We start from the raw sequence: 70580 nt of genomic DNA, 5'->3' as shown, positions 1-70580 counted from the left end.
AATTGTTATTTTAATAAACTTCTTATCACTTAATAATTCTTCACCAATGGCTATTTTTTGAACAGCTTACCCTGAACATTGATGCATCCCTGCTATTAATTCTCTCAGATTCATTGGTTTCTCACCTTATCCTGAGGATGAACAACTTTAGTTGGTTTGAAACTTCAACCCAATCCTTACATGTGATTAATCCGAAAGACTATTCTCTACATCATGGATCACAAATGTCTTAGTTCCTCGTTATTATGTATAATATTTATTTATATATAAGAAAATATTATTTAGCAAAATGGTCCATTACTTTTAATAAATTTTAAAAATCCCACCAATTTTCTGGGGATTTGACATTATTCCAATTATAATAAATTCCTCCATAATAAATTGGTCATTATTATTTATAACATTCATTTATAATTTCTCATTATTATTTTTTATGCCATAAGGCATTCCCTCTTAAATGAACTCCCCTCTCTACCCACTGGTCATCCTCGTATGCCATAGGATCCTATGTTAGACAATTGCAAAAGTTTCAACTATTCGATGAGGATGGTTACAAAATGGTTACAAATTCTTTTGGGAAATGGTTTGCGCACTGGTCAGCATAACCGATTTTAGCGTGGTATCTCATTACTTTTGGCATTGCAGTGTCTGCACAGCGCAGGAGGAGAGCAGTGGCTGCAAAGCGTAGGAGGCATAACCAATTACAGCGTGGTATATCATTACTTTTGGCATCGCAGTGTCCGCGGAGCTTAGGAGGAGAGAAATTGCCGCAGAGCGCAAGAGGAAAACTGAAGTTGTGACGCCTGACAAGTACAATGACGCAACTTTCTAGGTGTACATTTCGGACATTGGCGTTTCTGTTTCTTCCAATGTTTCTATTTCTTCCAATGCGTTTCAAGCCAGAGCTCTGGTCAATTGTAGAGGAAGAGTTTTTAACGTGCAGTAAAAAGCTATAGTTTGAATGAGATTTGCAGTTTATTTCTATAAATTCTGTGCAGTATCATCCCATTGATTTAGTATGTATTATGAGTTGTTTACCATTTTCATTTGAAGCCGAGATCAGATGAATAATTTTTTTTTAGGAAACATCTAACATGGTATGAGAGAATGTGAATATACTATAATGCCTTTAGGACATATGTATCTCTTGTACCAAAGCAGAGAAGCCAAAGCTTTGGGTAGCTTATACCTGTGGAATGGCAAAGCTGGTAATGGTAATGCGATAGATAATATCGGATTTGAAGAGACCAAAAGAATATGTGGGAAAACATTTGAGGATGGGGAATGCATACTGAAGACCATTAATATATTTACGCATCCTTGATTGATTCCAATATCGTCGAAATAGATCAGGGAACAGAAAATCCTTCACTGCGTTCCTCAATCCACCAATCTTGCTCTCATCAACAAGCCGATCATTCATAGTCACTTCATCAGACGTGTTGGCTTCTCCAAATCTTCAATATTTGTTTTATTATCACTTACTATTTCCATTACACTGTAACAAGCTCTTCTAATGATAATAACCTGTGGGTGGAAACTCTGCTCAACATCAGATATAACTATTTTACGAGTCACAACACTAGATTTAATTATTTCAGTTCCACTGCATTTTTAGATGCAATTGGAAAAACAAATTGTTTACTAAACTATTCAGATTCCTCGACAAAGTACTATTTTAGTTACAATATAAGTTTCCAGATATAACTGGAAAAACAAATTTTTCACTAAACCATTCAAATGCCTCACAAAATACTTGATATTCAGAATAACATGGAGAAAATAAAATTATATATAAAAAATTATGTAAACAAGATATTATTAGAATTAAGCATATCTCAGGCATAAAGAAAGGGCAAAGATGAAACAGAAGCAGGCGTAATCATTATTAGTCCCTGCATTTTAGAACTGGATTATTTTATTGCAAGCTGACTGTTTCCATTACAAGTTTGATGAGCTCTTGTCAGAAGTTTAAACTGTCATTAATTGGGACATACAAACACTAGCAGACTCAAGCCAATGAGTTCAAAGACAAATAGGGTATTTTTAGTTACATTGCATTCATTTTTAATCGAAACGCTTGTTTTCATAAATTTTTGGGATGCATGCATTACTTTCTATAATTTTTTAGGTGCAATAAGGGGAAATTAATTGTTTCTCTATATTTTCATTAAAATAATTAATGATAGTTTTTAATAATGTATTAATGGTTATATAAAGTAAACTCCATATTGGACTGTAATATATTTATATGATAGAGTTACAGTGGATTTTGCTCAGATGCTCTTGGAATTTTCATTTCCTATATTGTATTAATGGAAATACCAAAAAATTAATCACATAGGTTCCTTGCAAGCCGAAATAGGTCTTTCTTAAACAAATACAAACTTCATTCCTGGTGAAACTTCAACAAGAGTCAAACCCTGGTAGGAGAACCCAGTACACCAAAACGTTGAAATTACACCTCAGGCAAGAAGGAGATGCCATTGAAATTAGGACAGGAGGGGAGCCTTACAAGCTTACCCAGATAAAACCCTAGAAGTGCAAGCCCCGTAAGGATGAGGTAGAAATCTTCGAGACGCTTTTCCCTCAATGTGGTCAAGAGCCCTTGCCAAACCTGCGGAGCATAATTCCAAATATTAGCACACAAAAGAAAACTAAAATCAATTCCCGAGCTGGCATGAACAACAACGTTATTTAGAAAATGGGGTAACCTCACCTGGGTAATTTCCCAAGAACTCCCTAACTTGAGCACAAAACCCTTAAGAAGCTCACGGAACGATCCAACCGCAACAGGAGACAGAGGTTCCTTACAAGCCGGAACGGGTCTTGCTCAAACAAATACAAACTTCGTTCCTGGTGAAACTTCAACAAGAGTCAAACCCTGGTAGGAGAACCTAGTACACCAAAATGCTGGAATTACACCTCAAGAAAGAAGGAGATGCCATCGAACTTAGGACAGGAGGGGAACCTTACAAGCTTACCCAAATAAAACCCCAGAAGTGCAAGCCCTGTAAGGATGAGGTAGAAATCTTCAGGAGGCTTTTCCCTCAACGCAGCAAAGAGCCCTTGCCAAACCTGTGGAGCATAATTCCAAATATTAGCACACAAAAGAAAACTGAAATCAATTCCTGAGCTGACATTAACAACAATGTTTTTTAGAAAATGGGGTAACCTCACCTGGGTAATTTCCCAAGAACTCCCTAACTTGACCGCAATAGGAGACAGAGGTTCCTTGCAAGCCGGAATAGGTCTTGCTTAAACAAATACAAACTTTGTTCCTCGTGAAACTTCAACAAGAGTCAAACCCTAGTAGAAGAACCCAGTATGCCAAAACGTTGAAATTACACCTCAGGCAAGAAGGAGATTCCATCTAACTTAGGACAGGAGGGAAGCCTTACAAGCTTACCCAGATAAAACCCCAGAAGCGCAGGCCCTGTAAGGATGAGGTAGAAATCTTCAGGAGGATTTTCCCTCAATGCGGTGAAGAGTCCTTGCCAAACTTGTGGAGCATAATTCCAAATATTAGCACACAAAAGAAAACTGAAATCAATTCCTGAGCTGACATTAACAACAACGTTATTTAGAAAACAGGGTAACCTCACCTGGGTAATTTCCCAAGAACTCACCTGGGTAATTTCCCAAGAACTCCCTAACTTGAGCGCAAAACCCTCAAGCAGCTCACGGAATGATCCAACCTCAACAAGAGACATGCTCGCAGCGTAAGCACCTCCGCGATGGACTGGAAGCAGAGCCAGCACAAGGAGGAATGGGCAGAATGAGCTGCATAGCTAGACCCTGTAGAGGGTAAAACACTTAGAATATCCCAGAGCCATCAGATCAGTGACCAACAACCTCCACCGTAGATGAGACAGATGATCCCGAGGTTCACTGACAGCACCACTGCATGCATTAACACTGCTGGTCCGGAGAAGTGTATGACAACGGTAACCCGATCACGCGAAGCTCAAGATAAGACCTCAAATCCGAGCTGGAGGGGTGGGGCAATAAATCAAAGAGGATAAGGACTTGTCCTCCACTATACGAAAGATAAAACTATTTATAGATTATTAATGAATGAAACTCGGGTCTCGTGTATTATGTGATTCACAACCAACTTTGAAGTTAATAGCTAAGGTTTTGTTGCATAATTACAATGGTTAGTTGTGACACAGTAAATAAACCAAATGTATGCGTATTGTTGTGAATAATTAGAGGGTGAACTTTTATATTTAATTACCATAAATAATTATCTTAGGTATATTGTATTATTCCTTGTATATAGGGGTGTGACATAGGCATAAAGAAAGGGCAAAGATGAAACAGAAGTAGGTGTAATCATTATTAGTCCCTGTATTTTAGAACTGGATTATTTTATTGCAAGCTGACTGTTTCCATTACAAGTTTGATGAACTCTTGTCAAAAGTTTCAACTTTCATTAATTGGGACATACACACACTTGGGACATACAAACACTAGCAGATTCAAGCCAATGAGTTCAAAGACAAATAGGGTTTTTTTAGTTACATTGCATTCATTTTTAATCGAAATGCTTGTTTTCATAAATTTTTGGGATGCATGCATTACTTTCTATAATTTTTAAGGTGTAGGAAGGGGAAATTGATTGTTTCTCTATATTTTCATTAAAATAATTAATGATATTTTTTAATAATGTATTAATGGTGATATAAAGTAAACTCCATACTGGAATAACATCCTAGAGAAGATCCTACAGAACTAGAGAAGACCCCTTTGTGTAAGTCTAATCAAATTACTCAAATTATCAATTTTTTTGGAAGCATGCAATTAGAACGAATGAATTCCATTTCAAACTCTGAGAGAAGGAGAAGTTCATAATAAAAAAGTACATAAAACAAAAAATGATAATATGCATAGTTAAATATTGGTTCAAACAACCGATGGAATGGAATTCATGGACTTTACAAACGAACATATGCAATGGAATTCATGGAATTTACAAACAAACATACGCTGCAAAATAAAATGAGATGAGACAAATAGGGTTTTTTTAGTTACATTGCATTCATTTTTAATCGAAATGCTTGTTTTCATAAATTTTTGGGATGCATGCATTACTTTCTATAATTTTTTAGGTGCAGGAAGGGGAAATTAATTGTTTCTCTATATTTTCATTAAAATAATTAGTGATAGTTTTTAATAATGTATTAACAGTGATATAAAGTAAACTCCATACTAGAATAACATCCTAGAGAAGATCCTACAGAACTAGAGAAGACCCCTTTGTGTAAGTGTAATCAAATTACTCAAATTATCAATTTTTTTTGGAAGCATGCAATTAGAACGAATGAATTCCATTTCAAACTCTGAGAGAAGGAGAATTTCATAATAACAATGTACATAAAACAAAAAGTGATAATATCCACAGTTAAATATTGGTTTAGACAACCGATGGAATGCAATTCATGGAATTTACAAACGACCATATGCAATGGAATTCATGGAATTTACAAACAAACATATGATGCAAAATAAAATGAGATTAGATAATAATATTTACATTGCTATGCATTTAAACTTAAATTTCCACCCCCGACCTACCAAGTACTGTCAACTGTCGATGTTTTAGCTTTTTCATCTCATGGCTTAAATTGGATTAAGCTTTAAAATGTTACTTTAATTAATATTTTTCAATATAAATTTCTCATTTATTTAAAAAATTAAATATTTGCATTCTTCAATTTATGCCTTACGACGTTTCCTTTGCAACATCTGGTGCAAATGCTAGTAATAGCTCTTTTCCAAAATAATAATAGCATTGGGGCCAAAACAACCTACATCTTCCGGACATTCTTTTAGCTTATCAATGTATATGCCCAAAAAAATAAGGTATAAGGGACACCGTTACTTGACTCCTATATATCATTTAATTTCTTCCAACCAACCCTTAGTAGTTCTAAGTTTAACATCAACTCTCAATTCAGAAAAAATCATTATGCCTTTGAGCTTCTTGGATAACTTCATGTTAAAACCTATGCTAAAAAAATCAAAATCAAGTATATAAAAGACAATTAAACAATACTTCACCTATCTAATTATAAATAATGTATTTAAAATTTTAAATAACATTATTGCAAAATTATAAACTTTGAAAAAAGAATGTCATCAATTTATTTGTAAATTATAATTATTATGATTAAATATATACCATTTAAACCAAAAATTTTCTCACCAAAAGAATTATGTTTGAGATTTCTTATCCAACCATGGCATCACTCTACATGGATCAATGAAGAAAGGGGATGGATTTCGTATCTTAAAAGGTCAAAGTTCTTCAAAAGGAGCATTGTATGAAATTGAGAACTACACTAAATATCATAGTTATTTTAAGAATCATTGTAATGTTATAATTGTTAATATTTTCTTAGGAATCTAATAATTGTTCATAGTTTGAATAGTGTGTATATTTTTAATTATTTAAAAATTTTCAGTAATAAGAGGGATAATGTCTATATTATTAATTATTTAAAAATTTTGAATGATAAGAGAAATAGTCATAGTCATAGTCATAGTCATAGGGATGAAAGATTTTTTTACCAATTTAAAATTTAGATATGGAAGTATAGTATATATTTTTTTTGGATTTAATTATCTCCGAATAAGATGATCATCCATTTCAAACCATTGGTGACATGTGTCCAACTCGAAATACAGTTGTCGTAGTTTCATTAAATTTTATATTAATTTCACCCTTTCCTACTATTAATAATAACTCCAAAACACAAGTGTCCGTAGTTTCATTAACTTATCCATCAATTTCATGATTCATGTTCTTAATAATGACTCCGCCACTCCATCTCTGATTGTAACATGGAAGAATAATATAATAACTTTGCCACTCCATCTCGGATTGTAACCTTGATGAATAATAGAATAACTCTGCCACTCCATCTGGGATTACAACGTGGAGGAATAATAGCTTAAATTGTACATTAGTTTCACCCTTTCCTGCTGTTAATAATAATTCCAAAACACACGTGTCTGTAGTTTCATTAACTTGTCCATCAATTTCACGATTCATGCTCTTAATAATAAATCCGCCACTCCATCTCTGATTGTAACGTGGAGGAATAATATAATAACTCTACCACTCCATCTCGGATTGTAATTTCACAATTCATGCTCTTAATAATAACTCTTCCACTCCATCTCTAATTGTAAGGTGGAGGAATAATATAATAACTTTGCCACTCCATCTCAGATTCTAATCTTGATGAATAATAGAATAACTCTGCCACTCCATCTGGGATTGCAACGCCAAGGAATAATACAAATTTGAGCATTTCAAATTATCATTAAATATTTATTGTACCTATTATTCATAATCATTCCATCTATTATAAGCAAAGGCTTCATGGATGCATGCATTTCTTAGCGCTTGGGTTGTTGGAATTGTTGAAGGATTACTATTGCTGGAAGGATTAGTGGAACGATTTGAAGGGGCTTCTCTCGCTTCTATCTGCTAAGAAAGGTGCACAATCTTTCGTAGCCTTCCTTTTCTCTACCTAGTGTGTTTTCAAGGTTTGAAACCCTTTTGATAGAAAATGATAATAGTAGCAACTAGAATTAAAATTCATTTATCATGAGGTGCATGAGTAGATGGTAATAGGAATATGTGGGGAGTAACTGTAGTTTTCTTTTAGAGTAACTTTATTGTATTTTCTTTTTGTTAAAAAAAAATTAAGCAAAAAGAGTTAGTTGTGCCTCAAATCACCCCCTTTACATTTTGAAATTTATAATTGAGAACGTCTGTGGAGCTTGAAAGGCGTACACAGTCGACCCACCGTATTTTTCTCCACAGCCTCAATAAAATGTAGTGCCTCCTGCATTCTATGTGTGGCTCTATGGACAAATGGATCCAGGTTCGAACTCGGCACAACTCAGTGGCTGTACAACTGAGCCTTTCCCCTTACTTTCTCTGCAGCACCCTCGTCTTCCATCGGCTGCCTCCTCGGCCATGTTTCAACGCTGTTCGAATCAATGTGATCGTCATCCACATTCTCACAGAGCTGACACACAGTCCTTCTAGGCATCCTCCTATATATGCCAAAGCTACGTGGCATATTCTTGAAACATATTCCGAGTCACTCTGCAAGCATATATCGATGCGTAAACCCTTTGCCTGTTTTTCTCGCTGCAGCCGTTCTTTGGAAATAAAGAGAAGCTGGCTTCATACATGTCTCAGGATTTCATTTTATTTATTTTTTTTTTCCTTTTAAATAAGGTACGTTTGATATCATTATGTTGAATTTGCCTAAATTTCGAGCATCCTGTAAAAAAAATAAAATTGAGATGAACTGGAATCAATTAGGTATATTAGTTTGAATGGGGTTTAAAAAATTATTACTTTAAACTTTAAATCCATATCAAAATATTTCTTAAAATTTCATATATTTGCACATAGGTAAATATCACTATGTTTCCATAATTTACTTTATATAATGTCTTTAGTAACTATGTTTTGTTTCATCTATTTTTAAAAGGAAAAACTTAACATTTAAAGAAATTTGAAAAACTTATTCCTAATTATTAAATTCACTATTTAATTAAATATGCCATTATATTATTTTCCAATGAATATAATCACTTTATACTATATACAAATTGTCTATAATTCCTCATTACTAAATTCACCATTTAATTAAATATTCTTTTATATTATTTTCCAATAAATATAATCACTTTATACTATATACAAATAGTCCAAAAAGATTTGGATAGATAATAATTAGATACACTATTAAAATACTCCAAATATTAATTTATAGCAATTACTCTCTCTCTCTCCATGGGAATTTGCATAGTTTATTAGACTTATTCTGAATCATTCTTGTGAAAATAATCTGTAGATTTGATGCATATAAATTATGTAATTATAAAATTACTTCAAATATAATATAAAATATAATTAGATATTGAGATAAACTAATGATGAAATATTGTGAATATGTAGATATTGGAATAAAATAATGAAGAAATGTGTTGAATATGTATATGTAGATATTGATATATAATATCATAATTTAATGATTATGATGTTTTTAAGTTGTTAGAAAATTTAATTTAAAGGAAGGAAAAATTAATTTTTTAAATTAATTTTTGAGTTATAAGGTAATATATTAATAAAAAATGATAAGGGGTTTTTATTTAGGGTAACATTAAAAGAAAACAAAGGTTTAAGGTAATAGTGTGTATATTTTTAATTATTTAAAAAAATTTAGTGATAAGATGGATAATGTGTATTTTATTGATTATTTAAAAAATTTGAGTGATAAAAGGGATAGTGATAGTGATGAAAGATTTTTTTTACCACTTTAAAATTTAGATATGAAAGTATAGTATATGTTTTTTGGATTTAATTATCATGAATTTAATTTTTCTATTATTAACAGTCATATTCATCTTGGAGCAAAAAATTGGAGGATTATTAGTTACCCAGAAATGTATTAATAGCATTGGGGCCAACACAACCTACATCTTCTCGACATTCTTCTAGCTTATCAATGTATATGCCAAAAAAAAATAAGGTATAAGGGACACCCTTACTTGACTCATATATAGGATTTAATTTCTTCCAACCAACCCTCAGTAGTTCCAAGTTTAACATCAACTCTCAATTCAGAAAAACCATTATCTCTTTGAGCTTCTTAGATAACTTTATCTTAAAACCTATGAAAAACAAACAAAATCAGGTATATAAAAGATAATTAAACAATAGTTGGCCTATCTAATTATAAATAATGTATTTAAAATTTTAAATAACATTATTGCAAAATTATAAACTTTGAAAAAAGAATGTCATCAATTTATTTGTAAATTGTAATTATTATGATTAAATATATACCATCTAAACTTAAAATTTTCCCACCAAAAGAATTATGTTTGAGATTTCTTATGCAACCATGGCATCACTTTACATGGACCAATGCAGAAAAGGGATGGATGTCATATTTTAAAAGGTAAAAGTTCTTTAAAAGGAGCATTGTATGAAATTGAGAACTACACTAAATATCATAATTATTTTAACAATCATTGTAATGTTATAATTGTTCATATTTTCCTAGGAATTTAATAATTGTTCATATTTTGAATAGTGTTTATATTTTTAATTATTTAAAAATTTTCAATAATAAGAGGGATAGTGCATACATTATTAATTATTTAAAAATTTTGAGTGATAAGAGGAATAATGATAGTGATACTGATAGTCATAGTGATGAAATATTTTTTTACCAAATGAAAATTTAGATATGAAAGTATAGTATATATTGTTTTGGCTTTAATTATCTCCGAATAAGATGATCATCCATTTCAAACCATTGGTGACATGTGTCCAATTCAAAATATAGTTGTCGTAGTTTCATTAAATTGTACATTAATTTCACCCTTTTCTGCTGTTAATAATAACTCCAAAACACAAGTGTCTGTAGTTTCATTAACTTTCCATCAATTCCACGATTCATGCTCTTAATAATAACTCTGACACTCCATCTCTAACTGTAACATGGAGGAATAATATAATAACTCTGCCACTCCATATCGGATTGTAACCTTGATGAATAATATAAAACTCTGCCACTCCATCTGGGATTACAATGTGAAGGAATAATAGCTTAAATTGTACATTGATTTCACCCTTTGTTGTTGTTAATAATAACTCCAAAACACGTTTCATTAACTTGTCCATCAATTTCACGATTCATGCTTTTAATAATAACTCTGCCACTCCATCTCTGAATGTACCATGGAGGAATTATATAATAAATTTGCCAGTCCATCTCAGATTGTAACCTTGATGAATAATAGAATAACTCTGCCAGTCCATCTGGGATTACAACGTGGAGGAATAATAGAAACTTGAGTGTTTCAAACTGTCATTAAGTATTTATTGTACCTATTATTCATTACCATTCCATCTATGAATAATAGAATAACTCCGCCACTCCATTTGGGATTACAACGTGGAGGAATAATAGAAACTTCAGCATTTCAAATTGTCATTAAATATTTATTGTACCTATTATTCATTACCATTCCATCTATTATAAGAAAAGGCTTCGTGGATGCATGCATTTCTTAGCGCCTGTGTTGTTGGAATTGTTGAAGGATTACTATTGCTGGATGGATTACTGGAATGATTTGAAGGGGCTTATCTCGCTTCTATCTTCTAAGAAAGGTGCACAATATTTCATATCCTTCCTTTTCTCTACCTAGTGTTTTCTCAAGGTTTCCTTGTAAATGCATTGGAGGAACCCTTTTGGTTGAAAATGGTAATAGTAGCAGCAAGAATTAAAATTCATTTATCATGAGGTGCATGAGTAGATGGTGATAGGAGTATGTGGGGAGGAATCGTAGCTTTCTTTTAAAGTAAGTTTATTGTATTTTCTTTTTGTAATTTTTTTTTTTAAACAAACAGAGTTGGCGGTGCGTCAAATCATCCCCTTTACATTTTGAAATTTATAATTGAGCACGTCTGTGTATCTTGAAAGCCGTACACAGTTGAACCACCGTTTTTTTCTTTGCAGCCTCCATCAAACCTAGTGCCTCCTACATTCTAAGTGTGGCTCTGTGGCCAAATAGATCCCGGTTCAAACTCGGCACAACTCAGTGGCTGTACAGTTGAGCCTTTCTCCTTACCTTCTCTGTAGCACCCTTATCTTCCATCGGCTGCCTCCTCGGCCAAATTTCAACACTGTTCGAGTCATTCTGATCGTCATCCACATTCTCACACAGCTCACACATAGTCCTTCCAGGCCTCTTCCTATATATGCCAAAGATATGTGGCATATTCTTGAAACATCTTCCGAGTCACTCTACGAGCATATATCGACCCGCAAACCCTTTGCCTCTCTTTCTGGCTGCAACCATTTTGTTTGTGTTGCCTGATCTTCTTTGCACCTATTGAGTTATTCTTTCTTTGAAAATAAAGAGCAGCTGGCTTCATATATGCCTCAGGATTTCATTTTATTTATTTTGTTTTTCCTTTTAAATAAGGTAGGTTTGATATCAAATTAATTTAATTAAATGCTTCATAGGAAATATTAATTTCATCTTAATTAATTTTCTTAAACAACCCCCTGTGTAGTAGTGCGTAAATTTTTCATATCTGTGTCTCCTTCTACCACTATTGCTATCATTGGAACTACTGAGAAGTATATGATAAGGAGGATCATGTGCCAAAGATTTCTCAATCTTGGGCTTGGCTTTTACTACAACTCCTTGTTTGGGAATAGGGAAGGGGCCATATTGAATTCTTCTCTTGATGTCCACAACGTCCCACTTGCATGAAGTCCAAAAACAAGTATTAGAAGTCTTGATAGATGACCATTAACAATAAACAAGAAATCCACCACCATGTCTCCACCTTGCAATATTTTCCTATATGCTTCTCCTTACAGTCAAGTTTCTTCATGAGTATATTAGTCATTTGTTGAAAACCTTGTACTTCTAGAAATAATTCATTATATTTGTGAAACCTCCCAAATCTAACCAAATAATTACAAAATATAATGCCTAAAATTTCTACAACTATCATTAAGGAAAACTGACAAAATTTCTACAGAAATCATTGATCATCCTTCTTATATATCTTAAAAAGTCTCTTGATTGTCAACAAGGAATAGATGATCCCCTTCTCTAATGACATCAATATCATCTATTTCTGCATAATCTTCACTCAAAAATTTCATAGGCAAATAACCAAAATTTTCACATGCGAGAACAATTTTGTGAATGGCTAATTTTAAATTCTTTTGCAACACTCTAATTTCAAATATTATAGGAAATATGAACTCATGAAATCACGAGTTCATATATAAAATAAATACTTACCACCAATTTTCAGTAGCTTCTGAATTGCATTCGGCAAGAGTATCACTTTCCCTGGTTGCTTATTTGTTTTGATGTAAATTGGATGATGCCTATGGATCGCCACTCTTTTAGGAAGAGAAGGGCTTTTCCAACAGGAACACTTAATCACATGACTCATGCCACCAACACTAGGGTTAGTGTTGCAAGGCATTGTAACCATATCGAAAAGAGAATTGTCAAAATTAGTAACTATTTTTCTGTGCAATCCATTAGGTGGAGTGGAAATTGTATTTATAAAATGATGAATGCCATTTTCCTCTGCATATACTGAAGGGGATTCGTGATCACTGTGTGATTTTTCTCATCTAGGTTTGATGGGACAGATGAATCTTTGACAGATAAACATAAGTGTGAGTATTTTGACTGAGATTTTTATTGCAATAATTCCCATATTTCTTCATGCCCTTGATGCTCTACCAAATATTTTGGTGTTCGACCACTACAATTTGTTTTATTCATGTTTTCTCAATGGTCCAGAAGATACTTCACTATCTCTGTCAATCCATCATTTATGGCAACATGGAGGGTTGTGTTCCCATCTCCATTTGTTGCATTTATATCTACTCCATAACTTAGTAAATCGTTCAACATATCCAAATCCTTATTTTGTGTAGCAATGAAAAGGAAACTGCCAACAATACCACACTGAAGATTTGCACCATTGTCACAAAGTAATGTGGCAACCAGTCTATATTGGCTTAGTATTTCTTCCCACAGAGGAACACTTATGTCTTCACCTGTTAAGTTTATGAAATGTTAAATACAATCTGGTCAAATTCTTCATTTTATTAACGATGGAAACAGTTTGAAATTTTAAAAGATATTGATTTCACTAAGCTTTAGAGAAAATTTTAGAACAAATGTATTAATACATACACTCTGTGATTGGGAAAACAACTAACGAGTGCACTAGGGAGGGGAGAATATACCCTTGCTATTGACATCTACTCCATATTCTAAAATATAGTTGACACAATCTTTAAAGCCATTCGCTGCAACAATGTGCTTATAACAAAACAAAACAAAATGGAAAGTTTTAATCAGTTATCCCACTCATAGTAGTGTATGATTTCAAATGAAAAGACGTACTTAAGTCATGAACCACAAAAACGTAAAGAAAGTGTTGTGGAGACCATGGAACTCTACTGATGAAAATGAATTTTAGTTTTGAAATTTACCAAGGGTGTGTGAACATTGTTGTTTGATTCATTATGATCCATCCCTCTTTTCAATAATTGCTCCATTAGAAGGGAATTCCCTATTGAAGCAACATAACAAAGACTAACATAAACATCCATTCTTCCTTCTACTAGCAATTGATCTATCTCTTTTGAAAGTTGTCTAAAAGTTGGGTCCTTCAGTTCCTTCAATTCCTAGAGTCATATCAACACGAAGTTAAGTTTTCTTGCAATACTAACAAAGACATTACAATAATACATTTACTTGATCGTATTCCTAGAGAAACCTATTATGATAAGCTCACTCGGCATATTTATCATAATTCTTTCTTGTAAACATTAAGAAGGTTGTTCATGACGGTCGTTCCATCTACATTATTAGATTGTACAATATTCATGAATGAATTGCAGTTCAGTCGCAAAAGTTGAGAAAGCCTCTTTGTACGGATTGTGTATGGTTGTGGTCTATAACAGAGCACTCCAATTTCTCCAAAAACATCTCTGGGTTGGTTCTACCAAAGAATATGGAATGCAGTAGGAGATGATTTGACAATAAAGAAACCAGCTGACTTAGTTTTGTGATTTCAAAACAATGTATGTGCTACTAATGGGGTAAAACAAACAAGTCATTTGGAATGTGTAATATCCCTCCCCTTAATAATAAATAATAAATGTTAAATAATAAATGATATTAAAAATATATACAAAGAAAATAAATAAAAATAGTAATAACCATACTAAAGCTCTAAATAGGAATAAATAGAAATAAAAGAAGACAACTATAAAAAAGAAGGAAATAAAATAGGAAAAGCTAAAAATCAAAAGAAAAGTAAAGAAATAAAACAAGAAAGCTAAAATCAAAAGAAAGTTGCATGTAGACACATGGAGTGTGTGCATGTGGTTCCCCTTCCAATGTTGTTCTATTTAATAGATGGTGAGGAAGATGGGAGGCATTCTTGTATTCCATCATTCCGAGATTTTATCTTTCATTCTCTTGGGAGAACGGTGTTCTAAGACTTAGGGGTAACTGGCAGTAGTACGTTGATTGAGGGCTCGGGGGTGGCTAGTTGTAGCAAACCCTTGCGTAATTGAGCCTACGGTTGGGTGGAGAGTCATCCCCAAAACCTTGTTCTGGTAAGCCTACTTCTACCATAGGTAAGCACAAGTAAGCACTATTCATAGTGTGAATTTAGCTAATTAATTACATGTTTATTTAGCTAGGTATGTGCCACTCTGATTTAAATTTAATAATTTAATTAGATATTTATTTTTATATTGTTACATATGGTATTAGAGCATGTTCAAACACTTTGGACCTATGGGCATTTTAATGCAGAGAATTTTGATTATTTCTTGATATTTATTACTTTCATGAGGAAATATTGTGGCAGTAATCATTGAACAGACAAGGCCTTCATCGCTTTCTTTCTTCCTTTTGGAAAACGATTTTTTTGAGGGATCTAAGAGGGTTTTATTTGCATTTTTTTTATAATTTTACTCCTTGTTTGAAGACTTCCTTCTCAAGCGATTTGTGCCTTTGGAAGCTATTGTTACTTAGAAGCCGAGATATTTTGCTTGAGCATCATTGAAGGAGCCTCAGAGAGAAATTCTCAAGCTTTGACGTTAAGTAAATTATCCTTTAAAACTTTATTGTAATAAGATCTTAAGTTGAGTGATTTTCTAAGCAAGGCCGAGAGCCTTTGTGGTGTAATTTCATCTTGGAAGGTCGTAAGCCCCTTGAATTTCAGATTTTATTTGTCTATCTTCAAGGGATAACCCCTCTTTGTTTTGCAGGTTTCTCATTTATTATTTGGAGGGTCTCATCACAAACCTTTGGCACAAAAGTAATTATTCCAAGGGTTTGGCTTCGTAATAAAATTTGGATGTTTTTCTAGGGGTTTTCATTGGAGGTTTGACAACAAAAAGCATTCTTCTTGGCTAGCCGCTAGCCTTGGAGTTTGTCTCTTATCATCCTCTTGGGCTTGGCATCAATTTAGTCACTTGAAATAAATTTTTGAAGCCTTTGATGGGGGACGCAACCCTTAAGGCATCATATATTTTTGCAATCAATTTGTTTTCTAATCCTTGATTCATTGCAGGTGTTTTCCATCAAAATTTTGGAGAAGGTCTCACGTAAAACTTTCTGCATTTGATTTGACCTTTTAAGCCTAAAATTTTTTCCCTGATTAGTGCAGAGATTTTTTTTTTGACACTAACTCATTGAACCGAGAGCCATAAAGAAGACTCGATCCTCCGGGAGACGTCAAAACAATTTTTTTCCCTGATCATTTGAAGGGAAAACCATAATTTTTTTTTTTTTTTTTTTTGAGATTTTCAGCATTGATCTTGGAGGAAATTTTGTATCCTGATGCTTCAATTTTAATTGCAGATTTATTTTGAAAGGAAGTCACAGACCTAATTTAGGTTCATTCTTTTTCAAAAAAAAAAGTAAAAATCTTCAGGATTTTTTTAAGGAAATTCCTTCGGATCGATTTGTAAAAGGCATTATTTTTCATTTGGCCACATGAAAATTCTGAATATACCCATATCTTAAGCAAAGCGAAAATCATTTATGGTAGCTCCCTCTAATTTCTGAGTTGTTCATCTTTTTCAGTGAACAAAAATATTTGAAAGGTTCATGATAACAATCTTCAGGTCTGATCTTATTGGTTGCAGGTCTGGGCAAAAAAATAAAAATAAAAATTAAGGTTTTACCTCTCAAGACGAGAGCGGACTTTTAATTTTTTTTTTGACTTGGTGCAAAAATCATCTCAAAAGGGGTTTCATTAAGTGAATTTGTTGACAAAATTTGAGCTTTACATAATAAAGAATTCACCTACAAATTTTAAATTAATTTTTTATCAAGGGTTCGTCATATCTTTAGGGGTACAAATTTGTCAAAAGTTTGGATGTGGTGGTTGGTATTCATTTGTAAATCTTTAGAAGGATAATCACAGGTTTTTTTAGGCCTTTTTCTTCCTAGACGTGAGCTTGAGGAAGTTTGCAAATCTTCTTGTTTGAGGAGGGTTCTTCGACGAAAGTTTTTATTTTTAGTTTTTAGAATATTTCAAATTTTTCATCCCTAAAAAAAAACTAAAATTTTCAATTGAATTTTAAGTAAGTTTTGGGGCAGGGTTGCATACCTTGCTAATTTGAAATTATTTGAGGTCTGATGCATGTGGTTTATCATAAATAAAAAAAAAATGCCATCACTTGTTTATAACCTCGCCCTTGGTGTATTAGATCTTCATTTTTTATTATGACTGCATTTTTGTTTGAGGACTGTTCTTCTTGTTTGCAGTAAAAGTTTCATTATATATTGAGCCTACACTTTGATCTTGAAACCAAAAAGTACTAAGGAGAACCTTTTCACTTAAATTGAAGTCACTATTGTTGCAGAAAACTCATCCAATTTTTGAGCTTGAGATTCAAAATCTGCAGAGGTCTTGGTCTTCTAAGTAGTGAGTAAATTGGTTATCAATTCATCACTATTTGGAGGCACTGATCTAGAAGGTTGATCCAGCTTTGGTTGAAGAAGTCCAATTGTAATTTTGTATTATGTATATATGAGTTATAAAAATATAATTTTTACAAAGTGAAATTAAATTAAAATAATAAATATAATTATTTTGGATGGATGGTAAATATTTTATTAATAGAATAAATAAAATATATTATGTGATATTGGGAAAAAATTTGTGTATTGAAATATAATAATAATTGAAAATATTTGGTATATATAAATACAAATTGTTAATCAGTATAGAGTAGTGATTTTAAAATTAGTTATGTTATTAGATTATAAGTTGTAGTGAAGTTGTTTTTAAATGAGTTATAAAATAGGAATTTATTAAAAAAAAAAAAATGGATTTAAGGTGTATATGTTGGTCTAGTGTAAGGGGATATCTTAACTATGGCAAGGAAAAGTTTAATGAATAATGATATTGAATAGTAGCCTTTTTAATCAAGATATTTGGTAATGCACAACGCTAAATTGACATAATAAATACCGATTTTTAGGTAAAGTTTAATGGACACATTGATATACAAACATAGTGATTGGTTCACCCCTTTTGGGACGAAGGGACTAGAAATACCAATTAAGGCTCATGTGGCTACTACGTTCATTCTATCTTGACAAAAACAAACAAACATCTCTTTTCACAATAAAGTATTTGGATAATGATTGTTTTGGAAAAAGAAAGACACTATGACTAATGAAAAGCACCAAGCATGAAGTGTAGGAGGAAATACTATTGAAAATTCTATAATGTGACTTTGAGAATGATTATACATGAATTGGCCTCAGTATTAGCCGATGCTTGATTGAATTAATTGGCAGTGAGATAAGATTTATAAGCTGTCCAGGTATGCGAAGTACATTTTTTTTTCACTGTTTATTACATTCCAATGATTTTATTTGTATTTTTTTATTTTTATTAATCATATATGTAATGTCATATATATATATTAACCAGCGTGTCACTTTCTGCCCTCTGGAAGCAATCTGATCTTGACTAATTCTATTGCCATCTTTACCCCTCAATACAACAGCCCGTGAAAAAAATATGGTTGTATAGTTTCTTCTTCTAGTACTAGTAGTGTGAATACTTGGATAAACGAGTATAAACAAATACCAGTTCTATATAATTTGTTGAAGGAACAATTACCTACATTGGATGAGGAAATGGTACTATTGATTGTGTAAATGGTACTATTATAGTGTGTGAAGATTTCTCGCCATTGTATGGAATTTGCAAGAACACGCATAGCCATGTCCGCAAGCTTACAATCTTATGTCTTATGTCTTATGCAGGCAATTTTATGTCTTATCTGGGAAATTAATATGGCTAAATGTATTGTAATTGAAGGGATGGTGTTGCCTTTGCGGGTGCACTTGCAGGCAGGCCATATAATTAATAAAATGATTTTATTTTGTGTTGGGGAGGGATAACCTTCCCAACCATCCGATCCAGTTTTGGGTCGGGTGGCGGTGTCTCTTCTTTATAGTGTGGAATATTTCTTTGGTTGTTTTATTTCTTAAATTTCCTTAAAGTAATCATTTAATAGCCATAAGAATCTCAAGATACATTCAGTAAATTTGTTTAAACGATTTATTTTGTTAAAAGCAGTCCATTTAACTCTTCTAACATAAGCTATGATTGCTTAAACAGATACTCAAAATATTTCACTCCACAGCACATAATTTCAATTTATCCTAGCACACAAGGTCATGAATCTGTAGACTTAATATTGGCTTGACATATAATTTCAAAAGTCATGGTGAATTTTCTTTCAGAATTCAGGTACCTTCTTAAAACAATACTGCCACTAATATTCTTAAGCTTTATTCATTGGAATTTTGATTTTATGTTGAGACAATTCTCTAAGTTTCAATACTACAAAATTAGTGATTATTGATAATTTTCATGATCAATCACACAGTTTCAAATTTGGCAATGGTCTGATTGCATACCATAGGGGAAAAATATACAAAAAATAGATTGAAATGAATCAAGAATCTTCAAAACTTTGTTGAATAAATTTGGCATGGTTAATACATATCTGGTTTAAAAAAAAAAATCGTTGCATAATTATCACAACAATAATCTAAGTATTTTGGCTCTTATTTTATGCTTCTTCAGTGATGAATCTTGATATTGAGTGACTGATTACAGTGTTTGGCTATCATTGCATGCATATGCGGGTGACTTGATTTCACTGTTAGAAATGTAATATTTTTAGAGGTCGGATATAGGTCTAATCTTGACATTACCGTGATATATTATCTTTACATTTGGCACTAAGCTTGAATCTAGATCATTAATACTCCTTATCTTGCATTCAATGATCATTTGAAAAGTGAATTAGTGGATTGTTTGGATCATCTAGTGACTCACCTCACTTTTCAGTTTTTCTTTAATTATCTATCCAATTTGGTATCTAAGGACTGATATATTCGTGGCAATAAGCTACAACAATCGAATTCTTCACAGTGGAATAACGTTGGTATAACTTAAAGTCTGGTGCATTCCTTAGTTTCTCATTGGTTTTCTCATGCATCATTATAGACAGTAGATTCCTTGGTTCTCTGTTCGCATTAGAATCTCATTACATGGTAAAACCACTATCTCATTTTCTTGAGTTGTTTGTGCTTGTATCCTCTTATCATTTTCTAAACATAAAAAGTGCTATAATCAATTACAATGGTTCTCTCCATTACAACCATATAACAAAGCGAAATTCTAAATGACTCACCTGATTAAAAGTATATTGTTTTGTTATGACTCATTGATAATCTTGGATGGTGATAATCTACCATAATTGACGATGTATAATTCTCTGAAAGATTGCACTATTGAAATGGTATACTGGCATGTTTTTTTGTAACAAATCTTTAATGCTGGTGTAACTACTCACCACCGGTTCATTTTACAACACAGTGTACATAGCACTTGAAGTATTTTGATAATTGAAGTTGAAATCTGTTACCAATTAAAGTGCTTTTAAATAGTGAAATATGTTCCAATTCACAATGGGTAAACTCTAATATCTTGGTACCTTTAGATTATCATTGTTCACTAGCATCTGTTCATTATTTTACTGTTCAATTTGATCTAAAAACATACAGATAAAATTCCTAGAATGTTGATCATACTATTCACTAATTGGGTTGGATTGCTGTTCTCATTTTCCTTTAGCGATAGTAGTTTCTTGGCATTTCTCTGGTCTATTATTGCAAGAACACGACTCTCTCAATATGGTCTTCTCATAAATTTAATTTTGCATTGAAATTTCCATTTAGATTACATGTATCTGCAAGACTTGGCAAGTGGATTATTCCCTATGATACTATGATCGTATGGTTAATGCATTGGTTGCATGTTGGGTGGGATGATTCATAGAACTCCACAAATGGGCCGAGAGGGCCGATTTATTTGATGATCTCATGCGAGCCCATACGCACGAGGGAGAACAAGTAACACCATATGGGCTAGGGACAAAACTCAATCAACACTACATATGCTAGTGGTTCCTTTGTCTAGTGTATAGCTCTTGAAGAGCTATGGGACCATATTGAGGAGGCCAAGTGCCTAATGTTCTAGGCTAGGTGTCTGTTATTGGATTGGGATGTCGAATTCTGGAAGGGTTGTAAAGGACTTCGATGCCTGGGCTGTGCGCCTTAGTAGTTGTGGAGGGAGTGGGCCAGCCTTGCGAGATGCCCGGGGTCATTGAATACCGGACTAGATGCCTGCCTTGGGGTAGATGAGGTCTGAGTCAGGCGCGAGTCTTGGGGCCAGACTTGGACTAGGATACAGACCGGGTCAGGCTTATGCCTGGTGCCAAAAGTGGGAAAAAGGACAGAGATTCCTTGAGATTTCCTGGGGTGTTGGGGACTTTCGATGCCTACTGGTTATACTAGTTCAGCAGAGAGTGTTGGCAACATGAAGTAAATAAAATAATAAATGATAAACATAATAAATAATTCAACTTAACTTCGGGACGAAGTTCCTTAAAGTGGGAGAGTATAATATCCCTCCCCTTAATAATAAATAATAATAATAATAATTAATAATAGAAATAATAAGTAAATCACTTAATAATAAATAATATAAATAATAAATAATAAATGATATTAAAAATATATACAAAGAAAATAAATAAAAATAGTAATAACCATACTAAAGCTCTAAATAAGAATAAATAGAAATAAAACAAGAAAGCTATTAAAAAGAAGGAAATAAAACAGGTAAAGCTAAAAATCAAAAGAAAAGTAAAGAAATAAAACAAGAAAGCTAAAATCAAAAGAAATTTGCATGTAGACACATGGAGTGTGTGCATGTGGTTCCCCTTTCAATGTTGTTCTATTTAATAGATGGTGAGGAAGATGGAGGCATTCTTGCATTCCATCATTCCAAGATTCTATCTTTCATTCTCTTGGGAGAATGGTGTTCTAAGACTTAGGGGTCACTGGCAGTAGTACGTTGATTGAGGGCTCGGGGGTGGCCAATTGTAGAAAACCCTTGCGCAATTGAACCTACGGTTGGGTGGAGAGTCGTCCCCAAAACCTTGTTGGGGTAAGCCTGCTTCTACCATAGGTAAGCACAGGTAAGCACTATTCATAGTGTGAATTTAGTTAATTAATTACATGTTTATTTAGCTAGGTAAGTGCCACTCTGATTTAAATTTAATAAGTTAATTAGATACTTATTTTTAGATTGTTACAGAATGAGATATGTCATTTCTATACTTCAAATTTTCCAATGTGGCTAAAACATAAAGTGAAATAAATGATTGTTCCAAATTTATTTGTATATGAGATGCAAACATTCTAATATTCATGCTTATTATGTAATGAATCTCCTAACAAGAAGATACTAAGAGCATGAATAATCACTTTCCTTTAAAGAAAATTAGCTTGCCTACTCTTTTTTACCCTTGTCTTTGTCTGCTAGTATGTCTTGCAAAATGAAACAAAATTTCAATGTTATTGTAGCTCCACTTCAACATTTACAACATTTTATTGTAGTTCTCTATTTAAAGACACACATTCGGCAAAATAACTAAAGTGAATCACCTAAAAGTTCTAAAATTTTAGACTCTGTAACATTCAGAAAGATACCTACCATAGCACCAGACACTAACACATAAAAATTTGTGGGTGCTTCATTCATTAAAATGACATCTTCCTTTTGGGGGGAAAGTACTCTTCCTTCATCTCTGAAACCTTCCAAGCACGGGGTGGCTATTAGGTTATTTTTTCTCAAAGTTGTTGTATTGAAGCCCACTAGCAAAGACAAAAAATAAGGTATACTTACCATAATTAAGCAATACTTACTAGCTGGAAAAGAAAATCATGTGACACTCCTTGGAAAAGATACGCTTTATCAACAATAGAAAAAAACAAGATGTTTGCAATGCTTGTGCAGATGGCCTTTGGCAGATAATTTAATGTTTCTTCTTCTTGCAATCCCTTTATCCTAAATTTCAAAGATATATGTGCCAGCATTTGATCTTGCAATTGCAGTGGCAGCTGATTCCTAAAAGAAAATCTTGACGCTGCCTGAATTGTGTCCCTCTGCAATCAAAATGAAAGTCAAATCCTCATGTGGCATAGCATTTTTGCATTGAAAAGAGAGAATGTGTAAGTATAACTTTTCTATGCACGAATCTATTAAAAATATATTTCTATACACAAATTTCATGCTCTAGCTTATGCCATGTACAATTAAATTTGTCATGTTTCCTATCAAGTATGCAGTCAAACTTAGATTAAATAACATGTAGACGATATCAAATATCATTTCTCTAGTATTTTCAACATGCAGGTCTCCATATCCAACAGTGGTGAGAGTGGTAATGGAAAAATAGATTGCAGTAATATAGCGAACATAAAATGTGGAAATGTAACACCAATCCCTGTCCTACTCGAATCATGATATCTAGCAGCGAGTAGATATGAAAGGCATCCAACACAGTGAATTGAAAAAAGTGTTACTTGCACAATTGAGAAAATATGGTTTCAAATTCATTATCCCAGTGAATACTATTTGCAATTAAAGATTTCCTTCCACTAAATTCAAGAAAAATGAAATTGTTGGTATTTAACTTACACAAACAATCTTGAAACAGTGTGTCCAAAAATAGTTGAGTCAGATATTCTTCTCTAGTGGAATAGGGCATTAACCTGTCTTAAACGCCAGAGTCACAACATATTCAGAGCACTAAACTCTAACCCAAGTTTCCTTCTGAATATTAGACTAGCTGCCTAAAAGATTATTGTTAAACAGAAACACTAATCTCAACTCAACCATGAAGGCTCAACACAGCCACCAAGGCTCAACTCTGCCACCAAGGCACTTAATTCATCCATGAAGGCTCAACTCTGCCACCAAGGCACTCAATTCAACCACGAAGGCTCAACTCAACCAGGCTGAGGGCTTTCTCAGCTCACCCTTTACCATGCCAAGGTGTTGTAGCAGCTACAACCACCCTCCAAAATTTTGCCTTAGCACTATCAAGTACACACGCTTCATTGGTTTTCTAGCAACATGACAGCCTGTGCATGATAGCTTGTTGCATTCCCCTGACAGGCTGCTTCCCTGGACTTGTTCTAGCTATAGACTGAGCAGCTCCCTCAAGGAATTGCATAATTCTAGAGGGAACCAACCTTCCCTCCAGAAATTGCACAATCTTGACTAACAGCGTGCTGGACTCAGGAATTGTGCAATCCTGTCAGTTAACCTTCTCTGAAGAAACTGTGCAATCTAACCTAGCAGGACTGCTCAACCCAGAAATTGCGCAATCATGGGCAGCAGTCAGCTTCTCATCCTAGAAATTGCGCAATCCCTTTGGGCAGCCAACCCATCTTCCTCCCAGAAACTGAGCAAAAGTTACCCTCAGTCAGACAGACTGTTGCATGTGCCATCGGGTTGATCGGTTCCACTTGGGACCGAGAAAACATAACTTGCATGCATGGGTTTCTTTTTCTCGAAATAACAAAAAGCAACATGAAAAAAGCATCCCTAGATTTTAAGGAGTTATTTTTAGCAACTAGAGGTTACATGCAAAGATTGTTTTAGAATCTTACCTCCAAGTGTCGTCGTTTCCTATATATTTGGCATGCGCATCATGAGCATCAAACTCATTTATTTGACACTTCAGAGCTCACTTATTCACATCAATCTTGGAGCTATGACATCCCAGAGCACATCCAAGAGTCTTCGACACATCCAGCTCAACTATTTACAGGTATCTCCTCTTAACTTGTCTTTTCCTGCATTTCTGTCGCTTTTTGTGTTTTGGCTTGTGTGAGTGTTGTTTGCTTGATTTTTGTGAACACTTGTTGTTGTTTATATGCATATTAGCTTGTACTAGCACCATTTCATTTTTCATTAGCATCTCACTATTATTGCATGCATGACACTTTTTGGCACAAATCATCGCTGATTTAGTGACTCACTTCACATACATGCATGTTGTTTGTTTTATGAATCTTGCATTCATTGTTTGCATGCATGATCATTCTCTCCTACTTACACTCAGTATCATCACGCATTCACAATCACATTTCCTTTCGGTTTCCCGTCGGCGGGTCTAGGCAACCTTGGCATAGACTTTGCCTCACCAAGACAACATTGCATAATCCTGAGAGGGAAGGCTCTGCCTTCCTCCCAAAAAGTGCGGATTTCTACCCAGTGACTATCCTCCAGTCTTGCATTGTGCAATTCTTAGAGGTAGTGACTGCTAGCCCAGAAAATTGCACAATGCAGTCATTGGGCCTGCAACCCTTGCCAGATCGAATTGTGCATTGCACAATCTCAGCGGCCAACGGGCCAGTCTGGATTGTGAATTGTGCAATTCCAATAGCCACCAGGCCTCCTAGTAGTCTAGGCTACCTTTTGCACAGTTCTGGCAGCCAGTCTCCTGGCCTCCTAGGAAAAATTGCACAACCCATGCCAATCAATTCCCAGGTATGTTGCATGTTGTTCCTCAAGTTTACTTTGGTTTTATCTGACATAATTATTTCCATGCATGTCTCCATGTATCTAGATCTAGTAGGTTCTCGTTTGCCACTCAGCAGTTCAAGATCAATGGCCTCCAAGAGAGCATGATCAAAGGACACCGATAATAGCGCAACTGGAGTAGCAGCTGAGCGAGTGTCTATAAGTTTGTTGATTTATGAAGACACCAAGCTAATTGTAGAAAAGGACATCAAGTTGAAATGGCAAGAGGTCAATGATGCATTTGCAGGCACAGTTGGGGAATACCTCGAAGACATCCAAGTCTATGTGAACATCCACAAGTTCGGACTATACCAGATTGCATGCAGGTATCTCGTGTTCCCATGCACATACATGATACATTGGATCGTCTCGCACACCGATCCCGAGACGATGACATTGAGCAGTGTCAACGGGGCAAAGATTGCTACCTTAAGGGCACAGGGTTATGAACAAATGTATCATACATCGAAGTCAGTGGTCACCATGGAAGACACCCTTTAGCATACCCAGCAGTAATGCCAACTCTAAAGATATCTTGAAGAACAAGGTGAAGGAGCCAGCCAAATTCAGGATGACAGCCAACTAGGCTTACAAGACAGAGATACTGCAGAAGGCATATCAATACTTGGTCATCTTTTCATGTTGCTTGTATGGCCAAGAGAGCACAGAGACCTTGCGGTAGAGTTGGGTGATCGCATTGGACCAACTGGAAAGTGAAGGCAAAGCATGCAACTGGCCCGACATGTTGGCTCATAGGCTGAAGGAATAGGTAACAAGAGCTTGACAACCCCCCAAAGGTTAGCGGACAAAAATCTAAATGTCCTCTTACATCTTGGATGCAATATTTTCCTGTTAGCGGTTCCCGATCTTGAAGTGGTCTTGGACATCAGCGAAGACCTTTGTGAACACTTATTGTAAAATTTTGTCTGAATGCACCTTCATAGGAGTTATCACATAGCTGTCCGATCATTTTTCACCCTGGTGTATAAGACGATATTTGAACAAAATCCACATTGCATGTCAAAGGCAGCAATGGAGGCACTGATCGACATAGCGGATTGGTATGCCTCACCGTCCGACACCTTCATACAAATGTTCAATGCAGAGAAGCCTCCACATGTTCTACCAAATTTTTCCTTGGACAAGCTCGTCATACAAGAAGTATCATACCACATCTCAGAAAGACTCTTAGCTAGGCTACACTGGAAGAACAAGGCACCTTGACCCGCTCTTCAGTTTCGGATTGTGTTATACAAGAAATGAAATTTCAAGCATGTGGATTTCGAAGCAGAAGTGATCAAGAAATATCCTTTCGACACTCGAAGTTACAGTCCATATGACCCACATTGTTTTGTAAAATATCATTGCACGAGAGTACGATTTCAGTGGATCCATGGGCATGTCATTTGGTGGAGGAAGACCCATGGAGATATTGTTACAACTTTTTCAGGCCCAATGAACCGGTCGACATTGCTGTGGAATGGTTAGCGAAGTAGCGTGAAGCAGCAACCAAGACAACACCAGCATCAACAACAATAGAGGTAAACATGCTAGCGCGCGAAAAAGGCAAGAGGAAGATTGTCGACAACATGGAGGAGGAAAAAAAGTTGCAAGTTCCAAGAAGATCCACTTGTAAAGAAATCATCTTTGGCAATAGAGGTGATGAGGCAACAACATAATAAGAGGAATGCGCAAATGTAGAGAGAAAAATGGAGAATGGAGGAAACATAGAAGGAGTTGCATGAGTTTAAGGAGAAACTATGGAAGGAATAAGAGCTGCACAGACAGGAGAAAGAAGCCTAGCAAGAACAGGTACAACAGGGGGTGAAACATGTACAGATAGATGAAACTACGCTCGTATAGGTAGTTGACTCATCCGAATAGTTGGGACCAAGAAGACAGGGTGAGCAATCGCAGGAGTAGGACTTTTCTCAAGAGATTGAAGAAGCACTTGAGAAAATGGATACGGATATGGAGAAACAGGAGTTAGAGAAAGATATCTACCTCATGCCTCACCACCAATAGGTCGACCCACCAGCTTCATCGGATCTAGAAGCAGAGCAAGTCCCAAGAGGCCAAAGAGACACTGAAATCCTTGGAGACAATCTGGAGGGAGAGATGTACAACACCTCATTCGATGAGTCCCAACATAGATTTGTGCAATCTCGCCGAGTGTCGACTCTGGATGATCACACATCTCCTGCGCAGTTTGAGGACTGAGTGATCATATCCGACATACCCAATAATCCAACAAAATTGGCTGATGCTACTAGAGCATATGCCGAAGCCATTAGCTCGAGTGTTCGCTTCCTGATAGCAGAGAATGAGCGAATCGCTAAGGAGTTACAAATGGCCAAGAAGGGAGGAGAACTAGTTACAACATCCACTCGAGCAGAGTTGAAGAAGGAAATACAGGATGAAGTATTGTCCCTTGACACAGTCATGCAGGCATTGTATTCCAAGTTTGGTACCATGAATAAGGTAGTTGTCCATCTCAACAGTTCGCAACAGCGATTTGCTAGGAGATCACATGAGGGCTTCACTCAAAGAACCTATGACATATCACGTGCATTCATGGCATACTAAACAATACCTCAAATTTGACTACATATTGGAAAATACCTCTAAAAATCACATTATTTAACCCCCTACCTATATGAACCCAATACATCTTCCAAATTTAAAAAACCCCTATCTTCACTAGATATTGTAGGTATCCATTTTTTCATTAACATTTTCTATACCCCTTTATATTTTTTCATTAACTTTGAGCTCCATTTTTTATACCTTCCAATATAAAATCCCTTTACCCCCTAATATATGCTCAATATATTATGTCAGTTTTTTCCTCGTTATATATCCCCCAATATGAACGCATGTGGTATGGTATTGCTTCCCCAATGAAGCGCCCGTGGGAGAGCACATATCTTGTCAAACTTGCATGCTGTTGTTGATTACATGCAAACATGGACAATGAGATAGAAGGGAGCCCCATTACACTTGCCCAAGATGATGAAGCCCAGAGTGGTCAAGCTGAAGGCACACATCCGGAGTCAGATTGAAAACTATGAATATCTCCTGCAACTCATCACTAGTCTACAGGCTTCCCATGCACGGGTATTTAGGAGTGTGGATGTTGTTGTGTGCGCACAGGCAGTAGCATATATTGGGACATTCACCCATGCAAAGACAAAGGCATAGATCTGACTGGAACTTGACTCGTACTTTGATGAGTTGATGCGCATAGCAACCAGCCCAGACTTGGTGATCAGTGCAAACACCATGCATCAATATGTTGTTGGTTCGGCTGCACTCAAGACAATGATCCACATGTTATCAGACGAGTTGGATCAAGGAGCTCAAGAAATGTACCCGGTTGCTATGGAGGCAAGAGTTCATTTCCAGAAATATGTCACCTTAGAGTACACGACACCATTGCGAACTACCAATATTGGCATCAGTTCGGTATTGTCAACCACCATGAAGAAATCAAAGAGTTGGTCTTCCTACAGTTGTTCGAGTCATAGTGATGTCTTACATGGCTTGCTCAAGCCTATTTTGTCTCACATGGGTAAATGTGTAGATTGTATGTAATGTCTTGTCAAGTGTAAGTACAAGTGTCGATAGTTGGATGTAACATTCATAGAGTAGATGGAGAGTCATGAGGGTAGATGAACTGTCACAAAGGGGAATGTCAAGGGCCACCCCACCCTTTTCCATATATGGTCCCTCATAACTCATTGTACATGCTTTTGGTCAGCCAAGCTTGCGATAGGAGTATCTTAGAGAGAGCTTGGACAATATTGTAATGAGCCTTGGCTTCTCCACTATGCAGAGCTACTATATCGCTTTGGAGGAGCAGGCAACAATGACTGTAACGTTCCACTATCGGAACTAGTGGTTGGTCATGGTTGTATTGTATGACTGGAACTTACACAGTTTCTTAATATCATAGAGCCAACACGTTTCATGCATATGTCGTATTGATTTCAGCTATCTTGTTTACTCTAAATGATATATGTATCTGTTTGCTTATGCATGCATGTGTAGCTATTTTTTGTATATGTATGTATGAGTCTTACTTAAATGTGTTGTTGGTTTAACCATCACTTGTGATGCATCTTTTCTCGTGTGTTCCCTTCTTAACTCTATCCTTTCATAGGTTTCCAAGGGTTGCACTCACCTCACCCTTCGTGAGTTAGAACCGCTCATGCACCTTCCATGACTTACTACATATGTCACACCCTTGCTACCAACGGGGACATCTTACTTGCCTCTGGGCGAAACTACGGTCAAGGTGATATTGTCCGACCCCTACACCAAACAGTCTGAGGTCTAATTGGGACTTATTACCAGGGAGATCCCTTGACATGTTGGTGGGTCCAACACCGTCAACACAAGGGTTTTGTCAGCTGACCCTAAATCATGCCTATAGGAATCCCTGTCCACTTTACTCTCACATGTGGTTTTGGGTTTACCACAAACTAACACTGCAAAGTGGTTTCCTACTTATCAAAAACCTACTTGAGTGGTTTCTGGCTTACCACAAACCTGCACTTACGTAGTGGTTTATGGCTGACACAAAACCTAAAATTACAAAGTGGTTTTAAGATTACCACGAACTTTATGGAGTTACACATGCCTCATTAGGCTTACATTACACACTCTAACTCATGGAGTTACTAGGTACATACTTTCCAAAGACCACTACAAAACATCATAGATTTGCTTACTAATAAATGTATGTGACACATAATACACCATCATCTGATTCTATTCCACAAACTTACACAAACTTTAACTTAAGTTGTCCATCATCCTTTAATCTCCGTTGTAGCTCTTTTGTTGCCATCTTCAGTGTCATGTCTTTATCATATCCTACAAATTTATGTATTGTTGGAATGACCAGTTCTAGCACACACTCATAATTATGACAAGAGTTGGTCAGACCAATGTCACTTTAATAACAACCAAAAATATCATGAAACACCATACTAATACACAAAATTGCACCGCAAACTTAGACACTTCAACAACCTACAAAATGAATGGCTGCAAAACTAGAAAATTAAATTCATTGGGATGGTAGCAGAAGTTTCTACGGTCGAGTGATGACACAACTCAAAAAAAAACCCACTGAATGAATGCATATATTAGTGACTCACGCCTGGCCACACGTGCAACAGTTCCTTCTCACCAGACTTAGGCACATGAACTTTGTTCAACACCTCCAATGTCGCGATGATGAGCCAACCTTGGAACAATTTGCTTCCATTAATGAAATTCTTAAAAACTGTCCATTTCGCTAGACTCGAGCTCTAATCGAATTGAACTAAAGGTTCGGATTCCCAACCGTAGTTGAAAATGAACTTGCTACATACTCCTTTTCTATAAGTTAGCATGGAAGTGTTGTGATATCCACGCCTCACAGACACTCAGATGGAACAAAATGTAAGCCATCAGACCCTACGGGTTGGATTCTACATCCAATGTATTCGAACAATAGATCTCATAGACAAGTATCTGTCATCTCTCCTGTGTTCTCCCCAACATATCACTCACAGAATGAATAATGGCTCCACCCATTTTGACCCTGTATGCAGTTTCTAATGCATAATAAGAGATCCCATTAAATTCTTTAAGGGTGTTAAGGTCGAAATTCTTGTCAGAAGTCAATTCATCTGGGTTAGAAACAACCTCAACTGCATTCACAAAAGAAATCAAATTATTAAGGGGAGAAAACCATAATGACAACCTACCAGAGGTCACATTGATTAAATACTCCTTGAACAAAAGAAAATTATTCCCACTATTGAAGTTGCTATTAAGTAGAACAAATCCATCTAGTTTTACTAAGAAAACCACATCTTTGAGGTCGAATTTATTGTAACGAAATGCAAAGAAATACAGTTGAATACAATGCCTACTGGTGCATTTAATATCAAAATTAATTAGACAATTTGAGTGAAAATGTGTGCTGACGGAAATGGTGGTTTTGTCGCTATATGCTTCAATGGATACGGATCTCGCACAGGCCGCCCTCAATGCATTCTCTGGTTGATAGAATATCTCAACGACACAATAATCTATGAAAAATCTAGATATAACAACCCCAAGGAATATGAACAAACTCCTGTAGATAGAATGAGTCACAATTGAGACAAGTAGGAATTACAATTTCCAAATTCTTTAGGATAGACAATCGAGCATGTGGGGAAAGTGGAGGGGCAAGAAGGTCAGTGGAGACAGTGGATGAGGGAGTCCAAGAGTCTAGTGCGATGCTGTTGTTTTGGGTGGTGCAGCTCGTGCCTATTTCGAGGACAAAATCGACCTCAAACAATATTTCTTGCAACAAAGTTCCTTCCACAACTCATGACGTGGGAGCTCCACCCTTCGCCTATGACTCCCTTAACACGAGTCGTGGTTCCATAAAAATTCAGCTAAAAATTTAGTGTGAAACTGCCACTTATCACAAGAAATGTAGGGCGAATTCCATCCATGAGCTCACCATTACTAAGTCTTTGTCGTCGTCTTCCCATACATAGGTTGATCCTCAGTTAAGAGTTCCTTAAGTGTCTTCTTCTCCTACTTATATCAAAATGGTGATTACACATTTTATTTCATATATTGTTGGAAATAATAATCCCAACCACCACAATAAACTGCCTAACAACAACCATACTTGTCAAACGTATTTTTGCAAGTTACATCTCTGTTTGAAGATGGAAGGACTGAATCCATGCGTGAACCATTCTGAAATGTAGCAAGGAATTTAAAGGAGTCAATGTACTTTGGTAAATAGATATGGGCAAGCATTTATTCAGCAACTATTACCCACACTCCAGAAACACCTGCATGATTTTGATCACACTCAACAACAACATCATATTAATTTCGCTCTGTCATGAATTAAATTTAAAATTTTATGTTCAGCTATATATGAATGTAAAAGTCATTTTGTAAGAGGTTAGAGAGTAAGAGGTAAGAGAGAAAAAGAGAAAATGGTGGAGCAAATTTTGGTGGGCGCGTGAAAATAACAGTTACTGTGTTTTACTGTGTTACTCCGCGTGAATGTAAATCAATATAACCTTAGTTTTTACTTGGTGAATGAGCTGCAACCTCATGTGAATGTATTTTCATGTTTTAGAATTCAATACTAAGTTTATTATGTTGCTCCAACCTTATGTTGTTTATCTTTGAGTCTGTGTAATAGCTCCATGAAATCCAGGTTCGTGAAATCCAAGTCTGTGAAATAGCTTCGTGGTGCGCGAAGGTAGCTGCACAAAATCAGCTCCGCAATGCATGAAGCTAGTTGTGCGAAAGTAGCTTCGTAAAAATCATAACTCTCTGCCCCTCCGTGAAAATTAATTTTTTCAAATATTTCTAACATGGTATGAGAGTGGGTTAAACTCTGTTAGTGTAAAAACAAATGTTTTTACTAACAGTGAAAATTGTTTTGAGCGCAGATTGTTTTTTTAGCAAATTTACCAGCAAGTAGAAAGTTTTTTTTACGCTCAAAAATGGCAACATCAAGCACAAGCTTGAATAATCCTAAAATACATCAGTTTAATGGCAAAAATCATGATTATTGGGCTATTACAATGAAGGCCCTATTTTCTTCTCAAGACATTTGGGATTTGGTGGAGAATGGTTTTCAAGAACCAGCAGATGCAGCAGCATACAATGCCTTATGAAAAAACAAGAAAAAGATTTGTTAAGGGACAACAAGAAGAAGGATTTTAAATCCCTGTTTTATATTTTCCAAGTAGTTCATGAAAGTATTTCCCAAGGGTTGCAACAACAACGAAGTCCAAGCAAGCATGGGACACCCTCTAGATAGCCTACGAAGGCATGGCAAAAGTTAAGACAACAAAACTGCAAATGTTGAGGAGAGATTTTGAAACACTTTGTATGAAAGATTCTGAGAATATAAACTCATTTTTTACACATGTAAGTGGGATGGTTACTCAAATCAGGTCTCATGGTGAGACAATTGAGGAAATAATAATAGTTGAGAAATTTTTGAAAAATTTGCTAGCAATGTTTAAGGCCATTATTGTGGCCATAGAAGAGACAAAGGATCTCTCACAGTTATCAGTGGATGGACTTAATGCATCACTGATTTCTCATGAACATAGATTGAATAGAGCAGCAAGTTCCTCATTGGAGCATGCCTTCAGGACACAAGTATCATTTGGTCAAGGTCGAGGCAGAGGAAGATCATATGCTAGAGGAAGATGAAGAATCCCACACAAAGGTGGAAGAATAAGCCCTTCAAGCTCAAATGGAAAAGGAAACAATCAAAATCCAAGTCAAGGCCCAAGCCAAAATCAAGCACAAGGTCAGAGGTATGATAAATCTCAAGTTCAATTTCATTTCTGTAAGAAGTATGGTCATTAAGCAAATGAATCTAGAAATAAGAAATATGACAATAGTAACAAACCAAGTGTGAATTTCACAAGAGAAAATCATAACCATGATAGCATGTTTTTTAGCTTGTAATGTAGCACAAGAAAAACAGAGTGATATATGGTATCTAGATTTAGCGTGTAGCAACCACATGTCAGGTAACATACAAATGTTTTCTGATCTAGATGGAAGTGTGAAATCTGAAGTGACATTAGGGACTGATAGCAAAGTCTCTGTCATGGGAAAATGAAGAGTTAATATCCTAACAAGGGGGAGAAGAAATACATCTTAGATGTTTACTTTGCCCTCGGTCTGAAACATAATCTCATGAGCGTTGGACAGCTCATGCAGAAAGGCTACAATGTCTTCTTTAAAAATGATGTGTTCGCAATTTTGGATAGGCCTCCAAGCAGACAGTTGATTGCAAAGGTTCAAATGACAAAAAATAGAATGTTTCCTCTAAAAATAATATCAGGTTTGTAGAAAGAAGGTGCACAAGCAAAACTATCTATGAACTCACAAGAAGATGGAAGAAAAGAGGCAGTTGTCACACAAGTAAACTTTCAAGCAGAGGTAAAAGATGAAAACTAGTAATGGCACTTGAGATTTGGACATCTCAGCTTTGGAGGTTTAAATTTTCTACATAGGAAAGACATGGTGAAAGGACTGCCACTCATAGAAAAGCCAAACAACATATGTGAATGATGTATTTTGGGCAAGCAACATAGAGAGACATTTCTAGTAGGAAAGTCAGAGAAGGCAAAGGCACCTTTGGAGATTGTCCACTTAGATTTACGTGGACCAATGCAGACACCATCAATTGGTGGAAATAAATATGTATTGACCTTCATAGATAACTACACAAGGCAGACCGGGTCTTTCTCCTATAACAAAAAAGTGAAGTGTTTGAGTGCTTTCGCCAATACAAGCCTCTTGTTGAAAAGTAAAGTGGATACTACATCAAAGTCCTTAGGACTAACAGAGGTGGCGAATATATCTCAAATGATTTCCTTCTATTTTGCAGGGAGCATGGAATTCAAGAGAAATTTACAACAAGATATACATCGCAGCAAAATGGTGTGACAGAAAGGAAGAATAGGACCATTATGGAGATGGCAAGGAGTATGTTGAAGGCAAAGCATTTTCCAAATGACTATTGGGCTGAAGCTGTCCCTTGTGCAACATATATCTTGAACAAATGTCCAACCAAAAGCATCTAGAACATTGTTCCTGAAGAGGCATGGAGTGGAAGAAAAAAAAATGTCACTCACATGAGAGTTTTTGGATGTGTGGTGTATGCACATGTCCCTGATGAGTTAAGGAAGAAGTTGGACAGCAAGGGGGACAAATGTATATTTGTTAGATACAATGATGAATCCAAGGAATATAAGCTCTACAATCCATCAACCAAGAAGGTCATAATCAGTAGAGATGTGCAGTTCATAGAAGAGGAAGCATGGGATGGAAGTTTAGAAAAGAAACTCAATGTCAAAGCATGCATGCCACATGAAGATAAAGAGGAATTAACATCAACAATTAATTCCTCAGCAGTGACTCCCTCTACTCCTATTCAAGCACAAAAAAGAAGGAAGAAAGCAACACCATCAACAAATAATAGGACAGTTTCACGCAACCAAGCAAGTGCTTCTCCAAGCACATCGTGAAGCGCGACACCAAGTGACAGGTCAAGCCCATCTTCAGCAAGCACAATAAGACCAAAGTTCATAAATTTAAATGAAATTTATGAGCAAGATGAAGTGGATAGTGGTGCAAGTCTCTATTCCTTATTTGCATTATTTTGTCATGTATATGACCCAATCCATTTTCAAGATGCAGTCAAAGAAGAAAAATGGGTTGCGGCAATGGAAGAAGAAATAGAAGCAATAGAAAGGAATGACACATGGGATTTAGTGAGCCTTTCAAAAGGAAAACATGTCATTGGAGTGAAGTGGGTCTATAAGACCAAAAGAAAAATTGAGGGAAAGATTGAAAGGCACAAAGCAAGGCTAGTTGTCAAAGGATACAAACAACATCATGGAAGAGATTACGCGGAGACGTTCGCGCCAGTCACACGAATGGAGACAGTGCACGCAGTTGTGGCGATTGCCATGCAGAACAAATGGAGAGTGTATCAAATGGACATAAAATCAGTGTTCTTGAATGGAGTGCTGAAAGAGGAAGTGTATGCCACGCAACCGCTTGGTTATGAGGTTGAAGGCCAAGAAGACAAATTGTATTAGTTGAGGAAAGCTCTTTATGGATTGAAGCAAGCACCTCACGCATGGTATAGCAGGATAGATGCCTACTTGTTGGACAATGATTTGGACAAATGTGACGGTGAGCCTACTCTCTACATCAAAGAAAGCGAAGGAAAGATTCTCACTGTCGTCTTATATATAGATGATTTCATTTTTACAGGCAGTGATGATTTCCTCATTGTTGATTTAAACAAGTCATGAAGAGTGAATTTGAAATGACTGACTTGGGATTGTTAAGATATTTTTTGGGGATAGAAGTGAAGCAAACAGAAAATGGCATTTTTATCTCTTAAGCAAAGTATGTGGCAGAAATTTTGCAGAGGTTTAAAATGCAGAACAACAAGTCCGCACCAACTCCAACTGTCATAGGGTTGAAGTTGAGCAAAGAAGATTGCAGCAGTAATGTTAATCCAACATTATACAAAAGCATGATAGGCAGCACGATGTATTTGACTGCAACTAGGCCGGATATAATGTATGCAGTAAGTTTGGTGTCAAGGTTCATGGAGACACCCAAGGCGACACATTGGCAAGCAACGAAAAGGATTCTAAGGTATGTCAATGGGACAAAACAGTATGGCATTTTGTACACAGCGACAAGTGATTTCAAGCTAGTTGGTTACACTGACAATGATTGGGCAGGCAGTGTCGATGACAGAAAGAGAACGTCAGGATATTTTTCATTTGGGTTCTGGAGCCATTTAAAGGGCCTCTAAGAAAAAGCCAATAGTGTCAGTGTCAATAGCAGACGCTGAATACGTCACAGTGACAGAAGCAACGTGTCAGGCATTTAGGATGAGAAGGATGTTGAGGGATCTTCGTCATGACCAAGAGGGTGTGACAACTATTTTCTATGACAACATCTTAGCAATTGCATTGTCAAAGAATTATGTCTTCCACAAGAGGACCAAGCATATTGATGCTAAATATCATTTTATTAGAGAGTTGATTAGCAATGATAAAATTGTTTTTCAGCACTGCAGGTCACAAGAACAATTTGCTTTCATCTTCACAAAGCCATTGGCATGTGAAAGTTTTTTTTTATCTCATAAGCTTTTAGGGAATTGTCAATGGCGAAAATTGTGATTAAGGGGGAGTGTCGGAAATAATAATCCCAACCACCACAATAAACAGCCTAACAACAACCATACTTGTTAGACGTATTTTTGCAGGTTGCGTCTCTGTTTGAAGATGGAATGACTGAAGCCAGGCGTGAACCATTCTGAAACACAGCAAGGAATTTAAAGGAGTCAATGTACTTTGGAAAATAGATATGGGCAAGCATTTATTCAACAACTATTGCCCACACTCCATAAACACCTGCGCCATTCTGATCACACTCAACAACATCATATTAATTTCGCTCTGTCATGAATTAAATGTAAAATTGTACGTTGAGTTATATATGAATGTAAAAGTCATTTTGTAAGGGGTTAGAAAGTAAGAGGCGAGAGAGAAAAAGAGGTCTCTGGGAGAAAATGGTGGAGCAAATTTTGGTGGGTGCGTGAAAACAATAGTTACTATGTTTTACTGTGTTACTCCCCGTGAATGTCAGTATAAACCTTGGTTTTTACTTGGTGAATGAGCGGCAGCCTGATGTGAATGTATTTTCATGTTTTAGAATTCAATACTAAGTTTTATTGTGTTGCTCCAACCTTATGTTTATCTTTTAGTTTGTGTAATAGCTCTGAGAAACCCAGATTCACGAAATCCAAGTCTGTGAAATAGCTTCACAGTGTGCAAAAGTAGGTGCGCAAAAGTCGCTGCACGAAATTCACGTAAATCATAACTCTCTACCCCTCTACCTTTCCACAAAAATTAAAATTTTTCAAATATTTCTAACATATATGTGTTGGTAGGACCATGGAAACCTAGGCGTAATTTGAAACCTAATGATGATCCATACTTTTCCTTCATTTCACCTTTTCCAAATATGGTTCTCCCATTACATTGTAAAATGGAAATTTCATTCACTTCACACCCAAAGGCAATCTTGCTTATTCTCATAACATCCTCTATGTCCACGTCCTTATCGTCGAGCTTCGTATCAACCAAATCCAAATACTTCCCCTCCAGTGCCTTCAACATCTCCCACGTCAGGAAATAACAGAGCCTAGGATCCGATGGCAAGGGATCGAAGTTCGTACCTACATTCTTAGAACATTTTCCACATTATTTCCTCATTTTTCTAGGGTCGTAGGTAACTGAGAACAATATGACATTCTCCCAGTGTCCTTCTTCCTTTTTCTTCGGTCCAACATCACTGGTTGTGCTAATAAAGAAAAGTCGGTATGGAATATTTTCCACGTCCTTTTCTCTTAATATTATATGCTTTTAGGAATAAATAATGGCAAGGTTCACAACTCGAGTCAAATCCTTCAAATTTTATAATGAAATTCTAATAAACTAAAGCGTCGAGTTCATGTGCTTCTAAATTTTATATTTTTTCAGTAAGGCTTCTGAATTTTATATGCTTTTGACAAATAAATAATAATAAGATCGACAACGGTATTCCCAACTTTATATGGGGTGGATAGAAAGACAGCCTGAAGAAATATCATTTGAGAAAACTTTCGAAGTTGTCACGACTGAGAAAATTAGGTGGATGGGGTATATTGGACCTTCACTCCTTTAGAAGAGCATTATTATGCAAATCTATGTGGAAAATGATTATGGGTGAGTCCTATTGGATCAAGACCATCAGAGCCAAATACATGAGGAGTCTAGACATGACATATTGGTACAGACAACAATCCACAGGATCATCCACTGGCTCATATATATGGAGAGGTTTTCAGAGATTGGAACCTTTCTTCAGAGAAAACTTGATTTGGAATTTCCAATCCGGTTCCAATATCATCATTGGATTAGATACTTTTGCAGGTGCGGGAGAAAGGATACATATTCCTTCACAGCTCTTGAGAAATTTACACTACAGGGGATATTTCTATTGGGCCAGTGTGATACAAAAATGGGACAGTCCGATTCCAATCTGGAAATCAGCCTCAGAATTGCAATTTCATGGTGCTTTGGAATCCCAATGGAACGCCATAATCGCCTCCTTAAAATCGTCTGGATTGTTCTGCACGTCGGACAGGGATAGTCTTTCTTAGAAAGGTCTTGGTGGCTCATCGATTGTTCAAGCGAAGCACATATATCTTCAAATTCTATTATCTGAATCAGATTCAAGTGGTAACATCTTTCTGCCTGTTTTTTGGAAGTCAGGATGCCCTTTAAAAATCATTATTTTTGCCTGGCTAGTTTTTCATGACAGGAACCTCACCTGGCAGAACCTCCAGAAGCGCAATTGGCATGGACCTGCCATTTGCTCCCTTTGCAGAACAAATTCTGAAAACAATTTACATCTTTTTCTACAATGCCCTCAGGTCCAGTTGATTTGGCAAACCTTGTCTGCTCATTTTGGTTTCGTTTTTGTCAGTGCCCCTTCTATCTATGAAGCATTTATAGCATGGAGAAAAATGCATTGCAAGTGGAGACCCATCCCATTACTAACAATCTGGGCCATATGGAAATGGCGGAACCGGACGATCTTTGATTCTAAAAAAGAACCGAGTTCTATTATTTTTGAATCAATCCTCTGTTTATACGAGAAGCTTGATCAGCCACGTCAATCTGTTCTCAGACAAGGTAGGAACAAACAGACTTGTGAATTCTATGGATACCCCTGCGCTTTTTTTGATGGTGTTGCTCTGCAGAATACTTGTGCCTGTGGAGTTTCCATTTTCCCTGTAGATGGTCAGTCTATTGACATCTATTGGAATGGTGGTCCGGGAACAAATAACAAAGCAGAAATTATGGCCCTGGCTGGACTTCTCTCTATCTCTGCCTTCCTTGGTCTTCAAAACCTTCATATTTTTGGAGACTCGAAAATCACCATCGACCATGTGCTGTCTAAACATATTATAAAAAATATACATCTCTCCGGATGGTTGAATAGACTTGGGGCATTGTGGTCCAGCAGCAAAGACTACTCAATTTCCCATATTGTCAGGGACAAAAATCGGAGAGCAGATGCTTTATCTAAGATGGGTTTATCACTGCCTCAAGGTTTTTGGAGGATGCAGGTTACTGTGGACAGCGTCAGCCACCTGATCCAGGACTTTTCCATGCCTGGTATATAGCTTTTCATTTTGGTGCTGCCAATCTGGTATGTATTTTCCTCAATACATTCCTCATTTCCTGTCTTTTTTCTCCACACATATTCTTGGCATAGTACCCTTTATGTTTCTGATCTTCTTCGGCTCTATTACTTTATGTATCTATGCAGCCACCCTTGTTTTTCCATATCAGATATTTCTATTTCCATATCAACATAGCTGTATATATATGTTTTAAATGAATACAATACAACTATATAGTTTTTTATCATGCTTGAAAAAAAAAAGATCGAAAACGACATTCAAATACCTTGAATTGCACAGTGAAATCTTAATCACCTAATTTGGCTATCGGATTGACGTGTGAATAAAAAACATGATAGATTTATATAGATTTGGATCGACGTTAGTCAAAAGCATGATAGGTTTATAGAAAAAATAATATTAGTTTAAAATCTAGTATAAGAAGATTGTATTTTATATAATTTAACATTTTTATATTAAACTTGCAATACGAAGAATTAATTGTCAGATCAAGTGGTCTCGTATAAATTTACATCAACTCTAAACCATATCAATTTAAATAATATAAATTTATTCTATTTATTACAATTTTATTAAACTATTAATATTTAAAAATAATATTAATATTTAAAAATATTAATGTGGTTGATATAACCAAACTTTTTATAAATATAACAAAAAAAATATTACAAAACGAAAAATATCTTACTAATACACATATTTATCTCATTAATTATGTATAAAAAAATTATGGGTCAACTTTAACTTAAGAGAAAAAAGGAGTTATAAATAAATGTTATAAATAATAATAAAGAATTTATCATGGAGGAAATTATTAGAATTGGAATAATCTCAAATCTCTAAGAAATTGGTGGGTGGGAAGCCATGTGGCATGAATATAATTTTTTAAATTTATTAAAAGTAATGGACCATTTTGCTAAATAAAGCTATATAAATGAATGTTATAAATAATATCTAGAAATTTTTTTTTTTTTCCTTCCAGTATGAAAAAGCCAGATATTATATTAAAAACAAGACAGGCATCTATACATATTTACATATAATTGGCAGAAGCCAACATCTAAACCTTGTAACAGAAATATAAGCATTTTAACAGTCAGCTTCAAAAACTGTTACATCAGTAGTATGCTAAAAAGGAACCAGGGAAATTATGACAAAGCAAAAGGAGTATGTCAGAATTCAAAAGATATCCAAAGATATAGCAAAATAATGGCGATAGTAAGATAGAACCCAAAAGATAGGAGAGATACCTAAACTCTTGTTTGCAAAGTGCAACAAGCCAGAGAGAACTAGAAGAAGCAAGTTACGTGCCAGGGAGGAGGAAATCCACAATCTGGTAAGTAGTATCCCTCAGAGAAATATCCATTTTCCGCTTACCAGATTGAATAAGAAGTCCTTTCTTTGATAGATTGTCTTCTTGAGTATTCTGTGACCTCTCAACATGTTGAATAGACCAGTCCTTTTTCCTTTCCCAGTAATAGTCGATTTTGTTCATCCATCTAGCCAGCTGGGTGTTTTTAATGGGATATTTGCCAATGACATGATCAATGATGATTTTTGAGTCCCCATATATCTGAAGAATTAGAATGCTTAGGAAAGTGCTGATGTGAAGGAGGCTAGAAAGTGCCATGGCTTCTGCTTTGTTGTTTGTTCCTTGCCCATCATTCCAGTGAATAGAAATATTTTGTTCCTCATTTACAACAATGAAAACATTGTAGGCACACATTCCGTTTTGCACTGCTACATCAAAAAAAGCTCTAGGGAAAATCATCTGTTTGAGATTGCCTTTCACAATTTCATCTCCTTTTTTATGATGTATGGTCATTTGTGGTATAAAATTGTACAAAGATATGATATGTTCAAAAACCGACTGGAAATCTTCCTGTGTATTTTGTAACAGGATTTTGTTTCTCCATTTCCATATTGTCCAAAAGACCAATTGTGGTATGGATCTCCATGATCTTTTTTGTGTACCCCACCATTCAAGTTCCTCTTTGTTAGAAGGATGAGAAATACAGGTAAAACCAAAATAAGAGGATAGGTTCTTCCATAGCTGATGAGTGAGATTGCAATTTAGAAACATATGATATTTAACCCCCCCCGCCTTTACAAATTAGGCATATACTCAGGCCCATCCATTTCCTCTTCTGCAAATTTTCCCATGTGAGATTTTTGTTGTGGTAGACCAGCCAGGAAAAAATGATAATTTTGCTTGGGGCACCTAATTTCCATAGCCGATAAGGGAAAATGTTATCTGGTGGAGGTGGATGCCTTCTAGTCAAGGAAGAATAGATATATTTTACACTTATGTTATTCTTCCCCCTTTTCCCTTTCTAGGTGAGAAAATCACAAAAATTTGTGCAGCAGAAACCAATACTCCTCATGGTCATTAGTATCCTATGTCATTGATGAGCCAGTGAACAATTAAGGCCCAACTCATGGGCTTCTTTCCAAATGGGAGAAGGACTTTGCCAACCAGCTATGACTTGACTCCATATAAAGACCCTAGATCTTTGGAGGGAAATATTTATCTATGGTGTAATAAAAGAGTCATCCTCTGCTCCCAATATAGGATCATACCCTATATACACCTCGTTCCCTTTTTGCAAGCTCCAAGATAGATTTTGGAGAAAATATAGTTCAATTTTGCGGAAACTATTCCAAATTGCAGAACCATAAGAGGATCTTATGGTACCTTCCCTATACCAATAAGATAAGTCATTATTTCCCATGTATTTATTCCTTATATTTTTGCTCCATAAGGTATCTCTAAAAATACTCCTCCAAAGAGATTTGCATAATAGAGCCATCCCAAATTTCCGAAGGTCCATAGTGCCCCATCCACCAAGTTTCTTTGGGAGTGTAATACTTGAATTTTTCGACAGATGATATTTCCATTTTTCTATGCTTCCACCCCATATGAAGTTTGTCATCATATTGTTCAGTAAAGAGATGATTCTAACCAGGATGTAAAACAGATGGGCCCAATATACAGTTAATTGCGCTAGTACCGATTGTGCTAGTACCGCCCTGCCCCCCATCGATAGGCACTTATTTTCCCATCCTACTATCCTTTTATAGTAGCATTCAAATATCCATTTCCAATCCAATTTCTTATATCAGGAAGGCTTTAAGTGATATCCAATGTATTTCGTGCCTTCCTTTATGCTTTTTGCATCAATTTTAGATAGATTAGTCAAATATTCAATAATCCCCATATCGGGTTCTCCATAATAGAAGACGGACTTGCTTTCATTTACTTGTAGGCCTGTAGCTTTTTGAAAATTCTGTAGTACATTGTAAATACAGCTCCAAGTGACACGACATAGCATTACAAAAATGAGTATGTTATCCACAAATAAACTATGAGACATGGAGTTTCTTCTGCTAATCATCATGGGGCAGCAATGCTCTTCCCTAATATCTCTTTTCAAATGCAGGCTTAGGGAATCCATTGCAAGAATGAAAAGGAGAGGGGATAGGGAGCACCCCTGTCTTAACCCCCTCTCTACTAAGAAAAAAGCAGTAGGGTATCCATTGATTAGAATTGCAAAATTCACATTTTTAACACATGCCATTATCCAGTTTGATACTTGATGATTCAGGTCTATTTTGGAGAGTAGACATCTAAGAAACCCCTAGTCAAGACAATCATAGGCCTTCTTGAGATCAATTTGTAGAATTGCAGCTTCCAACTTTTTTGTATGTAAGGAGTGCAGAGCTTCTTGTGTGTTCACCACCGCATCATGTATATTCTTATCTTGGAGGAACCCATGTTGTTCCCGAGAGATGAATTTGGACCAGATACCTCGGATTCTACCAGCAATGATCTGGGAGACGATCTTATAAATAGCATTACACAGAGAAATTGGTCTGTAATCCAGGAAGGAGGAGGGTTTTTCCTTTTTTGAAATGAGGGCAATATATGTTGATGTATTGTGCTGGTGAAACTTGCCCGATATTCTTCATTCTTCCACCATTCCTAGTAGGTCCTTCTTGGTAAGCTCAAAGAAGTGAATAAGGAACTCTATTGTCCATCAATATGGACCATGACTTTTGTCCTTTTTAAAAGATTTCATTACCAAAAGAAGTTCCTCCTCAGTGACAGGCTTATAAAGAAAATCATTTTGTTCATCATCGAACATGGTAGGGAAAGGGTCAATTCCCCATAATATATCTTCCACCCTGTCGGGTTCATTCCTTGAGTATGAATTTTAAAATAACTTATAGCCACATTTGAGATTCCTTCTTGAAAATGAACTATATTTCCCTCCTTGTCTTTTATCTCACAAATTGAATTAATTTCTCGCCTTTTGTTTGCATATATGTGGAAGAATTTGGTATTCCTGTCTCCTTCCATTAACCATATTGCTCTGCTTTTTAATCTCCATGAGGCTTCTTCAATAGCCAATAATCTGTTTTTCTTTGATTCCAACTCCTTTATACGATGGTGAAAATTAAGGGGTGGACCATTCTTAGACAATTTGCAATCTATTTCATCTAATTCCTTTTGGATGTCATTCAACTCTCTCCTATTGGATCTCATCTTGTTTCTTTGCCAGGCTTTGACTATGGACTTAAGGGAAGCTAGTTTCTCCAGTAAAATTAGAGAGGGGGAAGAGGAGTCCAAAGGGGAATGGCTCGGCCAAGATTTTAGAACAAGGTCATTAAAGTCTGAATCCTCCAGCTAGACTCTATTGAATTTGAAGGGAAGACCCTTTCTGATACCATTCCTTTTCCACTGAAGAGAAATTGGCCTTTGATCAGAGATAAAACTATTAACAGTCTTTGAAACTGGAAGCCCCAGGCGATCTAGCAGCTTATCATGAAGCAGGAATCGATCAAGTCTTTTAGCTAAATAAGCAGAGTTAGATCTTCCATTATCCCAAGTGGGATAAATTTCTGAAGGGCAGACATCGATGAAATTATGATAGAGAATAATGTCTTTGATAAGTCCAGCCAAAGGACCGATCCTCCTGCCTTTACCCCAAACTTCATCAATGCTAAGGGTACAATTCAAATCACTAGCAATTAACAATGAGTCCATCTTCATGATTTCCGATGAAAGGAAATGGTTCCATAAAGAAAGACGATCCTTGTAGGGGCCATAAACATTAAGGATGTGAATGGATCTTGGAATACCATGAAACTTTGCACTTAACAGGATACCAGTAAAACAAGTGAAAGCTTTTTCCGATATCCATACTGGATCCCATAAGACAGCCAGTCCTCTAGAGAGACCATTTGACTTTGTAGCTACAATATGCCAACAAGGGAACATTCTTCTGAAGTATGATATGGTATCAGAACGTCCATGCATAGTCTCTTGTATAAGAAGAAGATTGGAGTGAGAAGATATGAAAAAATCCTTTAGAGCTAAAAATTTGGGGTCCGCCCATAGACCCCTAATATTCAAGGATATTATATGAGTCATGATGCTCGGTCATTAGGCTGACTTGATCTAACGGCCCCTTTTGAAGAAAGATCAATTATGGGAATATCAATAAGAGAGCAATCTATACTTAAATTCGAATTAGAATTCTTCCTCCCTCGAAAGTTCCTGGATGCTCTATTATGCTTCCTTCTAATGGTTATGTTTCATGCCGAGGTAGGACTAATGTGAGGAGAAGAAACCAGTAATGGTTTACAGACAGTGAGCGAATGAAGTTCAAGAGATGATTTTTTAAGGAGAAATTCAAGGTCACTTCCCACAAAGTTATTTGGAGATGAGGTGGGAGAGTTCAGAGGAGTGACCGATATGCAGGGTTCCTTTCTCTTTGATGAATGGGAAACTCTGACAGGGGAAGATGATGAGGATGGAAAGTAGGTGATATGGGAGGAGGATGGAACGTAGAAATGGGGTGGAAGTATAGGAGAAGGGACAGGGATTTCCTTACAGGGAACAGGTTCCGAAGGGGGAGATGCAGCTGGAAGAGTAACAACTTTCCCAATTGATGCTATAGGTTTACGGGGGGGAATGGGTGAAGGAGAGTTAGCCTTCGGAGATAAAATCCTTGTGGAATTAGAAGGAGACACATGAGGTGATGAAGTTTTTAAAATACCTGGTGAATTGGAATTTCTGGCAGGCCTCCTCCTTTGAGCTCCCTCCTCCTTTTGATAGATGCCAGTAAAAGAATTATATGCGTTTTCCTGGAATTTCCTTCCATGATGTTGGCCCTCCAGGCGAAAGGGACATCGCTCCTTAATGTGACCAATTCTGTGACAAAACGAGCATTGAAATGGTACCGCCAAAATCTTTGCTGAACATAAATATCAGCCCAATGAAGATCAATATGTTCTAGAAAACCTCTCCCATACTCATTTTCAATAAGAATTCATGTGACTCTTTTATCCTTTTCCCCTAGGCATTTCGGGTCCACATATACAAACTTTCCTATTGCATTCCCTATATCCGTGAGGGTCTCCTTCATCCATAATTCAATCGGAAGACCAAGTAGCTTAACCCAAATAAGCTTGTTATATAGGGTATTGTACAATGGATTATATCCAATATACCAATAATGAAGAGCCAAAAAACTCTTGTCGTGAACCCAAGGAATGTTACAAAATATCTCTAGATCCTCGACACTCAGGAAATGAAAGCTGTACCAGTTCTTCATAAGACGAATAATCATTGGAATGTATCCGAGCAAGGATTTCCATTTAGAGCCCAACCAATTCCTCATCTGTGAATCATCCATGTCAGGAAAATACCAATGTCCAACAAGTGCCTGTTTCTGTAAGCTTGCAATTCTATTAGACAGGAAAAAACTATCCAGGTTGATGGCTGAGGGTGGCGGAATGGTCTTAATAGGACGTTGTTTCAATTTACATTGAGGTAATTCATATTCACCACCATGATACTCACGTGCCAAGTGAGTTGATGGAGAAATAATTAAATCTGCTAGTGCGGACTACCAGTCATCCTTGTGACATCGTCCACCATGGAGCTTCTCTGCTTCAATGGTAGCCCGCACCATCGCAGATGAGGCAGACATGTCAGATGTTATCTCCATCGGACTGAGAAAGGAAAGTTAGAGCGTCAGCTACTCTCACAAATGAATATTTAAAGGCTCAAATGTGCGGGAACATGTACTGAAAGATGCTGGTTACAGGAATGGAAGGCCAGACAGTCACTTCTAGATAAGGATGGGAAATTTCAGGTGAAGCGAAAAAACCAGCTATTTAGAGAGACTGACAGAATCTAGGATAACAACGTGCGATATCAACCAAAAGGGAGAAAAACATCCGAGATGGTACAATTTCTGATACGATCCTTATGGGAATAGGTATGGGGAATCAGAAGGAAACATACAGGCCATTATGGACGAGGAAAATGGCGATGTGGGGCAAATATTTCCATGCTATCATCCACCAGTTGATTTTGCTGCAAGAAAATCTTCCCTCCACCCCCATGGAAAACAAGGAAAATTGAGCAAGTGAAACCCGTCGACAGAAAACCGAGGAGGAGGCTAAAATCACCGATAACAGTGAAAACAACATAAACAGAAAACATGAACCCTAAAAAATAACCAGACTAGTTCAAAGAAAAAACAACCAGGAGCTCTAAAAGCTCGAGAAAGCACTTCAGGCCATAAATAGAACAAGAGTTAATAGAGCTCGAGTCTGAGAGAGAGGAAATCCTAATCAAAATCTAAGCAACAACAAAAACAACCATGACATTTAATCCACCATTTCGCAATTCGATAACTGAAATCCAAACAAGGACGGGAAACTATACATACACTTGGTAAAGGAAAACAAAAATTCTTAAACAATTTCATCTCATAAATAATGGCTTTCAGGGAAGCAAGAACCTTATTTTCAAAGCATAGAGACATACGGCTTCTTGAAATCTATAAAAAAATAGGGTTACCCGAGAAGAAAGCAAGGATATTTTTGTTATTTCCCTTTTCTTAACCTAAATCCATTAAGAGTAGATGAAGAAATCATCTGCATACCTTATTACAGAAGGCATGAATCCACCAAAACAAGCTCGTTGAAACCGCCATTTAAACCACCCAAGCCGAGTAAACCAAGTACCTTTCGATTCCCATGTGGAAACATAACATTTTGAACTATAAATGACAGAACAAAACCATGGAACTATACCGGGGCAGATTTGCGGGGGCCTAAGAAAGGGATAAGCAAGAAATGAACCTGAGAAAGAGAAGTTTAAATGACACTTCTCACCAGTTACAGAGGAAAAACAAGAATAGAAGGTCAACTCTTGGCGTCTAGGAGACTCGGGAACGACTCAGTGGGGAAACAGAAACAGACAAGAAACAGGGTCGGGTGTGGATTCGGAACGGTAAGAATCTGTGCCCCGACATGTATCGGAAAAAATCTACTTCTAGGATCGGAATAACCCAAAATTTAGCTTGTTAAAAATCTTGATCAATGCTTATACTAGTTGTCCCAGTTCTGGCCACGTCCTAGTTGCTATTGTTTGTCGTCTTGGCGCTTGTTTCGGCTGTCTTGACTCCCTAAGAAATAAAATTCAATACATCTCAACAATCTCTTTAATACACTATAGTCATTGCATTAAGACTAAACATATACTGAACATATTCTTTTGAGAATCAATCTAAATCCTTAATTAAAAATATAAAATAAAATATTATAAATCTATTAAAAAATAATTAAATTGTCTTTTAACTAACAGCAATTCAAATATAATATAATATATAAAAATAAATTTAAATAGAAAACATATTATAATTTTTAATCCTACCACGATATAATACATTCAATAAAAAAAATACTCACTATATTCACCGATTACAATCTAACTGTTATATGTTATATAGAGATTAGTTAAAATACAAAATCTAATAGAAATTTTTATTATATAATTAAATTAAATTAAATAATAATATATTTCAGAAATTAATAAAATATAATTTTTAAAAATATCTTATATATTTATTAATTTATTAAAAGTAGATTAAATTGTATTAATAAATCAAAAATATATAATTTAAGTTTTTAGTTTACACTTTAGAAATAATATAGTTTTTAATTAAATAGTTGATATTAAGATTAATTAAAACTTCCAAAATTTTAAGAATTTGACAGCGTGGATGTCTATTGAATCTCCACTCATAAATTTGAAACAAAACTAAGAAAACCATAAACTTATTTATTTATTGGAGGAGATTACTTGGATAGGTAGTGGCTAATCATCTTTTTTCTTGCTATAAAATTTTAGGTTTGTCAAATTTTCTTTGCAAATACCGTAATTCTTTTGTTCTTTTTTTTTCTTCTTTTTATTTTTCTTTTCTTCTAGTTGTAATGTATTGTTGCAAACAAAAATCTTCTTGTGGACTTTATTTATTTTTACCAACTCTTTTTCCATTATCAATTTTAATAATGAATGTATCCATTGTTTTCATGTTCTAGTTTTTTTTAGTATGGATGTTTTCCATATCTGGAATCCACTTCCCCGCATCTTCTTCGTCTTGAATATCAGACAAAAACCTTCTTTCAACCTAAGCCTCATGTTCAACCCTTACAATTCCTCCTATACTGAAAAAGGAGTGAGTTCTTTGTACCTACAGGTCATTGCCTCAGCGTTAACTTGACCATACAAACATAGATAAGGGTCAAATCTACTAGTTTTTGGGCCTAGGAGTGCAAATCCCCTTCCAAGACATTGCAACAAAAATAGTAAGAGAGTGGGGGGACAGGCTACATCACTTGACCGCACAGGAGTTAGGGTCAAATAAGAGGGGGATGGGTCAAAAAGGATGGAAGAATAGGGTAGCTAGAGGAAACACATAATTCAAAGCTTGAGAGTGACACTAGGGTGGGAGGAGGTTAACGAGGGGAAACCAAAAGGAAATAGGCAACCAAAAGAAGCAAGCCCTATCAATCCATGCTCTGGGAAGGGATGAAGGGAGATATCCTCTGGGAACCCAAAAAAAATCAAGTGATAGAGGCTAGAAGAAGAGAAGGCCTAAAGGAAAAGCATCAAAACTAAAAATGCATAATGGAATGTGGAATTTTGAAACTAAGAAAAATCAAAGCATTGATCTATTTAACCCACTTAAAATTGTACCTCTTACTTGGTGAAATCTCTTTTGAATGAAGGAATGAAATAATGTCTCCTTTACTGAAATAGTTTTCCCATAACTATAATACTTCAAACACCTTAATGTTGAATGAGACATTATGAAATCGAATCAAATATTGATTGCAAACCCGACCATGGTGAGGAGTGGATGGAGAATGAAAAAGACTTATAATTCATATAATGATAACACTCAAATCACTTATGTCAACCTCCATATATATATATATATATATATATATATGGTATGGTTATATGTTTCTCTAGTTGTTGGAAAGATGACATGTGCATATACTAGTTTAATAATCACCCCAAATAAAATATATATTTAATAAATTAAAACATAATTAAATATATTATCATTATTATTATTATTATTATAAAGTAATTTTATTATCAAAATATAATAAAAAAACATTATTCTTTTTCTATAAAGTATCGTTAAATAATAAATATTAAGTAAAAATGTCACATACAAAAATATAAATAATAAATAAATTATTATTTTATTATTAGATAATATTGAATAAATAAATTATTATTTTAAAATAATATTTAATAATAATTTTTTTATATATATTTTTTAATAGATAAGAATAAGTTATTCACAAACAATAATTATAAATTTATAGAAATATAAAAATATATATATATATATATATATATATATATATATATATATATATATATTAATTTAAAAAAAAAAATATTTAATTATTATCAATAATTACCATTATAAATATTATTTTTAAATTATTATTTAATATATTTGAAATCCTTATTAAATAAGGGCATCCATATTTAAAATAAACAGTTTATTGTATTAAAAAAAAGGCGAATGATAGAGAGGTGTCCAAAAACGCATATTACTAACTAGTGTGCCCACTCATAATTTGAAAGAATGTGTGTATTTATTTTAGAAACGTAGATGTGTCACAAGTGCATGTGTCTTTTTATGCATAAATGAAAATGGTTATAGCTGTATTTTATTGCCAAACCACAATGTATTTTAGTTAAAGGGTGCTTGATTTAAGGAGTAGAGTGGATAGTCTTACATTCGTGTTTGCCATAGTGACTTTTTAGCCCATGGAGGATTAGGGAATGTTCGTTTTTTTTGAATGTCTTGTAATTTTTTTTTTTAAGCTTATTCTTTGGTGGAATATTTATTATTGAAGAGGGAAAAAAGGTTAGACAATCCAAGGTGGTAGGCCAATTGATTAAAGGTGTTTTATTCTCACCATTAAAAAGGGAGTTTATTTAAAATGGGTTGCTAGAGCACAGGGACCAAAGAAAAGGTTGCAAGTAACACTCAAGAAAGTAAAGGCATCACCATTAGCTTCTTTCAATGATTAATAAATAGAAACCACAATTGCCAAGGAAATTGACCATGTTTAAGCAACGATTTCAATTGATCCAGTTGATAGAGTTTACCTAGCCGTGGAGAAAGCAAGAAGAGCACATAGAGAAATGGTTGTGCTTTTGATCACTATGAGGATATTGAGGAACATTACCCTCTTTTTAATATTTAAGGTTTCCTGTATTTTTACACAGGTAGTTTTATTAATATTAAAATATTTATTTATTTATTATTATTATTTGAATATGGGTGATTATAAGTTATTGATAATCTTTCATAGTATAATGATGGTAATATAAAGATGAAAAAACAATAGCTTTCAATTTGGACGGATGATTCAAGGAATTTTGACAATGAATTTTATACAAGAAATTTCATTAGCTTTTTGAACACGTAATATTTATATAAATTATGTGTGACTATGTGAAATTTATTTTGTTTACAAATAGAATGTTATTTTTCATGCAAAATATAATGCATATGTTTTCATTATGACAATTATTCAATTTTTGAATGATGGAATCTCCTTAAAAAAGAATGTATAATTATAGATAATACATTGTTTTTGTGACATCCCCTAGTTAATATTCCTTCATTTCAAATAAATTATAATTAGTTAAAATGATTGAAAGAGGGACATGATTTCCATTGCTTGAGGAGGGACATTGCTTAAGGAAGGATATTGCTTAAGGAAATTGTTGTTTTAAATAACAACCATGTCAGCTGAGAAGTTTAATGGGATGACTATGAAATAAATTTAGCTGAAGAAATGAGGACAAGTCTAGGTGTTCTTTAGCTCCAACCATAAGCAAGGAAAAGGAAAAAATATTAAAGGAAGCATGGGTTGTGTTGTCTTAAAGGGTTGACTGGAATAGGGTCGGGATGAGGACATATGGTTATTTTATTTGGGGGAAATAATTCCCACACAAGCAGGTATATACAGATAGGAAAATGTGAATAGATGTTCTCTCATGTGTGGAGATAGTGGGTTTGTGGGTAGACACATGTGCTCAAGCAGGATGGAGGAAAGAAATCTCCTCTAGAGAAGCACGGGTAAGAGGGCAGAGAATAGGTGAAATATCTATAGAGTTAATCAATTGAGGAACTTTGGTATAGTGGATTGCCTAAAAGAGGAGGAACCTCCCTTGAAGTGAACTCTTTTCTTTTAATAGAGAGCTATAATATTTGTATTGCAATATCTGGGCATAAAGGTAAATCATGTTTGTAAAGCCAAGTAATGCTAGGTGAAGGCCTGTGTAGCTAGTGGATGAAGGTAATGTGACCATGTGAATCATATTTCAATTGTGGTGTCGGTTAAAACTCATCTCCAAGCACTCCACCTCAAGCACTAGAATCTGGCTCGAGGATGACATCTACAAGTGACAATGTTTGTAACTTATCTATGGTTGGGTGGAGAGTTAGAGTCTCATTCTCAGTTGTCAGATATCTTATAAGGTAAGTATATAACCATGTTCTGAGTTTGTGCCTCTTATGACTCTCTTTATTTTGTTGAATAATATTATCTTAATGCTAAGGAGCGTGGTTTTCTTGCATGAATGGGGAAATATCAATACATTAAGTTGATAAATTGTCCATGTTCACAATAAGTAATGTGATTTCCTGTACCAAGCAATCCCTGAATAGTTTCTTAGGAAAGGTAATTTTTTGTAATTATTTTTCTACAAATTGGTCCAACTGGCCTGTGTATTGAAAGATGGGTAGATCTCTACAGTGTTTATCGTTTTATTGCATTGTTGAAGGAATGTTTCAATTCTTATGTTCACTTTGAACTTGAATTTAAACTATATTGTTTGAGCATGAAGGAGGAGCAAATCATTATCATTAGAATGATCTCTTTGTGTTTTTAATGATATGCATACTTGACATGTATATCTGGCTGATGTTTATTTATAATGTCAAGAGGGATAACATTAGTATATATATATATATATATATATATATATATATATATATATATATATATATTGCAGAATGTGGACTGAGGGGGCTTAAAATCATAGGTATGACAGGACCAATGTTGGTCTCAAGCCTAGATTCTTATTAGAACAACCGTGGCCAAGACCGAGAGTAGGTCTTTTGTAAAAAACCCTGGGTTCAAGCCCTGAGTATATCTATGCGCACATGCATCAGGTGGGGGCTAAGACTCAATGGCATAAGGGCTCAGGTACTAATCCATAATAGGCCCTCGTTTAATAGAATCATTATGACCGAGCTCTGATGGAAGAAGGGCCAAAGTATTCTTATATATCATATATGCTAGGGGATTTAAGATTAGGGCTTAGAGGATTCGGGAGGTCCAAACCTTGTAAGCCAAGAAACTATGTGCAATGACCACAAGAGGAATAGGAGAGATATAAATTGTTGAGAGTTGAATGGTCATAGACATACACATGTCCCTGCACTTTATCCATGGATATTTTGAGGGGAGCCTCAAGGAGAAACTCCTGATATTTTTTTCATCGTGTGACTTAGCACTATGGGGGCCAGTTTTATGCCCTAGCACAAAGTGGCGAATGGAAACCAAAACTCCCTTTACGACATGATTTGATGCAAGTTGCATGATGTTGGAAGTATAGTAGGACCGTATCCACATGGAAGGTGCGACATTAGATGACGTTACCTTGGATCCCCAGGCCCCAGAGCTTGTGAGCAATGCAAATTGTAGAATCTCTAGGGCACAACTCTCGAGGTGATGTGGAATTGAAATTAGTGAAATTTTGAGGTCTTAAATGGGCTTCCTGAGGAATATTACAAAATAATAGTGGAAACAATAAAATAATATTAGATTACATCATCAAATTTTAGAGGGAAAAAGGAAAAAACTACTTTTCAGCTCATATTTTCAATTTATCTCCCTACAATTTTACTCAAATTTCGAGTGTGAGCACTCGTTGGATGTGGAATTTAATTACTCATCTAATGAGCATCCATGTTTCATACTTTAGATGTACCCTTCTACACAAATATGGGGTCAAACACATGGTGACAAATCCTTACCACCCCCGGGCGAATGGGTAGGTAGAAAGTACAAACAAGGTATTGGAAAATATCTTGACAAAATTGTAGCAAGTCATCATCAGGATTGGTCTCAGAAACTTTCAGAAGCTCTCTAGGCATGCAAGACAACATGGCGGAATACAATTGGGTTTTCACCATTTGAGTTAGTCAATCGGAAATCCCCCTTGTTTCAAGTAGAATTTGGGATCAACATGCTTAGACAGCTTTAGAAGTGGGTTTAGAATTATCAGAGGCCCAGAAACACCCGTTGGAACAACTCAACGAGCTAGATGAAATCCATTCAGTGGCTATACAGAAAACTATTGTTAGTAAATAACAGAGAATGAAATGGCATGATATATTTATGAAGAACAAGGTGTTTCATACATGAGATTGGGCACTACTTTATGACTCCCCTTTCAAATGTTTTAAAGGAAAGATTTGTACTCGTTGGATGGGACCCTATGAAGTGGATGTTGTGTTTGACAATGGAACAGTCAGATTGGTTACAACAGATGATACTCGTACTACTTTCTTATTGAATGGACATCGTCTGAAATTATACCACCATCCAAATTCTAAGGATGCCTTCATCAAACATTTCTCTGAAAAATCTGGTTTGATGGTTGTTGGTGCAGAGAATGCTCCCTCTCCCTATTGTTCTTCTTAAAAAAATGATAAATAAATATAATATGTTGTTACTACTTACTTGTTTCTTGTTTGCAAGAATAACAATCAAAATCTGACAAGAAGGAGCTCACAAAAATTTTCCAAGTAATATTTGATGTTTTTACTCTGTCGCTATTGTTACTCCGTCGATGTCGTTACTCCACTGATGTTGTTACTCCACCAGTGATGTTACTCCTGAAAATTTTTCTAAGTGTTGGATGTCGTTACTCCGTCGGTGCTGTTACTCTGATGTTGTTGTTACTCCGCCATTGTTGTTACTCTGTCGCTGTTGCTACCCCACTGCTGCTTTTACTCTGCTGGTCACTCTGCTATTACTCCACAGCTAGGTAGGTCACCAAGTACGTCTCCATTGACTCTTGCGGATTCAATTAAAATATTCCATTGATGGGACACATATGTGCCATGGACGGCCACATTTAAGTTAGGGGGATCCCGTCATAAACAAATGACGATGTCTTTAAAACCATAATAATGACACATCATTACTAAATTTGGTGTGAACGGTAACCCAAAAATTCCATGATCTCGTAATAATTGCCTCAATGCATTGGAATTTGAATTATGTACACCCAATAACCAACTAGGTCTTTTCCAATATGCCTGAATTAATCACTTTAATCATTTCACCGTATTACCATGATTTGCCATTATTCTTTGTGTTTTTCAAAAACTTACCAGCCACTTTCACTGCTTTTTACCCTGCGCTCCACCATGCTGTCACCATTGTTGTTAATGTGGTTGTTGCTACTCTCTCCCCAACAGCTGATTACATCCAAGTGTTGTTACTATTTCCACAGAAATGGTTGGGTTTGTTGTGCGTCACGAGCTGGAGGACACCTTGGTCCACAACAATAGAGAAGTGTGGCAGATTTTCATCAATGCAAGTTGGGATGTTTATTTTAACAGGTTGTAGGGATTCGACGAAGGGATTGCAATAGAATTCACACTCAATTTGGGTGAAGAGAGGTCTCGAGTCAGAGGGATAGAAATACCTGTCACAGACGAAGCTATTGTAGAGGTTAGCGGATTGCCCTAGCAGGGACAGAGCTAGTTTTCACAGAGAACTTCCCTCCCAAAGTTCCCTAAAGTATTTCTATAGGCTGGAGAGTGTCGTCCAAAAAGGCCGAGGGTATGACCAGAACTCATTACCACATCTAAGGGGCGAGGTAGCAGGTTTTGTAATGAAATACATAACTTGCGAAGGGCGGTACACCACTATATTTAAGTATCATTTTAGGGTGTTAGCTCACCTTCAATTTCCATAGTCAGAGGTCTTCTCACTGAACATGCCTTTCTTTTTGTTGAAGAGCCTCCAATTGATGGCGCAGTTTGCTCGGCGTTTGTGACAAGTTGCAACAGTCATTACTAACCACGGGCTGGTTAACTACTAGTTATGCATGCACTAGCCCAGTTTCAAATCCCATGGGAAACATTCCAGGAATCGACAGAAGAAGAGATAACAGTTGTTATAGCTGCTAGAGAAGAGGAACCAGAAGCAAGGGAGGAGGAACCAGCCGAGGATGAACATGTAGACCAATAATAGCTTGAAGAGATGGAAATGGAAGAAGGAGAATGAGAGCCAAATAGGGAGCTTGAAGTGGAAGAAACAGTCGAGGTTGTTACATAAGAACCAGCCTCGACTGTGGAGCCGATGGAGGAAGAAGAGTTGGAGCCAGGAAGACTTGATATGGAAGAAACTGTGAGTACCACAGCTGAGTTTGTTCCATAAGAACCATCCTTGACTATGGAGTCGATGGAGGAAAAAGAGTCAGAGCCAAGAAGGGCTGATATGGAAGAAATTGTGAGTACCACAGCCGAAGTTGTTCCACAAGAACCAGCCTCGACTGTGGAGCCAATGGAAGAAACTGTCAGTACCATAGCCGAGGTTGTTCCACAAGAACTAGCCTCAACTGTGGGGCTAATGGAAGAAGACAGACTGGGGGATGAAAGACTCAAAATAGAATAAATTGTGAGTACCGCAATTGAGGCTGTTCCACAAGAACCAGCCTTGACTATGGAGCCAATCGAAGAAGACAGAACAGAGAAAGAAAGGCTCGAAACATAAGAGACTGTGGAGCTAACGAAGGAAGGAATTATGGATACAATGGATGAGGTTGACACAGTGATACAAGAGTCCACCTTTATTAATGACGTGCCATAGGGAATAGTGCAAGCACCATCTTCTTAGGAAGTGTTGGATACGGGTGGTGGTGCCACACAAGAACCACCACCAACCCATCCGCTCCCAGAAAATGTGGAAGGAATAAATCCTGAGGTTGACACTACTCCACAAGAACCAATGTCAACTGTAGGATAGGAGGCAACATAGGAGGAAGCCTCGGGCCAAAGTGGAATTGTTGCAGATAAGGGAAAGAATCTAGAGGTTATAGATGGAACTGGTACAAGCCAAGAAGAAAACATTTTTCATTCTCCTTTTTATGCCTCCATTCCGAGAGGAGCGAGAGTTTCTCGTTCTCCCCGACACTTAGAAAAGGAGTTTGTTGCCCCTCCCATTCTAAATTTCGATGGGTCTATTAAAGGTCCGGCTGCTGTTAGTCTATTGGTTACTAACTCTCAGCAAGTCCGTTCCGAAGAAAAAAGAGAGGAAGAAGTGAATGCTTATGAAATAGGGGAACAGGTAGGGGAATCCTGGTCGAAACGTCGGTGGATACTCCTCTAATTGATCCACCACTTTCCGAACTAGCTCCCGAGCCAATAGAGTTAATTGTTAAAAAGGAAGCACTTGCTCCCGAAGAAGGGGGACCAAGAAAGGAGGTCTCGATAGATGAACCCATGGATACTCTTCTGAGTAATCCACCACCTATTGAACAAGATGCAGGGCTAGATGAAGTGGTCATTAAGTAGGAGTGGATAGAACTATGCGAGTAAAGGAGGCCGCCCCTTAAAAATAAGTACCAGCGACAACTCAAAGATACGATGCGGTTGAAAACAGAGGTTTGAAGGCTACGAAGATAGGTGCATTGACTTAAGAAACAGGCAAGTAAGCATAAAAGGCGGGCTAAGAAGACCAAGGCTATGGTGATCGAGGAAAAAACACAGGTAGATGATGTGCCAATAACCTGTGCTTCTACTCAAACAGATCCTATCGAGCACTTGTTTGATGGTCGTGAATTCTCCTTAATAGCCGAGATTCAAACTTGGAAATCCACCACAGCTCGCTATCAGAATGAGGTGAACAGAGTCCAAGAGTAGTCGTCCAAGGTTATCTTTGAATATGTAGAGTGAGTGGACATATTACGACCGAGGTATACAAAGTAGTAGCTCAAAGTAGAATGGTTGGAAGGGCAAGTTCTGGAATTGAAGGCTGACAAAGAACATATGTTCAACCTGGCACAACAGGTAATGGCATGTTGCCCTCCTACTTCTAGCTATGCCTTGTTCTTGCATGAGAAATTTATTTTCTTCTGTTTGGAAAGCATTAAGAAGGAGGTCAGTCATGAGATCAAGGACTCTATACAGTTCCTCCGTATATTGAGAATCCATGACTTAGTAACCCAACATTTGATGTGTGATCTCTATCTGCATGGATACTTCTTGCACAATGACAAAGAATTTAACCCAGTCCCATATGTGGGGGACTTTAAGGGCTCTCACCTCCTATACTCTCAACCAGATAAACTAGTAGAAGGCTTCTAATACATTTGAGTCAAATCAAAACGCGAAGCCTCTTATGATGAGAGGAGAGCACGAACAGTCCTTAACTATGTACAATAAGCACACCACCTTTTTAGATATTGAGGGAAACAAAGAATGGATGTTGGGTACACAAAAGTGGTGCATTGATCATTGTGTCAAACAAATAGTCACGTTTCAAGATGAGGTCCTTGATAGTTGTCAGAAAAGGTGGATGATTTCACCTACATCTATCTAGAACATGGAACCTTTTTGAGCACCAAATTTTTCATAGGCACTAAGTCGGGTGCCAAGATATGTCTCATGCTTCCAAAGATGTGGGGTTTGGTGGATGGGAATCCAGTTCAGGTTCCTCGTCATTTGGTTGCCAGTAGAGCATTATACCCTATCATATAATGTACCATATGATTGGTGGACGGAAGTTCTCCTCTCAGAAGGATACAAGGTCCTAGGAACAGATATAGCAGAAGAATATGATCTCACCGAGCTCCACGAGGATCACAGTCGTTCTAACCCAAACCTACAGAATCGGCGAGCTGCATGAGGGCATGTAGAAGGCTATTTGGGGGTAGATGTTGGGCACCAAATCTTCTTATCTTTTCGTTACCTTTTCACCCATCCTTTCATCCTTTTTGCACCAATTGATATGCATTTATTGTGATAAACCCATGAGGTAACCCTTCTTTCTTTGTCTCTTGGAATATTTAATTGATGAAGTAAAGTCACGACGGTTTTGCCTATGCGAACTACTAAAACTTGTTATTTCCGCAGATTCCTGTGAACAGGTATCGACTCCACAGCATGTAGCAACAGTCCCATGATTCACAATAGTTGTTCGGCAACGCTATGATAACATAACCAACTCGAAATGTTTTCAAGCTTATTTTGGATCTTTTTTGTTCTTGCGCTCTCAGAAATTAGTTGTTGTTCCAAACTGTTGCATATTTTGGGCACTAGTTGCCAGGTTTTGGGGAATATGTTATTACCTATGTATTTGTATAAAAGGGATTTTATTCCTATGTGAAGGGTTAGTCGTGCATAGATATGTATTGTAACAACTCTTTTACAGATTAATAAAATACAAGCAGTTTTTTTGTTCTTCCTTTAGCTGTGAATTAATGCAGCCCTGATCAGAGAGCTAGGCCCGCTCTTATGATCAGGTGTTGTGTATTTCTTTTATGTATGTTGTATAATTCATTGTGTGTTTATTCTTTATTTCTATTGCAGATCTCTATTGATTGTTATGAATGTCTTTTAAGTTCTGCAATTTATTTCCAACTGTTGTTACAACAATGTTTTATTTCTTAGTTGCAAATCATTGTTTGATGTAAGATTGTAATCTTGCCCCTGCATATACTTTGCATGTTACCTTGAAAATTGTATGCACCCAAATTGATGAATTAATGTGGAAAAGGGTTGAATAGTTTATTAACACTCAAACACCAACAATTATATGTTTCAATGTTGTCAATTCCATTGGTTTATAGTAGATAGATCATGTATGCTTTGATCATTTTTGTTTCTATTTCTGTTGACACAGGTACCAATTGAGTGGATTCAGTTCAAGTGGGAGCAACGTGATAAATTCAAAGGTGATCGAGGAAGCAAAAGACTATAAGTAAGTTCCTTCATCTCATCTATCTACTATAGGAAATGGTTAAACTACTTTGTTCCCGTTGTTCTAAGTGTAGCTACCCACTTAGGGAAAATGTGTTTATTCGTAGATACAAATTCCATATAACAAACTATCCTCTAACTTTTCCTTTTGTTGTTGGAAAGGATTCTCATGAAAGGCCTTTATAATCTCATCCTCCATAAGCTCATCATCTCCATAAAAAGTTTCCAAATGCTTAATGAAATTCTCAAAATGATCATAACAATTTTGAACTAGTAGCAGAGATGGGCAAGGTCCTTTATAATTTAAAAAAAAAATTGTATGAAAATGCTTCAAAGAACATAAACTAGCAGCTGGTATTTTTTTCATACCATAACCTTTCTTTTCCTTCCAGAGTGACCATGAAAATCTTCATCAGACAATCTTCAAGAAATTAAACCCTCAACTTGCACACATGTATGTGAAATTTAACCAAATGCAGCGCAACATCATCTCCATCCCTGTCCTTGAAAGTTAGTAAGAAAATATGCCAATCTACACAAGGCAAGCAGTTTGGAAATCTTGCAATGTGATCTCAATGCATGGGAGCATACCTTCTAGATTGAGAATTCATCTTGAAACTACTAAAACTATTGACCTTTGAATACTGGAGTCACCATGTGAATGGTTAAGCCTTCCTAAGTTTGATTGTTGTTCACCATCAACAGCCTAATCTGAAACTTTAAATTTTTTTCCCGGGGAAGATGAAATCGTTCAGTCCCTCGCAACGACGCCAATATGTTAGCACTCCATAGTTTTCTCCAGGCTGAAAGGAGAAAACTCAGAGGTAACCAAATATCTCTTTTGGTTGATATGATGGTCTTCTTCAACCTGTGGGGCTCCCTCACTGAGAAAACTCAAAGAGAAAACTTTGGAATAGGATCTTTAACAAAGACTAGTTCTGAAAAATGTTTAAATTTTTGATATGGGGGTAAAAGAGGATTCTAGGAAAACTAATGTAGGTGATCATGACCTCCCTGGTCCAACACGCTGATTTATTTCCAACCAATATCGTATACAGAGGCTCAATTAATATGGATTTCAAAATGAATGAAAACTTGTAGTATATTGAATATGGGATATCAAGACATTCATCAAAAATAACAGAATAACTAACAATTCATTACTGCAACATAGATAAAAGAATATCAAGAAGAAAGCACAAAACTGTCAAAGGCATACTTATTCCATTTGTAAATTGAAATATTTGGCACAGTTAGACATCAACATATGAAATGAATTCATGTGTAACTGTTCCATACACCTTCAAATCAGTTTAAGAAGATTACACAACAAGGATAATATATAACTAAGAAGAAACAATATCTGAAACATCCATACCATAAGTATCTCTGCAACTCCACTGGAATCTCTTCAACATTCAAGCATATACATTAAAACATATCACAAGAAACAAATTGCAATAGTTCTCCTGGAAATAGTGAAATCAACACCAAACCTTTCCATATGTATTCATCATCTTATATAGTTCATACATAGGATAACATCATGTCTAAATTCAATGCACATTCGATATAATAGAGGATCAATATCAAAACTAAAAGGAGTAAAAATGTTGTTTTTCCAAATACTTTTCCTCAAAGCATGAAACATAGAAGTTTTTCTGTCTCTAAAAATAATTTTTTTCTAAATAGAAAGCAAACATATCTCCGAACATGATCAACATGAAGTAAAATAGTAAAAAGCACAAAGCTGCTTTCTAAGTGTGCAAAAGGCTGTGTAGCATCCAGAACTTTGGGCTTATAAAACTGGAAAATGGAGGGCTACCACATAAAATCCATGTCATCCTCTTGAAAACTTGACAAGTGGCTTCCCTCCAGCACGCGTATAGTAGTGTGGGCATGAACTGCGTAGCTTTTGCGCAGCGCCTATGTAGTGAATTTTCAATAGGTCATATATACCAAAAAATAATACTTGTGTAAAAACTAAAAGAGGTTATTGTATATGATAGTTTTGTGAAGATAAACCTTTCCCAGTTTCTCTAAATTCTTTCCCAGCATCCCAAAAAATACTATGCAAGACAATTAATTAAAACAGAGTATTTGTGTAGTCCGAAAAATGGGCTTTGAAGATGCAATCAAATCTCCTGATCCATGACACTTGTGTATAAACTAGAAGATGTTATCGTTCTTTAACCTGTTCCTGAGAAAAAAAAATATTTTAGTTTCTCTAAATTCGGCTCCATTTGGCCAAAAAACGTTCTACAAAATGGTGACTAAAACAAGACTTGCACAACATATTCCCACAGTGAGTATGACCTCAATTTCTCATCAAATTTTAGCTGGGAATCGATATGGGTTATCCTATAGGGATCTTATGTGCTCATATTAGGCAAATTTTGCATGATTGTACAGTGGCATGAGAATAAGGCAGATAAGGGAGAATAAGAATGAGGGTTGTACATGTGATGAGCATAGGGGAGTGGTAGTGTTGTCATGGGGATAGGTTTCGAACATGGGGAGGGAAAGGAAATGTAATGTGAATAAGATGTAAATGATATGTGAAAAGTGGATATGATGTAGATGATATATGAAGGTATGTATAGAGGGAAATAGGGAAATAGGGTAGGAAATAGGGAAACATGGGATAGATAGGAATAGGGGATAAGGATTTAAAACACACTTAATGATCAAACATGATGACCATCAGAACTTTAGATTGACACAACTTCATTTCGGATGGTTCTTATCGATGAATAATTGACACATAACCCCTTTTGACTTAACTGTATAAACATGTGTGACCTCATGAATCCCACCGACTTGACACTCTTTCGTGCTTTGGATGAACTCTCTTTGGAATAAATTCAAGGATGTTGGACAATAACTTTGAGGCTATGACAACAACAATGGTCATAGGCTCAACTTATTAAGAAACTGAAAATTAAAGGACATGGAAGATACAATTGATGATGAAACTAATGACCCTAACTGAGATGATGGTTCCTCTTGAGTTGAGGGTTGCTGTGACAAGGTTGTATGCTAAACACGGTATAAGAGTCAAGCAAAGGTGCTCCTTCTCCCCTACCCTTTTCGATACATGCATTGGTAAGCTAGAAAAGTGTTTGGAAGATGCATGGTGAATTGGACCCATGATCACTGCTATAATCATAACTCTTGTCCTTTATGGTGTTGTTATTGTTGTTTTGGAAAGTAGCCATTATGATCATGGATAGAAAATAAGAATGCCCCAAGATTGGTATGATTGTTAATATTGACAAAGCTAAATTCATGGTAATTAAATCTAGAAGGATCACATATGATACTTTCATATATGACAACAATTACTTGGAGGAAGTTGCTTCATACAAATATCTTGGAATTGATATCCATCACAAGTTCAATTGGAGTCATATCGTTGAGAAAAGGATAAATGGAAGATGGAAATGTTATTATGGGCTTGAAAACAATTGTTAACAAATCTCTAGATATAAGATTAAAAAAACCTCGTCTTTGAGACTTTTGTCCCTACTATTATTTTATATGGATATGAGGTTTGGGGTTATGTATCTTGAAATAATTGTGGAGGAAGATAGAATAGATCCAATAGTAATTTATAACCTACAATCTCAATATTAAAGGAAATACTTCATATCATATCCTTTTTATTGAAGCAAATCTTCCCCCCATTAAAAGCATGACTATGACTAAGTATTTTTTACATAAGAAGAAGTTAAACAACATGGAAGCCAAGAGGTCTCATAAAATTGCTTCTAACTCTAATCAAAACCCCCACCCTTGACTCAAGAGGGGACAACGTAAGGATGCCCACTCTTGACTAGACCATTGGGGGATAAAGGAGGAGATCGTTTTGCATAATAATGATAATATTAATTATTACATCAAAATTTAAGGAAATTGTAGGGTGATAAGGAGCTAGAGGGAGAAAGGAAACTCTTCTATTGTAATGAGGTGATCAAACCTAATTTTGAAAATAAAAAAATATATCTATTTCTTGACTAATGTTAAGAATAAAATAAACATTTGAACAACCTCTCATGAGCTTCATAATGAAACTAGGGGTCTCTCAATTCCCAAAACACCAATCGGATGAAAGAGTTTTCATCTAACCGAAGAAATCCAAGCTTGGAGCAGGCTTTTATAGTCTTGTTTAGGATCGGATTATAAAACGTTTTCTACTTAACTATTAAACCATCTGTTTTCATAGCATTGAAATTGATACTAAAATATATATATATATATATATATATATATATATATATATATATATATATATAATTAATAAAATTTTGATAAAATTTCAAGAAAACGTCTCCCTGAAAAATATGAAAATTTCAATAAAATTATAATAAAATTTGAATATAAACATTTAATAACATTTTATTATAAACAAGTTACCTTAAAGTACTGCCGGTAATCACGAGTTCTTTCGATGTTCCGAAGATATGCACTGTAATTTATAAATAAACCAAAATTGCCGGTAGTCCCGAGTTCGTGTGATGTTACGATGATATGCACTCTAATTTATAAATAAACAAAAACATTTGTACACAAAAGTCTACCTTGAAACTAGCATGCACAACCTACCACCTAGCTAACTGAAAAGTAATAAAGTATTTTTAGTTATATATTTTATAGTAACATAAATTTAATAGTAATTAATTGTTAGAAATTGTAAACCCTGAGTAGTTGGTTAAAATTAGAAAGTCACTTATGTGAGTGGGTGATAAATAAATAGTTAAGTGCAATCTATATTTAAAGTGAGTTAATTGAGTTAAGTGTGTGTGCATATCAAGTTATTTAAAGTGAGTCTTTATTTGGAAAAGGTTAAATACCCTTCACCAGGTTCATTGTAATAATCAAGTTTTCTATGATCAATAGAAGAGTCGCAGCTTGTGCGATTTGTGTGTAAATTTGTATTTTGTTTCTTCCTATCTTTCCAACAAATTAGTATCAAAGCCAAATTAAGCTAAAATTTAAAAAAAAATACAACCAGAGTCTGCAAAAAAAATTACTTGTTTATTATGTGTTGGAAGAACTTTGAGCAACGACAGCTGCCGTCAACCACCATTATAAGTGTGCTAGAGGTTGAAGTGGGGTGCTTCTTCGTTGGGGTGCAATCTAAGAGTCCTGGCAGCTTCTTTTGCTTTTGAATTTACTCTGGAATATTCTCTAAAGAATCCATGGATGCTATGAAGAAGCTCGAGCCTAGCCACTGAGCTTATCAATGTCCTCGATGAGGCGCGACTTGTCTTGGTCCCTCACTTAGACGGTGAAATCCCATTTAACATTTCAGCTGAGAAATTGCTATGCCTCACGGGAATAGGACAACACAGTTTCTTGTCAGTTTGTTTTTCGGAGATAAAGCTCGGGAGGAAGAACACACACGGGTCGCGAAGATAAAGGCCGGGGGGAAGAATTCACGGAGTTACTGTCTCGGTCACAGAATAAAAACGTCCTCAGAGGGATCTGCAACCAAGGAACCACGACAGCACAGGTTTTTTGGTTTCTGTGTTTCCTTTGTGTCTTGGAGATAAAGGCCAGGACGAAACGATACTGTGGCTCCATAACGACTGCACAATAATCTCTTCCCAAGAGGGACTTGGAATCAAGGTATGCTTGAAACTCCACACGAACTTTACTCAAATATAAAAAGCATCATATAGTTTCTGCACCTTTACTGGTTTCTCCCTGTTTTTCCTTTAAAATTGGTACTATCTATTAATTAAGCTTCTTCATTTGCACAATTATTAGGGTTCATGCCTTCCTGTCTAGAAGTTAAAAATTTCATCCCTTTTAAAATTCCTGTCTGTGAAGCACCCACAACCCACCATTTTTGGTGCTAGTTATCAGAATTCTACATTATCTCTCATCCATGCATAGGTTTCAGCTTTCGAATAGGAAATATATGGTGTAACTGTAAGGGATGTATATGCTATTGAATTGTATTTTAATAGGATATGTGATGATTGTCAACTGTATTCAAATTTAGAGTGTGGATTAAGTTTTTCTTTTGTTTCCTTTATAGTTTAAAAGCCATCTCCATAGTTATCTACTGTCGTTTCAGACCAAAGCCATATCATGAATTAAGGTTTTGCGGAGAGTTTTAAATAAACTATCTTCATCAATTTCCTTCCTGCTCCCCACTCTTTCTGCTATCTCAGAGTTTTTCTTTTTTAGTGTTCCACTGTATCGCATCTCTGGTTCCTTCTTCGCTCTGGCTGGGTACTGGTTTTCTGGTGGTTGGAACAGTAGCTTAGGATTAATGGTCTCTATATTCACGACAAGTAGATGAGCGTGTGTCGACACCTCCGTCCATATGGTCACTCGTCCCATCTCCCCACACTTTCACTACCCAAAAGTTACTGACTCACGTCACTCCAGACGCATTCCCATATATTCTCTGACCTCACACATTCCATATTAGGAATCCTGGATTATAGAAGGTACACTTGCATTTACCTTCATTTCTGGGTTTGTACTATGACGGTGGTTTTTTATCACTATGTCAGGCCGTATCTTTTGGGCCCTTAAATGCTCATACATCCCTCTCCCTTGTAAAGCGAGGCTTGGTCCTTTCCAATAACATAAGTCGTCATTTTGATTTCTCACACATGTTACTACTTATCCGGATCTAATCCATTTGTCCTCCGGTCAGACATCACCATTCTTTTTGTTTCCCTTTCTGACAGGCCTCATGTCACTCTTCCCAGGCACGTTTCACGTCAGGAACCTCCGATGGAAATTGAATCTGATGTGTCTGCCACCTTTGCACTGGTTCGTGCCACTATGGAGGTGGAAATGCTCCACGCAGGGTCACGACCCCTAGATTTCTGGCAGTCCACGCTAGGTGAAATAAATGTGCCAGCTCCAGTCTATCCGATCCAATCAATTTAGGGTGATGAGCATGAGCTCCGTCGATGCAAACATAGACAATGCCCCATAAAAATCGTCCCGCCACCCCCGGCTATCATTCTTTATAGTGTCACCCTTGTGGTCGTATTACCAGTCTACAGAAGCGCGCATTAGTTGGAAGTTGGTATTTCCTAGACATGGAGGATTCAAAAATGAGGAATTGGCTGGGATCGAAGTGGAAATCCTTGCTAGGCTATCTTCCCATGATATTTAGGCTCATGAAAGAATGGTACAACTTCCACTTCCTCAGCCATGAGCATCTTGAGACTATCAGGTCCATTTCATGGGTTCATGGGAAGAGTTTCCTTGCCCTACATAACTGGTACATTGGCTACAACCCCCTGCACAACACTCCCATTAACAAAGTTATATGGGTCAAATTACCTGGACTGCCAATTGAATTATGGACTAAGGATTCCTTAATAGATATTGGAAACGCCATAGTTAAATTTGTATACGTCGACCCTAAATGCCTTGGTGCAAAAGATAAGAGAGTTGCATGGATTTTAATTCGGAAGGAATACCGTGGCGGTTTTCCTGATCATATCAACCTCCACTGGGAATACATCAATCTCCATCAAAGATTGGACTTTTGGGGGGTGCCTTTCCGCTGTTTGACCTGTCATAGAACAGGACACCTGCAAGACCAGTGCCCGCTCCATCTGGGTAACCGCCTACATGGAACGAAATTCTACAACAAATCAAAGCTGGTTAACTCTGTGAAGGAATAGCCAAGAAAAAATGGTCAAAGGATGGCGTCGCTCTAGAAAGTGACACTTCCAAGTAATACTCACTGTACCATCCCTCATTTACCTCTATTTGTAAGCTTTAGGGGAATCGCCCCTATTTCCATTCCATCTTCGCCATATAGTTCTGGAAAGTCAGCATCACCATTTTCAGGTGTTCCAACTCACCCTAGTTCCCCCCCTCCACTTGAACCTAACCCCTGTCAGGAAATTCCCGCCCCTTTACCATGTACTCACCCTTATAGTAATATTCTCTCATCATCGCATATTGCCTACATACCCTCACCTACTCCCTCCCCTACAACATCCTCTCGTCTAATAAAAAGAAAAGGACCTTGCCCCTCTGTCACTCCTCCAAACTCTCCCATTGCAACTTCTCCAAACTCGATAGGAAGCGACCTGGATTTTCTCTTGGAAAAAAAAAGACCCTAGATCTGCACTCCCTCACCATACATAAATCGATAGCGCCTTCCTCCCTACACATTAGGCCTACTTTGGTTGGCAATATTACTGTATGGCAGAATCAAAACCGGGGCAGTAGACACTTCCGCAGAAGAAACTCCAGCATTCCTCATGCCTCTCCAATGGATCGTTTCCTCATTGATGTTCCTATTTCTGATCTCTCTTCCCACGGGACTCTTAGAGCAAGGCAGCCCGTTGAACCTTTTCCATGACTCATATTATATCCATTAATATCAAGGGGCTGGGAGCTGAACCCAAATATATAGCTCTCAAAGATTTGTTCCTTTCCTTACATCCAAATATCATCCTCATTCAGGAAACGATGCATAAGTGTTTTGAAGCTGTTTTATATTTTCAGAAAATGTTTCCGAGTTGGCATATCACTGCAACTGATTCAACGAGCCTCTCAGGGGGACTGTTGTCCATATGGAATCCATCCTGGGTCTCATTCAAGGCATTCAGATGTTTTGCTGGCATTCTGTTGGAAGCTAGATTTCATGGTATACCTGGAAATATCCATATACTCAATGTATATGCTCCTTATAAGGACCATTTTACTTTCTGCAATCGGATCCTCTTGTCAGAAATAATGGAACTGGCTTCCTTAATCATTGTGGGAGATTTAAACTGTACTTTAAGTAGTGATGAAGTATGGGGTTGCGGCAGGAAGATGGACCCTCTGGCTGGCCCTCTCCAAGATGCCCTACTTACATACAATTTTGTAGACATCTGCCCTATGAAAATTTCCCCCACTTGCGATAATGGCAGACCTGGAACTGCATATCTGGCCAAAATGCTAGATCGTTTCTTAGTCCATGAAAAGTTGATTGAACGTTTTGGCATTTTTTGTACCAAAATCATCAACAACTTCACATCTCATCACAAACCCATAACACTACAATGGAGAAACGTTGGAATTCAAAAGGGCCTTCCTTTTAAATTTAACAGAACTTGGCTGGAAGACCCATAATTCAATGAGCTTGTATAGGAAGCCTTGAGAAGACATCCTTACCTCACAAATTCCTCCCCCTCTCAGTACCTCCTTGACAAACTAGAATCCCTTCGGAAGGAAGTAAAGCCCTGGCAAATTCAAAAGCAAAAAGCTAATAGGAAAGAACTAGAAGAAATCCAGACAAAACTAGATAGGATTGTCTTAAATATGTCATCTCAATGCCTTCCCTTAAAGGTTCACCTTTGTATTCAAGAACTGGAAATTAGGAAAAAAAAATTACTGACAATTGAAGAAGCCACATGGAGATTCAAAAGCAGGGCAATATGGTTCAATGAGGGAGATCGTAATACAAAGTTCTTTCACCGTTATGCAAATAATCAGCACAACATAAACACAATATGGGAGATTAGGGACGAGGAGGGCAAAAAACTACAATCTCATGATGATATAAGTAATGTGGTTGTGCAGTATTTCCAAGTTACATTTAGGAGGAATGAAAATATAATGGCAGAAGATATCATCTAGGGAATAGAACCTTATCCTACAATGTTCAGAGATGAACATAATGAAGAACTATATAGATTTGTCTCCGAAGAATAACTTTTAGAAGTGATGAAGTCCTTCAAGAGAGATAAATTTCCAGGTCCGGATGGAT

The 70580-nt window shown here is 36.2% G+C and overlaps 1 pseudogene; it reads right to left on the bottom strand.

Moving 5' to 3' along the window:
- Nucleotides 1-13374: 13374 nt before the first annotated feature.
- LOC149190403 (potassium channel AKT1-like) lies at nt 13375-38349 on the bottom strand (annotated as a pseudogene).
- Between the last annotated feature and the right edge of the window lie 32231 nt (nt 38350-70580).

Source organism: Pinus tabuliformis, chromosome 3_1 (genome assembly GCF_031772625.1).
Source record: "Pinus tabuliformis cultivar Carrire ecotype Pingquan chromosome 3_1, CPIR1, whole genome shotgun sequence".
NCBI lineage: Eukaryota > Viridiplantae > Streptophyta > Pinopsida > Pinales > Pinaceae > Pinus > Pinus tabuliformis.
The sequence above is the reverse complement of the archived record's forward strand: the minus strand, read 5'-3'. Positions and strand labels throughout refer to the sequence as shown.